The 60,948-nt window shown below is 37.2% G+C and overlaps 2 protein-coding genes across 3 annotated transcripts; one reads left to right on the top strand and one right to left on the bottom strand.

Moving 5' to 3' along the window:
• Nucleotides 1–2,104: 2,104 nt before the first annotated feature.
• On the top strand, nt 2,105–8,169 carry timm13 (translocase of inner mitochondrial membrane 13 homolog). The gene is given in 3 exon segments (NM_001045772.1): nt 2,105–2,232; nt 5,061–5,129; nt 7,189–8,169. Coding segments are annotated over 3 exon segments (291 nt in total). The 5' UTR covers nt 2,105–2,109; the 3' UTR covers nt 7,288–8,169.
• A 1,444-nt stretch (nt 8,170–9,613) lies between these two features.
• On the bottom strand, nt 9,614–54,122 carry tmprss9 (transmembrane serine protease 9). Of its 2 annotated transcripts, none has more exons than XM_002940038.5 (20): nt 53,996–54,122; nt 40,019–40,177; nt 39,701–39,828; nt 37,851–37,918; nt 37,025–37,194; nt 33,914–33,955; nt 33,573–33,686; nt 32,657–32,828; nt 31,556–31,830; nt 30,911–31,047; nt 28,173–28,524; nt 24,766–24,937; nt 23,564–23,835; nt 22,137–22,273; nt 21,531–21,954; nt 20,538–20,651; nt 18,321–18,492; nt 17,846–18,111; nt 15,911–16,047; nt 9,614–9,997 (listed from the first exon to the last, which is right to left on the bottom strand). In XM_002940038.5, the coding sequence occupies exons 2-20, from the start codon at nt 40,158–40,160 to the stop codon at nt 9,836–9,838; spliced, it is 3,456 nt and encodes a 1,151-aa protein (XP_002940084.3). In that variant the 5' UTR covers nt 40,161–40,177; nt 53,996–54,122; the 3' UTR covers nt 9,614–9,835. The 2 variants fall into 2 exon arrangements, with proteins under 2 accessions (XP_002940084.3, XP_012810622.2); XM_012955168.3 differs by having other exon boundaries at nt 40,019–40,173; nt 53,996–54,118.
• Nucleotides 54,123–60,948: the final 6,826 nt, after the last annotated feature.

Below are 60,948 nucleotides of genomic sequence, written 5' to 3'. Positions count from 1 at the left end.
CTGGGAAGGAATTGACCCAGATAGCCCTCCCAAAAACAGGGTTGTCCCGAAATGTTTGATCCTGCTTTATGTCAAGAGCAAAGCATTTAAATTGGGAATACCCGACTGCGATCATAGAGGTATTATTGTCATATTGTGCTTATACGCACACTTGTGGTGGCAGAGGCCAGTTCAAATACCTGGAACAATTATCACTGTAGGGTTGTGTGTCAGCTTCTTAGCCATTTTTTTGGTTTGTTCCCAAAAGCAGACACCATCTTCATACAATGACGTGGCGATTGTACAATCACTGATCGCCGCATCATAGCCCTGTCCCACTGACGTCACGGTCCCCCCTCCTCGCTGTCCCCTGGCTAAGAAAGCCAGCAGAGGTGGCAACCCTATCCCTACTATTTGGATACAAAATACTTAAAAAGAAACAAAAATTTTCAAGCAATGTCCCCCCATCTATACCTTGTTATACCTAGTTATACCTCCATCTGCTCCAGCCATTTCGGGACAAATGTTGGCCCTTTTAAGACTACCTGAACAAAATTCAGAACAGCTTTTAAGTATGCTGTGCCTGTTATATCTGAAGTATTTATCTGGTTTCTTTTGGGCTTCTGTTTCATTAACTGTAAACATGGTTTACGTTCAAGAAACCCTGGTAACACTGGCAATTTGCTTTTATTAACAAAAATGTACCCTTTCCAATATATTTGCATGGAAAGGTTGCACTGCTTAGATCATAAGCAATCTACTCTCTCCACAAGTCAGGGGGGATCGCTGACACCTTGCCTGTAAAAGATGCTGCCTGCAGAGGAATGACGTTAGAAGGAAGGGGCATGTCCAGAAGCACTTGTGTGTGACTATGTCAGATTTCTCATCAGGAAGGGGAGGGAAAAGGCTGCAGAGAGACAGAGAAAATGGGTATTAAGATCAGTTCAGCCTTACCTTTCTAGGTAAATATGTTAAAAGCGGTTCATTTTCGTTCGAAAAATTGCAGATATGATTTAAATTAAAAAAAAAATGTTTATTTAATTAAAGTGTTTTAAAGGTGGACATTGCCTTTAATATGCACATGTATGTAATAGCCATGTTCCATTATCTTTCACAGATATATATATAATAATTGAAACAGGCTGTCTGCCTAAAGCATAGGTGTGTTATTAAACCAGCAATTTGGATCAGGCCTGGATTTGTGGGAAGGCCACAAAGGCCTGGGCCTAGGGCAACATACCTCCTAGCCTTATCTATAATTTTTTGTTTGTACAGACACCCATATAATTGGAGACTGGACACCAGGTGCGTAACTAGGGTACACCAGGCCCCCATTCAAAAAAATATTTGATAGAGCTCGGCACACACTTGGACACCCCCCCCCCCCCCCCCCCGCCCCCTAACCTGCCCAACCCACTAAGCGCCCCACACTGGAGTCTCCCGCCCACCGCAAGTAGGAAAGTGGCTGTGAAGGGGGGGGGGATTTTTTCATTTTTATAGAGGTAGCAGGCCCCGCGGTCTGGGCCCCCCTGCAACTGCAGGGTCTGCTTCCACTTTAGTTATGCCACTGCTGGACACGCCTGAGATTGTGACAGTTATTTGAATCTCCTGTGCCCAGTCCTTAGTCAAGGCTAGGTAGGGTCCCTTTATACCCGACCCCAGGACCAAAAGGCTCCAAAGGGCAAGGGTCTTCGAACTCTCCTTTGCCTCATGGCTAGGGAGAGTCCCTTTCCCCCAGGTTCAGCCAAAGCTTCCCCTCAGGTTTCTTCAAGGCCAAAGTCCTGTCTTTTGTCAGGGAGAGACAGGAGCCTCATGGCCACACAGTCCTCCCCTTGGTTTGTGGGGCATACCCTTCAGGCAAAAGGCCGGGGCAGAAACTGTAGGAACTACATGTTTTACACGTTATTATTTTCTAGATAGCTCTGTCTTGGAGGCTTCTTATTTTTTCGATACAAGGTCTATTACTATAAATTCGAATAAACCTAAACTAATAACGCTACATGGTATAATAAACTACATTTACCGTGATGCCTTGCTTGCAGTAAATACGAAGTTCCGGCTCATGCGTAACAGGAAGTTTATCACACGTGTGTGTGACTTTGAGCTGCTGCCGGTCACAGTAACGTTGAAATGGACGGGTTCGGGGCTGACTTCTCTGTGGGGGGATCTAGCTCTGGGAAAGTTGATACCGGAGCAATAATGGAACAAGTTAAGGTGCAGATCGCAGTTGCAAACGCTCAGGAACTTTTGCAGGTAAAAGGGCTTTCTGGACAACCTTACTTTCACAGGACAGTAATTTTTTTTGTCTTGTCTTCTAGCTATGCCTCTTTTTAGACGACTTGTGGTCATATTTTTTATGTAAGTTTTCTGATGAATTATCTGCATCACAATGCAATCTTCAGAAGCTTCCTTAGAAGATACTACAATTGTGACAGCAGTCATTGCTGTTTTTTGGTGGAATACAAGATTTTAAGGTACACATAGGGGCATATTTATTATGCTATGTAAAAAAAACAGCAAGAAAATTTGCCACACAGCGCCAGGCTTCGCTGTGTAAAAAATAGCATAGAATCTGCTTAATTTTTTTTAATGTGCTTTTTCTTCCACCGGAACTTGTGTGAAATAATGACGTAGAATATGGCGTTCGGACGGCGATCTTTTCCGTTTATTTTACACAGCTTTTTACACTGTTTTTTTTGGCGAATTCATTTTACACAGCTTAATAAATATGCCCCATATTGTAGCCCAGGAGGTAGCTGTGCATTGCTGTAGGGCCATCTTGTTTATATTGATCACAGATATGCTATTTGAAGATCAGGTTTTGATTCTTATGTGGTGGGTCAACCCTATATTTACAGTGGGAAAATCGGCCTCTGTGGCCAAGCCTTGTCACATATAACTCAATAATTAGAACAGTCAATTTCACAAAAAGTACTCCTTTTTTCACAGTGTTTTTCATACACTTTCAGTGTATGTTTCTGTCGGTGTAGTGTCAAGTCATACTGGCTTAGGGGTTGAAGCATTTTTCAATAGGCAATTTTTGTTAATACAGATTGGGTGCATATTTTGTATGGTATTCATGTTGAGAGTACTGTAATTTTTGCTTTCAGATAATCAATTTAAAACCCCAGTGGGCTTGTGTAAGGGCATAATTTATAGAGCACTTTTCTCAATGGGGCTCTAAGCACTTTACAGCAATTATAGGCACACTATGGGGCTCATTTACTAACCATCGATTTAAAATTTTAAACTCGATTCAAATTTTTTTCCAAAAAATTCACAGAATAAAAACACGACTTCTGAGATTTACAATGAGTCTAAAAGGCTAAAAATCAGAATTTGGCAATTTGGCAGATTAAACTTGCCGAGTTCATGTAGAAGTCTAAGGCAGAGGTCCCTTACCTTTCCTTAAAGTTCTTTCTGTGTTTTGTCCAAAAATCACTACTAATTTTTCAAATTGTCGCAGTGACAATTTGATAAAGTTGGGATTTTCACAGTGACAGTTTGCAAAAGTCTTCCTAAGTATTCCTAAGGATGCTGAAACACCAGAAGATTAAAGAAACAGGAACACCAAAAATCAAAGTGTTTTAAAGTAGTTAAAATATGATGTACTGCACTAGTACAACTGGTGCCTTTTTTTCAGAAACTTTACTATAGCTTATATAAACAAGCTGAATGGCTCCCCACATGGCTACACAGCAAGGCCAAAAAGGCACAGGTTACACAACAGATAACGGGTAAGCTGTGCAGACTCAGATTTGTATACTACAGAGTTTATCTGTTATCAACCGTGTGTACTGTGCTTGAATGGCTGCTCCCATGGCTACTGAGCAGCTTGTTCATATAAACAAAAGTAGTGTTTCTGAACACTGAGTTTTACCACTGCAGGGCATCAGTACATTATATTGCCATTCTTTAAGATCACTTTCATTTTTAGAGGTTACTGTTCCTTTAACTAACTTGTCCAGGATCACAAGAAATTGCCACAGGTAAAATCAACCTTAAAGGAGAAGGAAAGTCATTTTGGCATTTTATTGCCAATAGATTAGCGACATTAGTGCAAGCTACAACGCTATATTTATTCTGCAGAAAGCTTTACCATACCTGAGTAAGCAGCCCTAGAAACTCCCTCTGTTTATTTAAGAAAGCAGCTGCCATTTATCTTGGTCTCCACAGCTTCCTGCTGCAGCTCTAGCTGTTAGTAGCATATGTCACACATTCTGATGGGAGGGGGATTCATTCTTTTAAATTCTTTTTGGAGGGGAGAGCAGGAGAGAGGAGAAGAGCTGCACAGACTCCGGGCCCTGAATGAAGGACTTTTCTGAGAGGAAGTCAGATACCAAAGTATATGTATACACAAAAGGAGACAAGAAATCCTGTGTTTCTTTTTATAGAGGACTCTGTGAGTGCTTATGGCTGTATTTACATAGACCATTCTGATAAAGCTTACTAAGTTCTTAGCTTTCCTTCTCCTTTAACATCTTGGTCAAAGTGTACTACAGGTCTAGTTAGTTGTAGCAATCAATCAGCAGATAGCATTTACTGGTCTTCTGTTAAAAAGCAAAGTATCGCTAACCCCTAGCTAAAAATGCAGAGTAGCACAGCAGCGTACCTGGCCGACATCATCTTACTAACTTAAGAGACTTTGGGTCTCTCTGCCGATACGAACCTGCTTGCGCATGTGCAGTTAGAGGTAGCAGGAAATCTGCTTTAACTGTGCATCAGCAGTGAGACCCGAAGAGTCTTCAGTTGGTAAGCAGCTACGCTACTTTGCATTTTTAGCTAGGGATTAGCGATACTTTGCTTTTTTTTTTTAGGGGTTAGCGATACTTTGCTTTTTAACAGAAGAGTTACAGCATTTATGAAACTGGTTAGGTAATTGAGAGATATTTGTTCTTACAGTGGTAAAATAAACATTTGGTCACAAAAGAACTAGTAGTTTATGCATAATGTGCAGATTAGGTCTCCTGTTATGGAGAACATTAGGTTGTGCAGAACTAATAAAGATTTATAATCAAATATTTATTATTCTATGAAAGGTTTTCTGTGTAAATACTGATCTAAACATACTCCTTTTGTAGAGAATGACTGATAAATGTTTCCGAAAATGTATTGGAAAGCCAGGTGGATCTCTCGACAATTCTGAGCAGGTATGTTCACCACTATACTTGGTGCCAATACACTAAACCGTTTCAACACTGAGAACTCATTTGCATGGTTTTTAGAAGATTGACAAGCAAGTAAAGATGTGACTATAATTGACAGGAGAATGTTGATTTACTGTGTAGGACAAGTTGTCTGTGTATTGGAGAGTGTGCTTTTGATTACATGGCTGCTTTAAAAAAATAAAAAAAGACAACCTGTGGTGCCAGACACAAACAAGATGTCCTTCTCACTCACCCATTAGCAAAAGGAGGTTAAGGCATTCTTTGTATTAAGCTACTAAAAATGCCCTCTGCCTTAAACTAAACAGAGATCGTTTCTCCATAAACTGCAAAACATTTAAGTTGTCTGACTATATCAAACTCATCCTATGGTGCCAAAATTTGTGTTGGCCTAATCTTACATTTGTGACAGTCTCGGCTGCATTTATCTAGAGAGAGAATAGAATGTTCTGAACAACTAGTATGTGCCACCATTTTGGTTTCTAATCAGATATTGTACTTCATTGTCTAAGGGCAGTGTCACTAAGGGAGATTAGTCACCCCGGGACAAATCTTCATTAACACGGCCAACTAATCTCCCCACAATGCCATCACACCGGCAAGAATGTAAATCATCGGTGGGATGGCTTATGCATTGCTATGAAAAACAAAGCGGCATGTATGCCATCCCACTGGCGATTTATAATCTCCCCACAATGCCATGCTACCGGCAAGAATATAAATCCCCGGTGGGATGGCATTACATGTTGCTACGAAAATGAAGCATCACGTATGCCATCCCACTGGCGATTTGCATTCTTGCCGGTGGGATGGTATTGCTGGAAGATTAGTTGCCTGCGGTGGCGAAGATTTGACGCGGGGGCAACTAATATCCCCGTGTGCCACTGCCCTTAAGCTATCCATACACAGGCTTGTTTACCCACTCCAGATGTTAGGCCAAATTGAGTTGATGAGTCCCACTGCACTGGAACACAAGTGTTAACTAACCTGAGTCCCCTCTAAGGGAATAGTACCCAATGGTCCAGTTTTTATGTCATCACACTTTTTTGTCATCATAAAATGAATACCTCCTGCATCCCTTTTGTTAGCTCTCCTTCATTGATTGATTAGAATCTTTTTTTGCTTAAAACCTTTTTGCTCAGGCATAACTGCTAATTGATTCAGTCTACTACCAATTTAAAAATGAGAGCAATGACCTGATTAATTGCTATAGACAACTGCATTGCACTGTAATTGAGCAGTTGTGTTTGTAAATCAACCCCATCCAGCTTATTTCAGAAGATGGGCTTTCATTGATTGACTGTCATTGGTCATTTACTTTCATTGTAAAAGGTGGGTAAAAGATACTGGGGCAGGGCAAAGTGTGCAGCAGATGGCATATTTTCATAATGGCGGTGACTCAGAGCCCATGTTCCAGGGGGCCCAAATGCTGTGTAGCTGGGGAGGGAGCAGAACTGCCTGGGGCCTTTTCTTAAAGTAGAAGGAAAATAATTTTGAGCATTTTACTGCCAATAGATTTGCCACATTAGTGCCACATAGAATGCTATATTTATTCAGCTGAAAGCTTAACTATACCTGAGTAAAGAACCTTAGTATCTCCCTCCGATAGCAGCTGGCATTTTAGCTTGGTCTTGGTAGCTTCCTGCTGCAGCTGTGTTTCTTTTGATAGAGGACTCCATGCAGCTTTTCTGTGAGAGCTTATGGCTGTATTTACATAGACCTTTCTGATCAAGCTTACTTGGTTTTTACCTTTCCTTCTCCTTTCAGGTGGAAAATGTTAATCTGCCAACCTTATTGAGAAATTTAAAAACTCAGACTAAGATTTAACTTGTCTTCCCATGGAGCTACTGTTTTTCTTGTATAAAAATCTCTACATAGTTTATAGCTTTACTGTTGGAAAAGTCCACCCAAGAGTCGACTTTTGGTTGGAGAGCAAAATATTCATAGTGTCAAAATATTTTGACTTTTCAAAACCATAACACTCAGATTTTTTTTTCTTGCTCAGACTTATTTTTGTAATGCTTCATTATCTTTCTCTCTGTAGAAATGTATTGCAATGTGTATGGACAGATATATGGATGCCTGGAACACAGTTTCTCGGGCATACAACTCCAGATTGCAACGAGAACGTGCCAAGATGTGACCTGATAAAAGAACACTGCAAGACCTATCTACAACACAAGCACTGAGCTGATTTAGAAATATAGAAAAGGACAACTACCAGACAATGATACATTTCTAATTAAAAATGTTAACTGTTAATGCAGGAATCACTAACTGTTATTGACCATGTTTTAGTTTATTTCAAGGGTTAAACAATAATTTAACGACTAGTCAATACATTTTTTTTCCATCATACTTGAAACTCTAGAATCTATAGTGTTGGCACTGGTAATTTTTTCTCAAAACCTATTTTCTTAAAGAGTTAAATCTCATAAGCCATGAAGTTTTTTTTACAGCTGCTGTTGTGCAGCCATCCAGTTCCAGATAGGCAGGATTTACATATGATAAATTGCTGGTTAATTGTAGTTTGACTTTTTTAGTCATAATAGCCCTATTTTCCTTTTTATTTTTGTGTGTCAGTGCTAAAATAAATATTATATTCCTGTTGGAGGTCTTAGAGAAATTGGGATTTCTTACCATAATTAGAGAGCTAACCGCTTTCTCCAGCATCACATAATATGACCGATGTGTGGGAAATCCTGTTTTCTAGAGTATGGAAATAAAACAATTTTTGTAATGTGTCCGAGGCCTAAACCTTTTGTATTGACGGTTGCATTTTCCATGGAACTCTGCAGATCTAATGCAAAACTATCTAATTTGTTGGTAAATTAATGTGTTTTCATACATAATTGCAGCAGAACTTTGGTCTTGTGTAGGATTTCATTTTCCAGACAAAATAATAAATTAATATATGGGTACATTAATTGCATAACTATAGTATTTAAAGCTAAAACTGATTTTGCCAACTTGCTGAGCCTTCAGGCCTTGTTGGAATGTTTTGAATAAATTCTACTCTTTATCAGTGGGATAAGTATGCATCATTTTACTTTGAGGCTACAGACATATTGATAATTTTAAAGACTGAAGAGTAAAGTCTCAAAGGCGTCCACACACGTGACAATTACAATGGTCGCAGGAAGATTGTTTTCTCTACTAATGTTAAGAGCTGAAATGCAGGTAGAAAAAAAAGAATTCTACCTCTGACTATTCAACATTAATGTTTTGCTGATGTCCTTTGAAGGCACCATATTAAAACTTTCCATACTTTCCAGTTGGTAAAATGACCAATATCCAAGGCTTTTGCCAATATTGGCCACCTTGTCTCCCACCACACACAAACTGAATATTGTTGGAAACCTTGTTTCATACCATAATTTCGCTGCGTTGCATGGCCACCTTTGCTCTCCAGTCTGTGAAACTACTGATATGTTTGTGGTTTTAATCATTTGCCTATGTAATTGATCTTGGAAGCTCATGAAACAAGATCAGAGCTCTTCTAATACAAACATGAGCAACCTAGGTAAATACATGACCTGTGATAAGATTTTCTCAGTACAAATTTATGTATTATCACACAACATTCTTTGAGATTAAAAATGTATGTACTGCACTCAAAATTTGTGCTCTCACAATTGCATAGGGGTCATCAATATTTTATACCCCTCTCTATTGAATTCAATTGCTAAGATTAGTGCAGACTTAAACATGCGTGTTCACGGTAACGTAAGATCTGATAACTGTACTCAAATGTGCAGGCACACATCTAAGTCTGATGAGGCATGCCTGGCAAAGGTAAGAAAGATGATGACCCTGCATTTTTTTCATAAATGGAGCCCTGGTCCGATTGAAAAAAAACCCTGTAACAATTGGAATTCATTAGGGGGTGCATAACATATTGGCAATTTTTATTGCTATTGCTTAGTAAGTTTTTCTCACACTTGCTTTTCAGCAAAAACACTGAATCCTTTTAAAACTTAAGCAATATTTCTATTCTATACACATAACAAGGCTAATAGTCTTATGGTGGTCATACACGGGCAGATTTCAGCTGCCAATTCGGTCCTTTAGATTATTTCAGCAGCTTATCATATGTGTGGGTCCCCTGAAGGGCTTGCTGACAGATACCTGGCCTAAAATTGGCCAGATCTTAATCTGCAGGTTTGATTCTCCCCTCACATCTGGAACCGCAAGCTTGTTAATGCGGTTCTCGGTCCAACGACTCATATACCCGCCTTTTTTGTCGGACCGATCAGCCCTAGGGCTAAGTAATCGAAAGACTCTTAACGTGTATAGCCACCTTTATGGGTCAGTTACTCTTTATCTGAAAGTGTAAAAACTTTTCTGGACAGGTGTGTATGACTTTCCTGAGTGTAGGAAATATATTAAGTCATTTGTTACATCTCCACCCTGAATCCTCTGTTATACATTAAGATCTGTTACACATAAGCACACTTACAAAGTCCTTATACGTTGTCATAATAACAGGTCACCTTTATTTATAGAAAATATACTCTAAATGTTCTGCTTTGAAAGCATACAAGTGAATAAAGCAATATGGGCAGTAAAATGTCTTTTGGGTTAATTGCATATGTTTGATGTAACCAGGTGGTAAATATGGCCCTTCAAGTTTGTCCCACCAGCTATTTCCAAGTGGCTGCCCATCTGTGCCACACCCTGAGTCAGAATCTTCATAACCGTAGATTCTGTCCAATCCAGTTGCGGACAGATGTTATCCGAGTGTAAACTCCTGGGAAATAAGGCCTTGCACAACCATAACCCCAGCTGGTTATTCCTGCTAGAAACCACCGACCAGATGGCTCCCTACATGCCAAGGGTCCCCCAGCATCACCCTGGAAAGAGAAAGCACATACATTAGAAGTGGACAATGGCTTGCTCCTGATTCAAATATAAAATTGCCTTACTTTTACTACTTTACAGTAAAAAGGCAACACGCACAAACATTTAGCTTGTTCATTCTCTCTCCAGACCATGTGTGAAGGTTAAAGTTTGCTTGTTTACATAATATAATCTAAACATAATAAATGAGGTTGCAAGAAAACATGACCATCAAGTTCAAGCTTCAAGTGAAACCTGGCTAACTACTAAATGATCTAAAGCAGTGCTGTCCAACTGGCGCGGCCCGCGACCCCCCTCTGTGTGGCCCCCCACCTGTCTGGCTGCTTTGATGCCTTACTCTTGTGTAAGCTTTAAATGGTAATCAGTACTGAGATTAACTGCCCCCCCTGCATGGTTCACACCTCAGATTCAGGCTGTAATCCCCCTGTATTGTTTAAAAATGTAATCCCCTGTGTTGTTCACACCTTTTAATCTCTGCATTGTTCACCCTCTGCAGTGTTCACACCTCAGGCTCAGGCTCTAATCACCCACAATGTTCCCCTTTTCACACCTCAGACTGTAGGTACTGCAATTAAAATTTTTTTTAATATATAGTTATTGTCCAGACTGTAGGAGCAGTTCCAGCATTGTGTCACTGTATGCTGCCTGTGTGTGCCATACACACACAGGCAGGGTAGGGCAGGCAGAGTATGGCACACACAGGCCAAGAATGGCACACACAGTCAAAGTATGGCACACGCAGGCAGTGTATGGCACACACAGGCAGTGCGGTTTCAAAAAGGCTTCCATTATCGGCCCTCCACCACGTAGGTCGGAAAAATTCCGGCTCTCGGTACCACAGAAATTGGACAGCACTGATCTAAAGCAGTGCTGTGCAACTTCTGTGGTACCGAGGGCCAGAATTTTTCTGGCCTACATGGTGGAGGGCCATTAATGGAAGCCAGTTTTGACTACCCTTTTTTAAACTGCACTCACTTCAAACCACACCCATGTTATCACAAGAGCTTTTAAGACCATACCCACATTAATAATGGTAGAGCAGCATGGTTGGTGCTCACTGTAAGGATATCACCATTCATATGTGAAAAAATTATATTGTCATATTAAGACACACTTAAATCAGGGGTCCCCAAATTATTTTTTACCAGTGAGCCTCACTGAAATGTAAAAAGGCATTACAAGAATAAAACATGTTTCTGGGGGTGCCAAATAAGAACTGTTATTGGCTATTTGGTAGCCCCTACATGGACTGGCAATACACTTGGTTTTTATGCCACTGAAACTTGCCTTCAAGCCAAGAATTAAAAAATAAGCACCTGCTTTAATGCCACTGGGAGCAACATCCAAGGGGTTGGAGAGCAACACGTTGCTCACGAGCCACTAGTTGGGGATCACTGCCTTAAATCCATTTGCCTCCTTCTCCCCTGTGGGTAGCACAGCAACCTCCAGCATATAATTACACACATTAGGGACTATATAATGACTATTTTCAACTGCTAACAAACTCCCAGAAAAAAACCCTGCCAGTTTCACCTCCCACAGGCATCATAGGGCAGGCAGAGTATGGCACACACAGACAGCATAGGGCAGGCAGAGTATAGCACACACAGGTAGCATAGGGCAGGCAGATTATGGTAAACAATGGTAGGGTAGGGCAGGCAGAGTATGGCAGACACAGTATGGCATTGTGGAATACACAGCTTGCATAGAGCAGACAGAGTATGGACACACAGGCAGCATAGGGCAGGCAAAGTATGGCACACACAGACAGCATAGGGCAGGCAGAGTATGGCACACACAGGTAGCATAGGGCAGGCAGATTATGGTACACAATGGTAGGGTAGGGCAGGCAGAGTATGGCACACTCAGGCAGGGTAGGGCAGACAGAGTATGGCACTGTGGAACACACAGGTAGCATAGGGCAGACGGAGTATGGACACACAGGTAGCATAGGGCAGACAGAGTATAGACACACAGGCAGCATAGGGCAGGCAAAGTTTGGCACACACAAGGCAGGCAGTACATACAGTGACACAATGCCCGCACTGCTCCTACAGTCTAAGGTGTGAACATGTGAACAATGTGGGTGCTTACAGTCTGAGCCTGAGGTGTGAACAACACAGGGTATTAAAGGTGTGAACAATACAGGGGATTACATGTTTAAACAATATAGGGGTTTACAGCCTGAATGTGAGGTGTGAACAATGCAGGGGGCCAGTTAATTTCAGGACAGTTATGGGATCCCTTATCAGGAGACCTGTAATCCAGAAAGCTTCGAATTACGGACAGCCTGTCTCCCATAGACTCAATTTTAATCAAATAATTCAGAATTTTAAAACTGATTTCCTTTTTCTCTGTAGTAATAAAGCAGTGCTTTGTAATTGATCCCAACTAAGATATAAATAATCCTTATTGGATGTAAAACAATCCTATTGGGTTTAATTAATGTTTTATTGATTTTTTAGTAGACTTAAGGTATGGCGATCCAAATTATGGAAAGACCCCTTATCCAAGATACTCAGGTATCCGAAATACCCTTGGTCCCGAGCATTCTGGATAACAGGTCCTATACCTGTACTGATACCATTTAATGCTTACACAAAGGTAAGCGGTAACAGCAATCAGACAAGTGAGGGGCCACACAGAGGGGGGTTGTGGGCCACATGCCAGTTGGACAGCACTGATCTAATAGAAGGTAAAAAAAAAATCTCCAGTTTGCCACAGAGAGGAAAAAATTCTATTACAGTTACATTTTAGCTGTTTCTGGGTTCAGTTCACTGTCAGGTTTATCATAGGTTTAGTTTACTAGGATGTGTGCATGGTATTTTAAAATGTGGATATTTGGAATGTAGATTTATTTTTTTTTATCACTTACTGATATTGCTATACATATTAAGTCTTGCATTAGTATTCACACTACCTTGGATATTTGCTAATTTTGCTGTGTTACAATACAACATTGAAATGGGATTTATTGGGATTTTTAAGACCTGATTTGCATACTGCAATTTTTTTGTAGTATGAAACACAAAGAAGATTATTGTTTGCGCTATTTTTGCAGCAAGGTTTTTTTTCATTGGCTCACCAGATGAATGCTTGTGCAAACAGTTAAACTCCCATACGGAGCAGTGGGAAAAGGTCCCCGTTGCTCCGTATGGGGGCAAAATTTAAAAAAAATTTTGCGGCGGGGCGGCATGCCGCCCCTAAATTTCTGCCGCCCTAAGCCCGGGCCTTTGTGGCCTCTCCACAAATCCGGGCCTGAGGGTAAGTGCAAACCAGTCTGCTCACTGTTCAGGATTGAGTTTGACATATTATTAAATACAGATTTGTCAGATGAAGTTTGTGCACCTCAGTGCCACAAATTTTTAGTTTGCATTTAAATCAGTGATTTGGCTGGGCCTTTGCACATGTATTTGTCCCACTCCGGTGTTTGGCTTTGTTTATGGTAGACATGTTCATGTATTGTGTTCTAAGTAAAAGTTAAAGGAAAACTATACCCCCAGAATGAATACTTAGCCAACAGATAGTTTATATAATGTTAATTGACCTATTAAAGAATCTCACTAAACTGGAATATATATATATATATCAGGAAATATTGCCCTTTTATATCCTTTCCCTTGACCCACCATTTAGTGATGGGCTGTGTGCTCCCTCAGAGATCACATGGCCAGAAATAATGCAGCTCTAACTGTAACAGGAAGTGTGGAAGCAAAAGGCAGAACTCTGTCCATTCATTGGCTGATGGGGCCTACCATGTATGTGTGCGTTGGCTTGTTTGTGTGCACTGTGAATCCTATGATCCCAGGAGGCGGACCTTAATATTTTTATGAAAATGGTTTCTTTAGGCGAAGCATGGTTTTACATATGAGCTTGTTTATGCAATATATTTTTATAGAGACCTATATTGTTTGGGGGTATAGTTTTCCTTTAAAGGCAGAAGCAACCTAATGTTTAATGGCCCAGAACACACAACAGTATATGCATCGTTAATGTCATATTTAATAAATGCAGTACCAACTTGCCAAAAATCATGGCAGGACAAAACAAAATGGCAAGTTTCTGAAAAACAATAATCTCTCTGAATGACAATTCTTAGCATCCTTTGCAGCCCAAAGCTGCAGAATAACTCCCTCCTCCCGTGAATCTATGCCCCTTTTAATACAGCTCAAAACCTTGTTTGCCCTAGCAGCTGCTGCCTGGCATTGCTTGCTACAGCCAAGGACTCCAAGGTCCTTCTCCATTATGGATTTGCCTAGTGCAGCCCCATTAAGGGTATAAGTTGCTTGCATATTTTTACATCCCAGGTGCATGACCTTACATTTATTCACATTAAATCTCATCTGCCACTTAGCCGCCCAGATTGCCAGTTGGTCAAGATCCTGCAGCAAGGATGCCACATCTTGGATAGAATTGACTGTGCTGCAGAGTTTTGTGTCATCTGCAAATACTGGAACATTACTTAAAATACCCTCCCCTAAGTCATTTATGAAGAAGTTAAACAAAAATGGACTCAGTACAGAACCCTAAGGGAACCCACTGATAACCTTACTCCAAGTAGAAAATGTACCATTAACAAACACCCTCTGTACCCGATCCTGCAGCCAGTTTCCTATCCATGTGCAAATGACTTCACTAAGACCAATAGACCTTAGTTTAGAAAGCAGTCGCTTGTAGGGAACAGTATCAAATGCTTTGGCAAAATCCAAAATCCAAACATCTACTGGTACCCCACTCTCCAGCTTCTTACTAACCTCATCATAAAAAGCAATTATTGGTTGACATGACCTGTCCTTCATAAAGCCATGCTGATTACTGCTCATGCCTATTTATATAAGTTATTTTCTTAAAGTGATTTTCTGAGGCACTTTATCTTTCAGCCTGGAAACATCAAGAGGCAGCAGCAAGACCATGTGGCCAGGCCTGGGGAGGTTGCTACTTTAGGCTACTTAGTGGTAACAGAAGGACATAAATTCACTCAGAGAGTGAAAGGCAGAGAGCGCTAGCTAGAAATAATAGCCTGTTGTCCCGACAAGGAGTGCTTAGAAAAGGGGTAAAGCCAGAGGCCCCCACCACTTCCCCCTCTAACCTCCTCCCGCACGTGCATGAACGCAGGCACACACATTTGGGCACGCTGTAGGGCGGGGGGGAACGCAGCCGTGGATGCCGTGCAGGGCGGGAGCGCTGGGAAATCCGCTGTGAGGATAAGAGATCTCGGACTAGGGGTTGGCAACAGAGGTACCTGTTGTTATAGGACAGCCTACGGGTGAAGGTTGGGCACTGTACATATTGTTACCACAGAGAAAGGGGTAAAGATCCCTGTTGAGCAGGAAGCCCCTGGAACAGCTAATGGCACTCTGTTGGTGCTGGAGGCTTCAGTGAGAAACGCTGAAGCAGAGAGAGAATCTGTAGTTATTGTGTATTACATTATTATCATCCTTTGTTGGCAACCAGAGCTCGATCTTAAGTCTGCCTCGCTGTGAGAAGCAGCTATTAATAAAATGTGTTTGTGTTTACTGCAATTGTGTGAAGATGCCTATTTCATTCAGTAAAGGCCCTGCACCTGCTGGTGAGAATAGTAAGTGGCTGTCAGCCACAGGTAACTTACAAACTAACAGTAAAGTAGGTTTCATTTAGACAAAAAGGGTTAACTTGATTGATGTGTTTATTTTTTCAACCTAACCTAATATGTAATAAGGATTACTATATGGTTTCCAATTTAAATCTGAGCTAGAAATGACACCTTTATAAGAGATGCCAATAGATTCAGTCTGAGTTACAGATGAGTAGTGGTCATGTCCTAACAGGCCTCCCCAGTAAGGTGTGGTAAAAATGTCAGAGAGTTTTCAGAAAGAATGCTTTTAAAGTTACTACTTAAGTCAAAAAAATATGTTGTCAGTGCTTACAGAACAACTGTCCACGCCACCTTGCATAAAACCAGCACACAACATTCTGGGACTAATCTGAATGGGGTAGAATTTTTTGCAGGTCTGGTCTCCAACAATGCTGACAGAGGCTTTTTGAAGTTGTCTTGACATTGCACCTGAAAGAAAAGCAATAGGTGATACTTTTTATGCGATACTGGCATTGCAGATCTAACATTTATAGTCTATTGTGGTGCTGTCCAACAGGTATCCCATGGGTCTACCTTATGTGGCCCTCCATTAAGGTGACACTGAAATAATAAAAGTACTCAGAATATGAATGTACATTAAAAGTTACCTGTAAGTAGATCTGCTTTTGTTAGTAATTGCTACTTGAAATTCCTAAATCTGACCATTTTGCCAACCAGACTATGCAATCTCAGCCTGTAAGTTAGAATTTCTAATGCTACTGGCACATGCGGAGATTAGTCCCTGCAATAAATCTCCTCTTCTACAGACGACTAAAGTCCTGCAATTGCTTTTGCAAAGTAAATCGCCAGTGGGAAAACATCTGCACTGCTCAGTTTTTCTGAAGTTGTCTCGCGAGGAAACTTCGGAAAAATGAAGTGCCGCTTATGTTTTCCCACTGGCAATTCACTTTATTTTCAGTGGGAAAGCATTTGCAGGACAAGAGCAGGTGGAAGAGGAGGTTTATTGTGGATGACTAATCTTTTCATGTGCCAGGAGCCTTATGCTAAAAGACTATTGGAGCACAAATATGGCTGCCCCCTCATAGAGGAACATGGGAATTGGATGTGCAATGTGAAAACATTGGGCAAATAGCATGCAAAGGCTGAGTGTGCCTGCACCCAGGCGGATAAAATGCTTCTGGGTGCAGGCACAATTAGAAGTTTTTTTAAAACAAATAAATTGTCAGCCTGTACTTATACGCGGGCTGGCAATCCGCCTCATGGGGCCTTACCTGTACTTCTCCTTTAACCTTCCTTGGAGTGTGGGAGGAATCCAGAGTTATCAAAGGAAAGGCTCACAGATATGGAGAAAAACATGAAAGCTGCTTGCTTACACCTTTTGCCTGCTTCATGAACTTGTTATTGTTAGCTCCCTACCTTGACCACTTGCCAAGGGTTTGTTTCTTTCATTGCACCTTGCACATATTCTGCTGTGTTATTTTCTTGTTTATTCTTTTCTAAAAGAGAGAACTCAGGGTCTTCTCTGGGGCTGCACCTCACTGAGAGGTGGCTACAGGGCTTCAGGATAGGTCAGGATAGTTAGTATAGTTAACAATTGTTATAGTTGCTCTAGGAAACTGGAGCAAGAAAGGTTTATCTAGTTGGGCAGTTCTAAGCCCCACCGAGGAGATCAGAGGAGTTAGTATCCCATTGTATTTCTGGCCACTAGTTTACAGGAAACTCAGAGTATAAGCTCAGGGTAATAATAGCGCCCGAGAGGCGAGGTCTACCCTGTATATAAGCATTTTTCTAAGTAGACACGCATGAAAATGTTTATGCCTACTTATACCCAAACTGGTTGATTTGTTGAAGTTTCAGTAAGAGCTATCTAAGATTCTGATGCTCCTCTACAGTTGCAACTACTTCAGGTTAAGCTTGTGATTTCCCCGCCTCTGCAACTATGGTCTTGTAAAGTGAACGGACCAGAGGTAAAATACACCAGAGCATAACTGGGAGGTGCAGGGAGTTATACCAATATCTCTGCTTCATAGGGTGGCTGTCCGGTTAATTTACAGCTTTTGTACACACGCTCTTTCTTTTAAAGCCAATACTTCTGGGTGTGCTACATTCATAATTACTTGATTTTCATCAAGCCAACTACATGTTTTATCCAGATTTTACAGCACTTATGCTCTTACCTGCCAGTCACTCACCCGTGGCAATACCTGACAGAGAAATTAGTAGTCTAGATTATGAAAAATCCATCTACTGTGCTGCTCTTGCTTACCTCCTTCCTTGGTAGACCCCCAGCCTGTGATGAAACATCTAGTTCCCTCTGGGAAGATATGACTGATGTCTGGAAGGCATATAGGCCTAATGAGGTTTGTGTAAGTAAGTGGTGAAGGTAATTCCAAAAGGGCAACATCATTATCCAGTGTATAGACATTGTAGAATGGATGCTTGTGAATTCGGAAGATCTTCTCTACTCTCCCCTCTACTCCATTTAGAAATGGAGTACCTAGATATGCTGCCCATAGCTTAGGGTCACTGTAACTGTAATTGTGAAAAGAGGTTATCAAAATAATTAACATATTCTCTCAGTAGCAGAGTATAGGAATTGATCCTGATGCAGTCAATATGCCATGGGAAACAATGCATTAATATATTAAAATTCAGATATTTTATTTACATTTTTATTTATTTTATTATTTTGCACCCTTTAGGCCATCTATTTCAACCATAAGAATCTTTTCTGTACCTACATGTCAAAGCAGTGAGCAGCAGAAAGTAGCCAACGGTCAGAAATCAGAACTGCTCCACACTTATGCTCCTTCCTCCGTAGCCAAAGGCTGACTTGCCATGGCCATTCTCCCCTTACAGAACCACTGCCACCAACTATCTTGTTAAATGGTAGTACAGGTGCAAAGCCACAATCTAAAATAAAAGGATAGATATAGAGAAATAAAGTGAGAAAAGAGCTTGTTAAAAAAAAATGTATGTATATATATATATATATATATATATATATAAAATGGAAAGAGTGCCGCACACACAGGGGCTTGATACAAAAAAAAGTGTTTTTATTGAAAAAATTCCAACGTTTCGAGCACAACCAGTGCTCTTCCTCAGGGATGAACCAACAGACCATATCCCAACACCCACAGTAAATACCCCCACCACATAAAATGGCGTCAAGAAAATGGCCACAGTAACCATGGCAACCAATGTACACAAGCCCCACACCCACCAGAGAAGGATAAATTCAACATATACTGGCAAATGGAATGGGAGTGCGGTTCTAGAAAACAAGGTTAAGTTTAAAAGCATGTAGCTAGTAAGCAAATGGATACATGTTGCAAAAGATATAGGTTGCAAAAAAAGCTATACAGAGTATGTTCCCAGTCATAGACGTCAAGCATTTCACTATCACTTGAGTGATAATGCCTTAGTTGCTGGAGCAAAAGATTATAGAGGATAATTATTTGTTGGAGATGACAGGCATTGGGTATTAAACTCAGGACCCATGTCCGGACGGACCAGAGAAGCTAGGAGTATAAAGGAACGCACAACGAGAGGAGCCACCACCTGTCAACTGTACCCAGCGATCGCTGAACTTCAGTGATGTGGTGGGGGTATTTACTGTGGGTGTTGGGATATGGTCTGTTGGTTTGTCCCTGAGGAAGAGCACTGGTTGTGTTCGAAATGTTGGAGTTTTTTCAATAAAAACAATTATTCTTTTGTATCAAGCCCTTGTGTGTGCGGCACTCTATCATATTTTTGTTTTTGACCTGTATCAAGGGCATTTGGACTAGTATCTCTCTGTGTTATATCTATGTAATGTATGTTATATATATGTAATGTATGTATGTTATATATATATATATATATATGTATGTATATATATATATTTATTTTTTTTTTCTTTTAATAGTGGACTTGTTTGGGCTCTGGTGCACAGGGCTTTCTAATCATAATGACTTATGTAAGATCACAATGCCAGGACTGTTTGTGGTTGGATTTCCATGGACTATAACAGGAAGCACCACAGTCCATGGACTATAAATTGACCACAAACATGCTCCAGCAGTGGTGAAACTACAGGGGGCCTTGGACCATAGAAGGCCCAATCAGGTCCTAATTATTGAGCAATTTCAATATATCTTGCTAGAATAGATCAACTTAAGGTTTTGGGACACTAAAATTATTTTGCTGTGGGGCCCAGAAATATCTTATAACACCACTATACTCCAGTATGTTTTGCAGGCTATTTGTGGCCTTTTCATTGTAGTTAACTCATGGGAACTCCCAGGAATAAAAAAAACCCAGGGCTGGACTGGGCCACCAGCACTCCTGATCATACCGAATATAACTATAATATACACACTGGGGGGTGGTGTTTGCAGCAGGTGCCATAGAGTGACAGCCCCAGTAGGCCCTGCAAACCCCAGTCCAACAATAAAAAAACTATGCACCTCAACTTTGCTCTGCAAACTGCTGTCAGAGCTGGGGATTATACTTAGCTATTGCATCATAGTAGAAACCAGCTGGTTAAGGGGTGCAGCTAATGGAGCTGAGAAATACAGCCAGGGTCAGACTGGGGGGTGCAGGGCCCACTGGGGCTACTGCCCCAGGGGCCCGCACCCCCCCAAGGTGCCCTGCCAGCCACGCCACCCTAACCCCACACAGGAGCCCCCACCGCCTGCCCGACATCCTCCCCTGAACGCGTGCAAGTAAAATGCATCAGGGGAGGACAACGGCGGGGATCGCGTCTGGGCCTCATCCCACCAGGTTTTTTCCCGGTACCCCGGTGGCCCAGTCCAACCCTGAACAGCTGAAATAATCTGTATTTGTCCTGACTGCATTATGTATAGACTGCAAGTGGAAAATAAAAGTAAAGGACCAAGGCCAAACCCGTGATACATCACTAATTAATTCTGGGAATTCTGAAATGCCTGCCTCTAAGAGGCAAAGGTACTCACCACAGTTCTGCTCATCAGACCCATTATTGCAGTCTTGGATTCCATCACACTCAGGATTGGGTTTACTAATGCAGACCCTGTTGGAGCATTTATAGGTGGAGGCAGAACATGGCACTATAAAAACACAATCAGTTTAATAAATGTTAGCTTTAAATAAAATCAGTATGAGGACTATTTATCAAATTTTTAAAGTGGACATGTCACCCAGACATGCATAATGCATAATAAAAGTACTTTTCAAATTAAACAAGAAACCCAAATTAATTTCTATATTAACACATCCAAACCCATTATAAAGGCATTTAAAAATCCCAGCTGTCAATCATATATGCCTTAGGCATAGAGGGCAGAGGGCAGACAAGTACTTTAACTTTCAATTCAGCTCGAACTATGCCATACTCTGCCTGCCCTACCCTGCCTGTGTGTGCCATACTCTGCCTTCCCTATGTATGTATGGAACACACAGGCAGCATACAGTGACACAATGCTGGCACTGCTCCTACAGTCTGCACAATAACTATATATTAAAAAACTTTTTAATTGCAGTACCACCTCAGTATATGTTCTTTTTGTAGTGTGCAGGGATTATTTGTGGGTTTCTACTGCTCCTACAGTCTGTCTGAAATGTGAACAGGGGAACAATGTGGGTGATTACAGCCTGAGCCTGAGGTGTGAACACTGCAGGGGGTGAACAATGCAGAGATTAAAAGGTGTGAAATAAATTAATTTAAAGTTAAATTAAAGTTCTTAAACCATTTCTATATATTTATTTACTGTTATATTATATATTATACCATACCTGAACCAGGGACCTAAGTAGCCCCCAAAGCTTACATTTTTTAATATACTTAGTTAGCCAATAAAATGTATCACCTACTAAATATTTTTTGGTTTTGTTTTATGGCTAACACACTACAACACTCTGCTACTATGTAATATTTTCATCAGCCTTGTATATCTGCGAGAGTGTACTAGGAGATGATTTCACTTTACCTGGTCTTTGTGTGGATCTGGCAGGCTCTGTAATTCGTAATGCTGTTGGGCTGGTCTTGGCAGTAGTTGTTCTTTTGCTAGTATATTTTGTGGTGGACCTGGGTGTGCTCCTTGTGCTTTTTGTTTGAGACATAGTAGGCCTTGTTAAAGTTGTTGTTCTTCGGCCATTGGAGGTTGCTGGCTGAAAAGTAGATGGTCTTGTTGTAGAAATAGGTAGGGGGGATGATCTAGGAAGATTCATTCCACTGTCTGTTGTCCTCAAGACAGGAGCTACTGTGTCCAAAATCCAGTCCTTAAGTTTAGTGACTCGACTGTAAACTCCAGGTTTTTTTGCCTGAGCACATCCAATACCCCAGCTTACAATACCAGCCAAAAAGAATATTCCTGGACTTTCCTCACATGCCAAAGGACCCCCAGAGTCACCCTTTAAAAAGAAAAACATGAAAATTATTAAGAGGGGACCAAACTAATTGAAAATGACATAAAATTACCCATATATACAGTATTCTTTTAACTTCTTTTGATGGGACTCCAGTGCTTCTGCAGCTACAATACCAATTGTGGTTTCAACCTCAGATCTTCTAGTTGTATTTGAGTGTCTCTCACCTGACAAGAATCCACTTTTCCATCCAGAAATCCTGCACAAATCATCCTCTCAGTGATGGAAAAGTTGTAAAGGACACTGCATATTTTCTGGTCAATTATTCCCACCGAGGCCTTTTGTAGGACCTCAGGTTTAGACACTGATCAAGAAAACAAAATATGATTTTCAGTTTCACAAAATGTATTATGTGACTAATATAAGGGTGTATAAATACAGACAGAATGTGTAGTATTTTAACACATGACACACCATTTGCAATAGAAGTCTGATAACTTAATTACAACAAACGTTAAGATCAATCTGTGAGTGCACTGAGTTTCATCAGCCAAATTGCTTGGGATTCCCACACACTCACTAAGGAGCATAAAGCTTTGTACAAAAGCAGTTGATTTGTTGTATAAAAAATGATGTGTATGTCCAGCAAAAAATGAAGCTCTTGTTAATTACTTGGTCTGTGTCATTTAATAACGAGATTCAAAAGCTAGGACCAAGAAATGCTGCAACATCCCATTTCTTACTCAGGGTTAGAAGCATCACTGTTTATTTTTAATAAATAATGCTTTGCAGACATCCATTACATATGATATATAGTTTTCAGAAAACTTTGGGTATTGGAGGCACTTATTGAGGCACAGGCCAGAAAATATTTGTTGGAAGCAGCTTATCTATCAAGCTTCAGTGACAATCGCACATTCATTGCTAATCTCACATTCTACTGTATTATTGTTAAGAATGGAATGCTAGATGAAATTGATACATATTTACTGTCCATGTACCTTTTACATATGGTAGCACTAGCAACTGTTCCAAGTTTTGTAACTTTTTGACTATATAACATAGATATTTTGAACTCCAGTAAAAGATATGACAAGTATTAAGGTAAATTTTAGTAGCAGTTTCTCTCAAAATTATGCTTAGTACATTGTTTTAATAACAGCCTCCTGAAATGCATTCCATTTAGCCCGTTGTGCCCAAATGGAATTGAATTAGTTCAAACGACTTTAAAGCATTTTTGGACACATGCAGAATCATAAAACTATGTGATTTCTGTGTTGGTTATTCAGTGTCCACAATCACCAATGGTTTTGGTTTTTTAACAAAGCACTTTTGTACACATGCAGAATCATAAAACTATGTGATTTCTGTGTTGGTTATTCAGTGACCACAATGAACAATGATTTTGTTTTTTTAACAAAGCACTTTTGGACACATGCAGAATTATGATTCTGCATGTGTCCAAAAGTGCTTTGTTAAAAAAACAAAATCATTGTTCATTGTGGTCACTGAATAACCAACACAGAAATAGAAAGAAAACTATGTGATTTAATTGTTTTGGTCATTCAGTGACAAAAATGACAAATGATTTTTATTTTTTAGACTTGTGCAGATAACGGTTTTCCAGCTCATTCCACATACATGGTATTCCTACCATTGCCTTCTTTTATGTTTCCCCATCCAGATATCATGCACTTCCAACCAGCTGGAAACTTCTGCAGGGCAGAGGGAAGGCAAACAGGCTGAACATACTTATTGAAAGTTAATGAGCTAGCCAGTTCCAGCACAGCCACATCGAAGTCCAAAGTCAATGGATTAAAGTGAGGATGCTGGATTACCCTCTTCAAGCTGATCTTTATAGCTATGGTGTCGGCGCCACTTAGTGCTGTGGATCCCATATGAGCTGTGACTTGGTCTACTTTTGTTCTGCAGATACACAATTGTAAATAATTCATAAATCACTTATGTTTACAATAGCTAAAAGTTTTATAACATAAAAGCCAGCCACTTCATATCCTGTCCGGACTAGGAAGATTTTAAGAAACTGTTTAGTGTAAAAATGAAACTGGGTAAATAGACAGGCAGCGTAAAACTGAACAGCTGTCTTCCATGTGGCTCCCCTTTAAAATGCTGACTAACTAAGAGGTTAATGGGACATAAAGGAGGAAGTTGTTTTCTGGCTATTATGTTAGAGATCCATTCACTCCAGCTTTTATAGATGCCATTTTTGCCTTACTATATTGAATTAGTTTTTTATTTTGCACAGCCTATCTAACCAGTTTTATTTTTACACCAAATTGTTCCGTTAAAATACAAAGGATGAGATGGGAAATGATAATATATTTATTATAATAATTATAATAATCTAATTCATATAATTATATATGAACAATATAGGTTTCTCTGAAAGCATAAAGGTCTAAATCTGGCACCAAAGGGACCAATTTGCTGACAGAATTACTTAATTTTTTTATCCAATTTTTATGACATTTTGTACAAGTGATTTGGTTTATCAAATTATGCTGGGATCTACTCACAGATGACTGGCTAAAACAGAAAGCCATTTTGGTGGACGTCCTCCCAATAAACAAGAATATGGGGTAATTTTCCTAGAACATAGCAAGGCAACCCCACTCTTTCTTAAGGCAGTCATATTGAACCGTGGACAGTTTGGCTATCCACATGTGTAATGTAACAGTATAATATTTAAGTATGGGGAACACATATATTTCATATTTCCCAAGATCAGTTTGTGTGTGGACAGCTTCAATTTTAGGTCTTTAGCATAACATCTGTGGCATAAGCCCACTAACATTATCGACACTCAGTTAATCATAGAATCGAAAAGTTACTCACTGGTTAAAGCAGTGAGCAGCAGACACCAGCCACCGGTCCCCAATTATTGTGGCCCCACAGAAATGCCGTGAGCCCTCTTTTAGGCTTGCTTGCCATGGAATCTCTCCTCTGACAGCATCTAGTCCCCCCACTATTTTGTTGGGTTTAGTAAGACCAGGACGACTGCCACATTCTGCAAAAAGAAAATCCTACATATGAGAGGATGAAGGGTTAACACCATATATAATGCAATAATGATAGTTTCTTTGATAATGTTTCTTTACATAATTTATAGATTACCTTCAACAACTGATTAAATCATTTTTTCATATTTAGGTTTATAAACCTATATGGCTGCTACAGACACGGCTACTTCTTCAAAACCTTTACAATTTTAAGCTTAAAAGCAATAAACTCTGCCAAACTCTACCCTACCATTACTGTCTCACTTTGGAAAGTTTTTAAAAAACTTCATTAAATTGCTCTACACAATTATATAAATAAGCAGCTGAGTAGCCATGGGGGCAACCATTCAAGCTGGAAAAAACATGAAAAGGCACAAGTTACATAGCAGATAACAGATAAGACACCATTGTATTCTCATTTTGAATGGCTGCCCACATGGCTACACAGCAGGTATTATTGTAAACTTTAATAGTGTTTCTGAAACAAACACACAAATACAGGGCAACAGTGCAGGGCAACAGTACATTATAGTTTAATGTATGATGATATATTTTCATTTTTTAGTGTTACTGTTCCTTTAAGTAATCCACAGGCATGGATTCAAACAATGAGAGGGATAAGAAGTCAAATTAAAATAAAATTGGGATTGTTTCTGACACCCATCCCATAATCAAGGGAGCCCCTAAACCTTGGCCTTCACAGGGTAGTTCATTTAGCTGTAAATTGGCAAAAGACCCTTTTATTAGTTTATTGTAGGACCCAGCCCAATCTGCCTATAGGTGTAAAAGCCCCAGGTAAAGGTCCCCATACATGGGCCGACTATAGCTGCCGATAACGGTCCCTTGGACCGATTTGGCAGCTAATCGGCCCATGTATGGGGAGAGCAGAGCAGCCTGGCCGACCAATATCTGGCCTGAAATTGGCCAGATCTCGATCGGCCAGGTTAGAAAATCTGGTCGGATCGGGGACCGCATCGGCTCGTTGATGCGGTTCCCTGATCCGACTGCCCCATTGCCACCCACATAATCCGATCGTTTGGCCCCAGGGCCAAACGATCGGATTATTTTTTTTTTTTACCTAAATGCTCCCCGATATAGCCCACCCGTAGGTGGGGATATCGGGGGAAGATCCGCTCGCTTGGCGACATCGCCAAGCGAGCGGATCTGCTCGTGTATGGCCACCTTAAGGATGGGAGCATGTATTTAGCTAGTTTAGGGGGATGGAGTCATATGTAAGGGCAAGAAGGTTGTCATATATCAGTATATGGGAAAGCTTTCATACTTTATTAAACTCTACCCCATTTTCACCTTGTGGTCAATTGTAGATATAGCAGAATACATTTAGATTTTATTTTACAATAAATGCCAATAAATGCCTTTATTTTAAGTAAGTTCTTGAAAAAGAAAAAAAAAAATTATTATAAATTACACCATCTTTTACACTGCGAAGTCCCTAAGAATTAGAGGTTATTTGCTTAGCTACAAGGCTCAGCAAATACCATTTAAAGGGTGGTATGGTCTGATTAAGAGCACATACCCCTGTGTAGTTTCTTTTTGTATATTATAAAGCTTCTGTAGAGAATGCCATAGTCTAAACCCGCAAAAAAATAAAACAAAACAAAAAAAAACCGATATAACACAGAGAAGCTGCTAAAGCTCAGCTGTAAGTGGCAACCACAATACAGCAGCTATGGTTGCAGAACTTTAGCACACATTTTACTTCAGTCTGCTTAACAGACCCCTATACTGTAACAACACAAAAAATATTTCTGGTGCTATGTAAAACACCATGCAGTTTTAACATTATAAATAAGAAGAAGCACATGTATGAATATAAACAATATATTTACAGTTTTATTAACAAAGTGGTGATAGGCAACCAAGGATTGGGTGGTGCAACATGTAAAGTGTTTTCATATAGATACAATACAAGACTAAATTAAAATGAAGGTTACTTATTTTACATTTAGGAAAATATAAATTCTGCCAAAAGTTGATGTAGAATAAACTGTTTATTTATAAGACCTGCATTGTTGTCCTGAATTAGCGGCCTGCATCACACTGCACAAATAACCCACTTTAGACTTCTCATAACCCATTGAAGTCATTGGGACCAATTCAAATGGCAAAGAATTGTTTATTAACACATGGTTTTATACATGTGATCCTATATTTAAAACATTAATATACATTGTATAAATATTGGTGTGGTTGCATCAATAAGGCTTGCCAACAGTGTTGTATAAAAACTTTAATCAGACAAGTACATGTAAGAGACAAATTATTGGAGGATAAATTCCAGTTTTAATAAGTGAAGGCTGCATATAAAATATTAGCAGGTCTTTTAGAATAACAATAAATCTGTAAATAATTGGTTGCTATGGGTCTTAAATATTGTTACAGTCACCATTGTTTGGTCACCATATATAAAAAAAAACTTATTACAAGATTAAATTATGACATTTACAAAGAAAGGTTAATTAAATTACTGTAATTCTCCCAATAAAATAGGTACCTTAAAGTGGGTATGATCCCTAGGTACAAATAGATGCAATACAAAATGGTTGCATTTTGAGAACATTTATTGGGGCTAGAGGAAGTTTAAACGAAAATATATTGTGTACAAGTGGAGACAAGTGATTAATTGTTGGGGGTTAAAAGTCCTTATAATGTATTTCCAAAAAAAGGGGCTTATTAATTATCATTAATACAGTATAATTATAAAGCTGCCCATCCTGGCAACCTAAGCACAGGTCAAATCTTGAAGCATTTAAGGCTGTATTACTCCATTATGTAATATTGCCTGGTAATACTGAGTTTTATTTGCTGTCAGAGAATGTTTGGTGGTGATTGTTTTGATAAAGGATTTTTTTGATAAAGTATTCTTTCACAGCGTAAAGAAGGGTTCTCTTAAATTAAACTGTTATTGAGCTGTTTGAGACTACCGTTCAGTGTATGAAATTGCCCTCTGTCTCTTAATAGCTCGATTGCTATGAATTTAAAATGGGTAACATTCACCTCGTATTCCTGGATTAACAGATTGCCAAGCACTGTTTAGAAGTCACTTTACAAAGAATTACGTTAGTGCTGCCAAGTACAAGACAACTACAGGATTTTCAGCATTTAGAGAAGGGATAGTCAACCTTTTGCACATTAGCCATTGGTTAACTATAACTCACAGCAAGTGTAGCCAGCTATCCCTCATCTAGACCATCGGTCTTCATTTCCTTCTGGCCACTATACCTTGAGGCTTGATAGTGCTGAAAGGCTTTTGTGTAGGTTTAGAAGGTAAAGTGCTGCTCGCTGGTTTGGCTCTGGTAGTTGAATGCTTGGTAAATGGTCGGGCAGTGGTGGTTTTTGCATTAGTTGTTTTTCGTCCACCAGTAGTGGTAGTGGTGGTAGTAGTAAAGCTTGTTTGTGGATCTGCAGCAACAGATGAAGAAATTATATCCAGAATCCAGTTTCTGATCTTGCTTACTCTCACATAAACACCAGGCCTCCTGGCCTCTGCGCAGCCTACACCCCAGCTCACTATTCCTGCCAAGAAAAACTTTCCAGATGGCTCCTCACACACCAATGGACCACCAGAATCACCCTGTAAGAAAAAGCAAATGATTTATCTAAGTCTTCAAATGCATCCATTTTAATATGTAAAGCCCTGAATATTTATATTTGCAATAGCAAATTAACAAAGTTAAAAGTAAAGTTTAGTTCATAGAAAACATGCTAATATATACAGGAAAATAGACACACAATGGCAACAAACATACACATTAAATGGGTTGTTCACCGTTGAGTTACATTTTAGTATTATATAGAGAGTGATAGTCTGAGACAATTTGCAATTGGTCTTCATTTTTTTGTTACTGGTAGTTTTTTAATTATTTTACTTTTTGTTCTACAGCTCTCCAGTAAAATTTCAGCAGTTATCTGGTTGCTATGGTCCAATTTCCCTTATAAACCAGGGAGTGGTTTGAGAGAATGACTGATATGTGAATAGGAGAGGGGCTCAATAAGTAATAAAAAGTAACAATAACATTATAGCCTCACAGAGTGATCGTTTTTTGGCTGCTGGGGTCTGTGATCCCCATTTAAAAACTGGAAAGAGACAGGAGAAGAAGAACTATAAAAGATAAAAAATGAATACCATTTGAAATGTTGCTTAGAATTGGCCATTCTATAACATACTAATAGTTAACCTAAAGGTGAACTACCCCTTTAATTTTCATGGTGGAATTTTTTTGCAGTTAGCTACCGCAAAGAATGTTCTGTAGAAATACTGTATTCTGACAGACTGAGTTTTCCATGGGCATCAAATTCTGCAATCATGAGATAGCTGTTCAGCTGTCTTTGGCGCACCTTCTGTGTTTGCTAAATTCACAGCCCAGTGCACAGCAGGGTCACTGATACAGGACAGTCCCTGCTTGTCTTTCAGTTCTAGTCACACCTATTCTTGCATGCTCTGGCATATTGTACACACTGCCTTTTACACCACACTTTTTAAGCCGCAATAATAATTTAAATAATTACTCAAAGACACAAGTTTTTTGCTATTTATCAAGTGTAAAAACAATGAAAAAGACTAATACAAAACTATGCCATATTAAAGCTGGCGAGGTCATATAATAGTCAATGGGAGCTGTGTTAGGCAAATTGTAACAATGTTTATTTTATTTGTGGTTCTAGAAGTTATTGTGACTTTTTAATTTGTAATTGCGCAAAAATTATTCGTTTGTAATTATTATTACAAATTATTATTAAATTATAAAATTATCAAATATTAAATCATTATTGTTATTATAATTTGTTGTCATTATTTTATAAATTTTATTATTTATAATTATTATTATTAATTATTTTTATATTTTTAATTCTAATTTTTATTGTTTAATAATTATTTTTATTTGCTATTATTTCGTTTGTAATTATTATTACAAATTATTATTACATTATTAAAATGACTAAATCTTAAATTATTTTTACAAATAATTATTACAGTTTCTAAAAATTATTTGTTTCTAATTGTGCAAAAAAAATTGTGAAAATTAGGATTTTGAGGTTTTCGCATGCTTATTCATATTTGTTCAGTGTTTTATTCATTTGTGCTTTTTATATTCAGATTTTATTTATTCCACTTTTTGTGGATTTTTCTCGGGGTAGAAAAATCCACAAAAAGTACACAAATTCAAATTTTGATAAAATTGAATTTTGAGAAAAACTGGGTTCCAACTCAAAATGAGAATATATTCAATTTGGAGTTATTAATTCCAGGACCAGCACTCCCTTTGTGATGACGTGTTTTCAGTTTTTCACACATTATACAGAAGTCCAATGTTTTGGTCCTATTAAAGTTCTGATTGAGGACCAAAACGTTGAACTTCTGTATAATGTGTGAAAAATAAAAACACTTCCCTAGGTTTTAGGATTGATAATTCAGAATTGAATTTATGTATAAATATATATATAATCCCAAAGGAGGAGCACTGACACAAAAATTATATCATCTGCCTGGGTGCTAGTAACAAATAATGTAATAGTCCCAAAAAAAATTATTTTTTAAATTTAATTTACAAACCCAAATATTGTAAATTACATTTTTAAAAAAATAATTTTGCGTGCATAAGACCTGTTGTGTACCCCTAAGTGGTGCAGGGGACATGGCTGGCAAGGGCACGGTGGGGGTACCCCCCAGTCTGACCCTGTATACATATATATTTATAGAAATATATATATTTGAGTCATTGGCACGGAAGGAAGAAAAAGACTGCATCAAGTGACTTTATATGTACTGTATATCATTTGGCCAATTTTTCTACATTTTAGCATTGAATTAATCATATAATATTTCATTTTCATAAGCTTCCTTTTTTATTATTAAACATTATTACATTTAAACACTACTTCCCATTGGTTTCATTATTCTTTGTCTTAATCACCTGTCTAGTAAATTATATTTAATAAGAGATTTGTTCTTGACTTACCTGGCAGGAATCAATCTTTCCCTCCAAGTAACCAGCACACAGCATCCTTTCTGTCACCACATTGCTATAGAGACTATTGCACAAAGATTGGTCCATGATGGCAACAGTTGCCTTTTGTAGAACTTCAGGCTTCACCACTTAGGAAAAAAATATAAAACAGTCATCATTTTTCTTCAGACCACAATCACAGCATATTTTCACTGTGTTAAGAAAATTAACCTAAAGCAAGTAGGGGAATTAAATTAATTAATTATTGCAAGGGAAAACAATTATTAGGTATTTGTGTTTTCAATTATGATGCCGTATGGTCATAAGAAGAATATGTAATAGACAGTTACATAGATTTGAAAAAAAAAATTGTGGTTCTAGGAATCAGATAGAAACTGTAACATAGTAACCAGCTGAGGTTATTAAATAATTGTTCCCTGTACTGTATTACAAGTGAACCAAAAAATATTAAAGCGCTTGAATACTAGCTTCTGAAAAATGTATGAAAGCCACCACAGAGTTCACAAAATTAACCAGTGCTAACTATTAACCAGTAATTTATTTTCTTTAAAGAGCTCTACTAAATAACAGGGATTTAAAACTACTGAAGAATAAAATTCTGAAAAATAAATTGAAAAACCAAAGAAAGAGTCTTACAGTTGTCCTCCTTAAGGTAGCCCCATCCAGTTATAATACATTTCTTGCCGACTGGAAATACATGAGTTGGGTCTGGGAGGCAAACTGGTTGAGTGTACTTGTTGAACTTGAGTGGGGAATCCAGTTCCAATACAGCAACATCATAATCAGCTGTGTCTGGGTCATAAGAAGGGTGCTTGATGATGTTCCTAATTGTGGCCTTAACTGTGCTGCTGTCTGTGCCACTCAGAGAGGTAGTTGCTATGTAAGCTACCCACACTGCTGGGTCCTGGAAGCTAAAAAGTGTTACGAAACATATGATGAAATTTACTCAAGTAATAATAGACTATGTTATGAGGTCTATATATTCAACATACAAGCAGTAGAATTGGACTAGGTTTGTTGGAGATAACTGATTTCTGATCTTCTTTTAATGATTATGTGTAGCATATTTGTACATAGAGAGGTGCTAGTCTGAGAGAAAAGAAATACAACACCAAAAAAAAAAAACCAACACTTAAAAGACCTAACAATAAAAAGTTCATTATTTCACTTGGTCACAAGCAAAATGAATTATACAAGCATTTATATTAACGGAAAAACTAATTATTAATATGCTTCTTAGTAAAAGATGCCTGAAACAAAAAATACATTAATATATGGGTTTCTAGAACAGACTTTTAAAGCTCTTGCTTTTACAAAGTACCTGAATTACATTTGTATCAGGTACAGAAACACAGTCGCACAAAAGCTGAGATGAAAAAAAAAAGTAAAAAAAAAAACATTGAATAAAATAGCTAAGTTAGCATTGTGCTCCTTACAGAACTGATATTTGCGGCCAATAAGAAAGCTTGTGATAGACAACGTATAGCAAATGTGCAAGTGGTTAATCCCTGGGTAATAGTGACCATAATGTTATTTCATTTAAACTTTGCTGCAGAAAACAAATATACAACAAAGACCCTGAATTTTAGAAAAGCACAGTTTAACTCCTTGAGTGCAGTGCTTCGGAGCAGGGGCATTATGTTTTCTACAAAACACAGAACAAAAATGGTTGTCATTTATATTGACATAGTTGTTGGAGTATCAAAATACAGTATGTATCTAGGTTTTGATGCTTACTCATTGAAGCAATGAGCTGCAGACACCAGCCACTTGTCACCAATAACAGTTGCTCCGCAGAAGTGTTCGTTGTTCTCCCTTAGGCTGACCTGCCATGGAAACTCTCCTTTGGTAGCATCTGATCCACCAACTATTCTGTTGGTTTTTTGCATGGCAGGCCGTGTACCGCAATCTAAAAGAGGCACAGAGATTACCAGATAAGCAAGAAAAACAAAAACATTTTAAAGCTAATAGAAATTAAGAATTGGGAAGCTAGCTATTACTTTCATGAAAACACAGACAGAACAACAGCCAGGTGACAAAGGTGTCCCTGAAATATTAATTTATTTGTTGCATAAGATAATAATTCAAAGTTAGTTCTGATGGGCCACATAACACATTGCTATACTGTTAAATGTTTCACACTTAAAGTTTGGATAGTTTCATAAAACTGATACAATTTAACATCCTACTTGGTACCATTTTACATTTCACTTGATTTGTCTGCTTAAATGTAAAAGCTGTAGTACTAGTGGCTGTGTAAATGATACATCATATTTTTGCTAGTGGGAACATTAGACCTAATATTAGGTCTGTGTGTGTCATCAGCTTAATTTGCATTATTCTCTATGGCAAAGTATAGCATAGCAAAAGTGATTTCAATTTGCTTCAGCAGATTGTGTGGATTTGATAAATGCTATAAAATGTTACTTCATAAAAATGATCTAACTGCTCTATGGATGTCCTCCTTTTTGGGGGTGGGTAACTACTAATTTGGTTCATTTACATATAAGTTTATATTATAATAATCATACCTATATATGCAATTCAATAAAAATATTTAGGTATCAACTGCATTTTAGGAAAAATCAGCAGTGGAGTCAACAATCTGATAGCTGCTGCTTGTCATAGCCATCTTTGAAGTGATGTCACTTACTGCAGTTCTTTTCATCTGATCCGTCTTTACAGTCTCGAATATTATCACACTCGGGGTTTTGCTTTACAATGCACTGTGTATTCTTGCAGGCAAATACTTGTGCTGGGCAACTTCCTGTGTAAAAAGGCAGTATTTGAATCCAGCCAGTCCAGTGTAATTGAAAGGATTGGTGTGTGGATCATTTACATGTAATTAAAAAACTGTGAAGTTGGAAGAGTAAGAAAAAAAGAAGACGAAAAAACAGAGAACAAAAAAACTGGGTAGAAACAGTAGTATGTCAAAGAAAATGAGATAATATTAAGTTACTAGAATCATAAATAAAGCCTGACTAAAGCTTTTACCTGACTTGAGGCCTATGGAGTAGAAGGATTGCCCATGGTAATCTGTAATGAGGATAAGAGCTTGTTTAGGTTAAGCCAGATATTTAGCTTGCAGCAATGAGACATGGTATATCTCATATGCGAGTAAGGCATTCTTGTGTCTTGGAGCTAACAAAAGCAATATTACATACCAATTACTCCTGAGTGTGATATCAAACCCTGAAAAACCCTTGATAAGCAAAGAATGTCTGATTCCTGCTGCTCACATTTTATATCTTTAATTATATAAATTTAACCACTAAAAAATATATTGTAATGTTATTTTAAAGAATTGTAGAGAAACTATGACCCCTTAATGATTCCTTATAACTATCATGATCATTCCTATACTTCAGGCTAAAAACATAATTCCATAATCATTCAGAAGTGCATGTGAAAAATAGCTATCAGATCCTAGCAGAAGGAGGGTTAAAACATTAATTCCTGTGCTTCAGACATCAAATACTTCAACCGTCAGCTGTTATTAGAAAGAGAGCTATTGTTCTCCCATACAAAATGCCCATGTACATGACGGTCCTTAATCATCTCTCTGTAATTTTTCAGCCCTCTCTTTTTTAATAATTTTCTTCATTTACTTCAATCGCTCTTGGCGTCTGTAAAAAGAGCCGCTCTGCTTTGCCATCACTCGGATTACAGGGCTATGTTGGCTGACAATCAATGCATTTGCCACTCCTAAACTGACATTGAAGCTATTAACCCTACTTATGGAACCTATTAGACAAACATGAGTAACAGAATAGGGTCCAAGAAACAATATATGGCCCAGTCATATGGATGGCGGTGTAATGTGGTGATGTCAGTCTAATGTCTGAGGTTACCTGACTTATTTGCGTCCACTTAACTAGGCTAGAAACAGGCCCCTGCTGTTTGCAAGAAGGCATAGCTTTGGGTAGTTCAAATGAGGCCAGAAATGAAGGCCCTGGACCTTGATAATAATGTCCTGGCTAACTTTTTATGATTGACAGCCAAAAAATTGTCTAGTGTGGCAAGGTTTCCTTAGCCTCTAAAAGAGTTTTCAATTCAGTTGTTATCCCTACTGAGTATCTCTAAGTGGCCAACCTTCCTAAATTTTTTCTTATCTTTCTTCCCTATTAATTGGCATAAAGAACAATTTTTCTGTTCAGGCCTCTAAATTACTAGCCAGGTGGCACCCCTACCTAATTCCCAGCATATATCTTAATATCATTATAATTTACTTATATAGTGCCAGGAACTTATGCAGTGTTTTGAAATATTTTTTATGTAACAAAATAGCTGTGATACACCAGAAAATATAGCGTTTATTAAGTGCTTATTAAAATGTCAGTACAGGCTAAAGGATGACTGCTAAAAGCAATGGATTTCCAAATATGTGCAGGGTATAGCCATATGTATAACATTTATTTATATAGATAATCAGTAGCTGAGTACCCTGACTCATAGTTCCACTTATCAATCTATCCATCTGTATCAGTTTGTGACTAATGCAGTTGTCACTAGTAGTGATTATTAACATGTGTTTATAACAGTATGTGTATCTAACAGTATAACATCATACTTTATAACACACGCCAATCATATAACACACCTATTGCTTTGCTTAAACGTGAGAACCTTATATGGCAGTGTGATGGTGGAAAATAGCTCAATCCCTAACCTTACCCCAATTCTCTGCCCACACAACTTTCTAACCTTCCCCCTACTCTGTATTTCACTCAACTGCTAAATGGAGTTAAGTATTAATCAGCGTGGCAACTTACAACTTTTATGCCTCAAGCAAAGACTGAATATAACCTTTATAGAGCTATATAATTATCATTTACCATGCTACAGTGGGAAAAGTCCTCATAAAATGTACCTCATAAAAATACCAAAAAAAAAGTAATGAAAGCTATTTGCAAAACAGATATATAAAAGTACTAGAATCACAAAAGTTTCCCTTTAAGACAATAAGCAAAGGAAATATTTTCATGTTGTGAAGTCTAGAGTAAAAATGGCTGCTACTATGGTTCATATGACAAATGAAAGTTGCAGTACAAGAAACAGAAACAAAAAAAATTACGGGAACAGGACAGGAACATATAACATTGAAAAGTTTCATTAGTCCATTAGTTATTTTTTGCCCAAAAGGCCATCATATCAGTGTGGATAAAAAAAAGGTGCAGGCAATATTTTCCACAAAATACACAAATAAAAATTAAAATCAGTGGCATACATTTGTAGGAGCCCCATTCCATAAGGGTATTAAAAAATGTAGGTACTAGTATAGGACCCATTATCCAGAATGCTTGGGACCTAGGGTATTCCGGATAAGGGGGTCTTTCCGTAATTTGGATCTTCATACCTTACGTCTACTAAAAAATCAATAAAACATTAATTAAACCAAATAGGATTGTTTTGCATTCAGTAAGGATTATTTATATCTTAGTTTGGATCAATTACTAGTTACTGTTTTATTACTACAGAGAAAAAGGAAATCAGTTTTAAAATTCTAAATAATTTGATTAAAATGGAGTCTATGGGAGACAGGCTTTCCGTAATTCGGAGCTTTCTGGATAACGGGTTTCCGGATAAGGGATCGCATACCTGTATTAAAAAACATTTTGATTTCTTTTACAAATAACTTATAATATAGTATAAATTTTAAACACAAAGGACAAGGAGCTGCCTTAATGTTACAGAGAAATCAGTCAACAAAATAAGAAGTGCTTGCTTAAAGGTGACCCACAGAATATAATTGCTAGTTTCACACCCTTGTCCTATGTTCCTCTTTTTGAAAAACACAAAGCAGTCTGCCATTTGTGGGGGCTGTATAGCAGATGAATGGTCTGGTGGTAGACTCTATCTATCCCCTTAGATATTAATATCATATTATAGCATATTTAGCAAATGGTGAATTCTAACTATTACCCAATGATAAATATGCTTCTAAAAATCACATAGTTAGGAATAGAATGTGGGTAAGTTTTTGTGTATTAAGCTATAAACTTACTCTTTGATAAATCTTCCCCTTAGTGTTTACATGGTAACATAGTAATGTAACAATATAGAAATGTAGTAAAAAAGAAAATTAAATCAATAAAATAAAACTACCTGTAAGTACAGCTGAGATATTTCCAAATGTGGGAACTGGAATGGTGTTACCTCTTAAGAAAGAAGCCAGGCCCTGTCTAAGTAGTTCTTCTATTTCCTCATTGCCAGGAAAGTGGCTAGAAGCACGGAACTGTAATTTTATGGAAGCTATAATGCTTTCATTTCCTTGGCTGCAAAAAAAGAGCACAAATCTCATGTTCTTGAGAAGTATGTTTATAAATAAGTGTCTCCTATTTAATATTAATGGAACAATTGCGGGAGGGTGTTTGTTGTTCGTAGGCATGTATTCAGTTTGTCTCTACAGAATAAATACAGCTTCAGCGAGGGGAAACTAGTTTTAAAGCTTGGAACATTAGCAATTCACAGACAGTGTCGGACGGCCCACCAGGATACCAGGATAACTCCCAGTGGCCCTCCTGCTACTTGACCATTTGGGCTGTTTCATGGTCATTCCCTATTTCTGAATGGGAACAAAGAGGAGAAATAGATGGGAGAATATATGCTAGCATGTAAATAAAAGAGACTTGGAGAATAAAGAGGTAGGTTAAGGAAAAATACAGTAGTTTGGAAAGTGGGCCTAGGGTCTAAATATATCAGTAGTAATTCAGAATGGAGAAAGCCAGTTGGATAACTGGTGAAATGTCTTCAAGAAAACACAGCAAGTCCAGTTGGTTTGACTTATTACTAGAGATAAACTATGACCTGGATGAATGAGAATCTGCACAAACACCTAGGGTCTAAGGATTTCTGGTGGGCCCCTGGGTTCCCAGTCTGACACTGTTCACAGATCCACAAGTCTGGAAGCAGCAGATTTTTATCTGTTTACCTGTATTGTAAAATGGTACATCCAATATAGATTTCTTCTGCAACAGTGTTCCTGAAACTGCTTCTGAGCTACAAAAGGATTAGAGAAACAGCAGTTGGTAAATCACCATATAACATATTTTGTTACATATAACAACTGAATTCATATAGTTGGAAGATTATTATTATTCATTGAATTATGTTACAATGATGTCATCATACAAAGAAGCCTGTGGAGCCCCTTAACATACACATCTAGCATCTAGGCCCCTAGCTTTTAGTCGGTGCTGCTCTAGAATAAACAGCACTATCTATCTATCAATCTATCTATCTATCTATCTATCTATCTATTATCTGTCTAGAGTAGTAGAGATCTATCTAGAGAGTAGATGAGAAAAAAAACCATACGTCTGTATATTTTAACTTTTTGCCAAAGTAAATCAGAAGAATCATTTATTTTCTGTCAGTTGTTTTCTACTGTAGGAAAGACTTTGCTGTAAAGACAATTGTAGTAGCCCATCCTAAACTCAACCTATATTTTAAAGTAAAAAGATACCACTTTTCAACCTCTCCCTCAAATTGTTTCATGTTGAAGTGATACATTATGGGACATTACTTTTGCTACCTTTACTAACTTTGCTTTCTAGAAAATCTGTGCAGTGCCCACTATGGAAAGCAGAGGGGCTTCATAGTTACATAATTAAGCTGGGTTGAAAAAAGACCAAAGCCCATCAAGTCCAACCCCTCCAAGCAAACTCCAGTGCACATACACAGACCCATCTATACACTCACATACATAAACCGTATATACCTACATCAACAGTTAGGGGGTGATTAGTCAACGGTCGAGTTTGATTTTTTTTTCTTAATACAAGTTCTTTTCCACTTAAAAAACTCAAATTGGAGTTATGGTCCAAAACCTCAAATGTCTGGTATTTATTAAGTGCAAAAAAACCGAAAACTTGAATATAAAAATTCACCATCTAAAAGCTTCTAGAAGTCAGTGGGAGTTGTCACAGGCAAGACAGATTCTCGAACAAATTTTCCTTATTAATAAATAAGTGATCATTTGATATGCGAGTTTATTTGATTTAGAAAAAAGAACGCAAATTCACAAACTCGAAAATTGATAAATAAGCCCAGTAATTGTAGGTTTAAGTTTTACAATAGCTTTGTATATTATGATTGTTCAAGAAATCATCCAAGCCCCTCTTAAAGGAATTAACAGAATCTGCCATCACAACATCTCTAGGAAGGGCATTCTACAACCTCACTGCCCTCACTGTGAAAAACCACCTACGCTGCTTCAAATGCAAGTTCTTCAATTTCAAAGTCTTTTAATCTAAATGGGTGGTTCTTTTGGGAAAAAAGAACACCCCCCTTTTTGTCTACAATCCCCTCTAATGTACTTAGAATTGTTTCTGAATTGATTGCTTCAACATGGAACATGGTGAAGGAGAGTTTGAATGACTCAGCCAGCTTAACAGGTTTTGGGGAATGGTCCCAGCTATTCACAACTTGCTGTCAAGGTTTCCGCTGAGTCTGAGGAATAATGTATACCTTTGTAAATTACATATAAATACATATAAAAATAAATGTATACCAGAAAAATGCTAAATTCTGTATTACACTTTATAGCATTCATTTTTTTTATTTAAAACGTCTAAAAAATAAATGTTATTTTGTGTATTCACATGTAAAATTCAGTTCAGTTTTTGTAATGCTAACATAGCTAGAGTTTTTCACAACAAACTTTACATAGAATTACTCTTTACATTGACAATACTGGCTTTAATTTAAATAATAATACATTTAAAACATTCATAATATATGTAAGATATTGTAGATTTGAACTTTGGACTTTGAACTTACCAGTCTCTGCAGTGTATTGGTTAAATACCTGTGGTACAATGAGGTTCTATTCTGTAGACTGGCATCATACTGAAGTCCTTGTACCTCCAGAGTATGTACCACAATGAGGCTATGAGTTGTTAAATACACTGAAGACAGAGATGTACAGTGAGTTATTTAAAATGCCTCTCTTGAAATATAAAAAAACAATTTACAGAATAAAAGAGAATACATTTCTAGAATAATGAAGAGTACTTTAACACTAAAATAATGCAGACCTAGCAAAATGGCAAATTAATCAGCAGTAGAGCAGTAGTGCCTCAGGCACTTTTAACTTACTTATTAATAATGCTGCTGTGATGCTGATGGTAAGGCTTCCGAGAAGTAGAAAGCCCACAGTCCATCTGCAGCAAGGTGTGCCTAGAAAACTGGCCTTCTGTACATCCAGCACTGGCTCAATATCTGCATTCTTCTCTGCCATAGTAACTGGAGATCTACCAAGGGAAACCACATAGCTGTTGCTTATGTCCATGTCAACACTTTGCAACTGTTTAACTCTATTAAAAAGATTGATTTACTGTTTTAAACTAAATTTAGTTAGTTGCAGTGCTACTTTTTCACCAGACACATCAACCAGTCCCATAGGGGTGCAGTAAAATGGTGCAAAAGACTAATTGGCGCAACAAAGCAAGACTCAAAAGGAGTTGTTGTGCTCTTATAAGGAAAGTCTATATAATGTAAGGTATGACAGGCCTGCTAGTTTCTGAAATACAGTTGAAGCTGTAATATACTTCCCCAAATAAGCACAAGCTGGGCATTAAGATCAGATATTGTTGGGCAGGTTATACAATTTTCATATTGTTAAAGCGGACCTGTCACCTTAAGAAATAATTCCAAATTGTTTTCTATTGTGGTTGTCAAGCAAAATAAACTTTACTTACACTATATAAATTATTTTAATCTTAGTTTCTTCAGCCTTGGAATTCACAATTGCAGCAAGCAGGCAGGGGCCATTTTGTGGACACTGTTGTCAAAGCAGGCATTGCATTCTGCCAATATCTTGTTTCTGTGCCATTATGGGGGAACCTAATGCCCATGTCCATGCACTGGTTACAAAATTGCATGGTGAGGAGGGAGGGGGAATGTGAGCAGTGCAGCAACATCTAAGAAGTTCTGAATTGAAAGTGAAAGTAACTGCCTGCCCCACCCCTATGCCTAAGGCATAGAGGCGGGGCAGGCAATATATGACTGACAGCTGGGATTTTCAAATGCTTTTATAATGGGTATGGATGTGGTAATAAAAAAATTATTTTGGGTTTCATGTTTAATTTGAAAAGGGCTTTTATTACACAGCTTTTTATGTCTGGGTGACAGGTCCACTTTAACCAGCCCAAATGTTCAAAATGAAATTTGGGATAGTGGTTTTTGGGTGGGTATGAGCCTCCACCTTAACCCAATGAGCAAAATCAACAGTTTGTTGTTGTTGTTGGTCTTTAACAGTATGTTTGGTTTACTGATGATGTTATAGCATATCACACACAGTAAATTAATGGGAAAGCTGCCCACAACTTGATAATACTGTACATCTGGTTACCAATTGCTAGTGGTAGTGCTAGTAGTGAAAATCCATGGTTGATTTCCATGTTTGATTTCTGTTTAAGTATTAAAAAACAGCTCTGTTTACAGTCTGCAGTTGTATTGAGGCTGAACATAGGGGTACAATAGGGTCTTTGTTAAAGTTTTTTCAATCAGCCTCTGCTGTCCGATGGAAATACCTAAATTCCAGACATCTCCTCCCCTCTGCTGCAGATTTTATCACAGACTAAGAAAAAAGAGGAATTATTGCAGATTCACCTGTTATTGGGAACTATGGGTAAGAGCTATTAACTGCACAGAGAACTGGAATACCTGGTGCTCCAATAGGTTAATTTCCTATCACAATTTAGAGAATTATATTGTTTGCTTGCAAAAGAATTAGCTAACTTCCTACATTTTTAAAGATGTAAAATAATTATCTTGGCATTATACAGTCTGAAACTGCAGCCACATATCATGTATCATGCTTATTTTCTTAACCAAATAGAGAAACCATGTCAAAGTGCTAGCACTATGTATAACAATTCATGTCAAATGAAACTTAACATCATATTATGTGGTAAAAAACAGGACTTTTTTGCCCTGTTTACTTCTCGACAATGTAATGATTCTATTTGATATCAATACCTTTATAGCTGTTTGGGTTAACAAGCTTAATCTAATTATTAATCTAATTTTATATATAGAGCCAATAGTGAAATTCACCCCCGACTATTTGAGTAAACTATTTCAGTAAAATAACCAGGCCTTTAATGGTCACATAACTGTCACATTTGGCTATTTCAGTCAGATCTCTAAATAAATTAATTTACCTTTATATACACTGATCTAGTCTTGGATCATCTGTCTGAGTAACCAGATAACTGGGGCACAGATCAGTAACAGACCATTTGGTCAATGATCTTATGCAATTAGTTGTGGTAAACAAATCATCGTTAGACCAGATTTTCCAACTTTTCCAACTGAAGTACAATCAGTTGTTGAAAAATACATTTGAATTGGGTCATTCTGGGACCAAATACAGGAAAATGGGCTAATTAAGTTAGAAATTAGCTGTTTGGCTTACAATATTGCCTTGTGTGTAGCCAGTTTTAGAGTCCAGTCATTTTCTCTGAGTGATTCACTAATTAAAGCTATATGATCAATATAATAACCCCAGATGTTTGTATCCAATAAGGATTCGTTACATCCTACTTTGGATCAAGTACACTGTTTTGTTTTATTAATACAGAGAAACAGGAAATTGCTTCTAAAAAATTTAATTATTTGACTATAATGGAGTCTATGGTAGATGACATTCCCGTAATTCAGAGCTTTCTGGATAACGGATAATTTCATTGTTGTAAAATTAGATCCCAAGAGATATTGAAATATAGTATTCTATTCTTTTCTACCCATGTTCACCTTTATGAGACAACCTCAAGAGATCCCTAATAACTACACTAATTAATACTATGCTATAAATATAATATTTTGCTCTATAGCTATTGCATCAGGGTTAGGCAAATGTTAAGCACCCCTCAGTGATTGTTATCGTCTAACTGATATCGCTGGCCGGTGCTCCTGTTAGGAGAAAACTGCACCAGCCCAGGGTATATGAGAATCCCGGGGCTGACGCATGTGCAGTTGAGTGAAAAAGCCAGTTTTTTTGTTAAAGTTGGCTTTTTACTCTACTGCGCATGCATGAAGATCAAAGAAGGAACACTTGCCCACATACATCCCAGCCAGTGCAGTTTTCTCTTAACAGGAGCAACGGCTGGGGGTTTCAGGTAAGCAATTAAAGGGGGGAGTGCCTAACATTTTGGCACCCCTTAGTGATGTTGCCTTTCCTTCTCCATTAATGGTTATATAAACACAATATTAGATCTGATACATCTTGGTGTATCTATGGTTTTATGTAGGATTTCTACTTGTGTTATTATTGTGTATTAATTTATTGCAAGCACCATTGAGACAAGGACTGAGGTAAATTGTGCATCATGCACCATGTGCAACTGTGATTATGCACCATGTGGAATATGTAATAATATTCTGGCCTAGGTTATTCTGTAAAGGCTGCCTTATATATTTGCATATTTGTTAATTTATATGATGTAGTGGAACCATAACTCCCCTCTAAATTCGTCATATGTTTATAAAAAATTTTTGGAGGCTGTTGTTTTAACAGTTCTGGTGTATGAAAGATCTCTTAATCTTGGAAAAAAGGAAAAACTTATTAGAACTCATTTACTAATGGTGGGGCACAGTGTAAAGTGCTACAAACACAGACACAAGCTGAACTTGCACAATGTCTCACCTCTGGCTGTGAGGTCCTGTGCCCCCCCATGAATACAGCAAAGCCTATGTTGGGCAGCACTTTATTCATGAAAGGGTGTATCATAGGAACCCCCCTTCCTGTCCCTTACCTGTCCCCTAACTTAAAGGAACAGTAACACCAAAAAATGAAAGTGTTTTAAAGTACCATATATATACTCAAGTATAAGCCTAGTTTTTCAGCTGAAAAAGTCACCCTTGGCTTATACTCAAGTCGGGTGCCATGGGTCCCTCCAGACTAGCACCCTCTGTCCTTTGTGTGCAAATTAGGCCACCCGCAACCAGACCCTCCAGTGCTTTGGCCCGCTTCCAAATTCATCTTCATCTACCATCCTCACCTGTCCCATTTTGCATTTTATATTCAATATAAACTATATATAGTTTTGAAGGATTTTAACTCTTTGTGTTTTAGATTGGTTGCTGATTGAGCTAAGGGGGTAGTACTCTTAAGGTATTATAGTTGATACCATATTGTTTTTGACCCTCTTCTCCACTTACAGAACTAGTTTACTATTTTTCTTTGAAATAAATATTTAAAAACATATAACCCACTGATGCCTCATTTAATGTAATTTTATTGGTATTTATTTTGATTATTGAAACTTAGCAGTAACTGCTGCATTTCCCACCCTAGGGTTATACTCAAGTCAATAAGTTTTTCCAGTTTTCTTAGGTAAAATTAGGTACTTTGGCTTATATTCGGATCAGCTTATACTGGAGTATATAGTATATGTGGTAATTCAAATATGATGTACTGCTGTCCTGCACTGATAAAAGTTGTGTGTTTGCTTCAGAAACCCTACTGTAGTTTTTATAAACAAAGCTGCTGTGTATCCCTGGGGGCAGACATTCAAGCTGGAAAAGGGGAGAAAAAGCACAGCACAGGTTGCATAGCAGATAACAGATAACCTTTGTAGAATTCAGTGGGAATCTATGTAACCTGTGCCTTTTCTCTTTTTTTCAATTTGAATGGCTGCTCCTATGGCTACAAAACAGCTTTGCTTATATAAACAATAGTAGGGGTTCTGTAGTAAACACAACTTTCACCAGTGCATTATATATATTACTTTCATACACTTTCATTTTTTTTTTTTTACTGTTCCTTTAAGTATCATTCAGAAACACATGTTAGGAAGCACAGGTGGGTGCAGGCCACTAAGGTGTGCTTTTTATGAAAAAAAATATATATACCCAAAATATACCCATATGTGTATATATTATATATACATATGGTAATTTATAACACATCTATCTAGTATAAATAAATTTGAAGCAACTGGACTTGTTTAGTAATCATTGAAGACGTTTCACTACTCATCCGAGCAGCTTCTTCAGTTCAACTGACTGGTATGGGAAGTCCTCAGCATATATACTCTTCCACTAATCCAATCACAATGGCACTATGTAACTCTTCAGAAAGGTGACATCTGAAACTCACAGAGGTGTGAATGCTGTGGAGTTACTTTGAAAGGATTACCCAAGTATCATGCAACTCTTCAAACAGGTGAATGAAAATGAAAATCTTCATAGACTTATAACACATCATTCATTAATACAGAAAAGTTATTATTTATATATAAATATATATGGACTATATATATATATATATATATATATAGTAATCTATTAGGTATATTATCAAAGTTAATGGTTAATTCAGTAATAAAAAATTGGCTACCTAAATCAAAGATCAAAGGAACATTTGAAAAATGAAGGTAAGTAAAGCACCTGACTAAGATTACCTAGAGCTTCTTACGGAGCTTAGCTAGCTAACACAGACCAATATTTGTAATCTTCAGAGATTTCATTTTTTCTAGGCTTAGGGGCACATTTACTTAGCAATTTTGAGAAAAAGTAAATGATTTTTTACTTCTAGATATTTTCAAGGGAAAGTTAATTTCACCATTGTTTTCTATTTCACCCAGTTTCAAGTGAAACTTAAACACGTTATTGTTTTCCAAGAAGCAGTCATTTTAGAAGCATTGGCACTCTTGGAAACCAATAATGTGTTTAAATTTCACTTTAAACTAGGTGAAACTGAAAACAATGATGGGATTAAGTTACCCTTGAACTGGGTGAAACTGAAAACAATGAGGGGATTAATTTATCCTGGAACGACAAGTTGTCACTGACTATTCTATTCTTCTACTTTTCTAAGCCTCCATAGGACTCAATGGTGCTCGACAGATCAAACCTGTTGAATTTTTATTTATTTGAGTTATTTTCGAAAAACTCGAAAAAAAATTTCCTGGGAATAATAACAAAAAAATCAAGTTCTGGTAAAAACCGACTTTTAAATCTCGAAATTATCTAGAAGTAAGAAAAAATCTGACTTTATCTCACAATTGCTTAGTAAATTAGTTTCAGTTATATTATGGGGATGATTTATTAAAATTGAAATTACATTTTTTTGCAAATATTGTGGAAAAAATAATCTCTAACCATGTTTTTAGTCACAGACTTTTTTAAATTAAAGAAACATTGATGATTTCTTTTAAATAAAGATCGAGGGGAAAAAAATGCAACCGCCCTTTGTCTTAGCAGAAAAAAAGACGTGATTGTGTTTTATATGACAAAACTGATCACACTTAACCTATTCAAAAACTTGAATGTGTGGAAAATGCAATTATGGAAAAAATCAAGTAATTTTTTAATATACAAATGTTAGTAAATATGCTCCTATGTATCAGATAGGTGCTTTTGTTTCTCATTAAAATTTGGATTAATGTTTTCTCTTTTAACAGTTGATGGATGGAATAATTGAAGAATGAACTATTCTTTCACAGCAGTAGTTTTTTCATGTCACTGTACATAAGTCCAAATGATTGCGTAGTATGCAAGCCAATGCACATTACTAATAATACTTTAACAACTAAAGTAAAGCTTGGCATAGGCACAACAAATTTTGTTACTTAAATAGCAACAATTGGCATCTCCAATTCTACTATAATCAGAAAATAGGTGATGGCCAAAACCTCAGCCAACAATGTGGCAATGAACCTGGCTAAATGGCCAGTTGATTGCATTTTGGCCTCACAGGCCAAATTATACAAATAATCAGACAGCAAGGCGTGCAAGGCCAAAACAAGGCACGTTTTACCATTTACAAAGAAATTACATATTTTATTTACTGCGTGTAGTTGAAGGCCAATTTCATGTCCTCGGATTTAGTTTTCCTGAAATTGAAACTGTTTTTTCTTGATATCATACAGGAAAGCTGCATTTTTTTTAATAAAAAAAGTTGCGTGAAATTGCTTTTTGACTTTGCATTTTTTTTAAAATTAATTAATCTCAACTATTAGGGCCCTGACACGGAGAGATTAGTCATGCTGCGACTTAATCTCCCCGCAATGCCATCCCACTGGCTAGAATGTAAATCGCCGGTGGTATGGTATACACAGCGCCACAATTTGCCGAAGTTGCTGAAGTTTCCTTTTAAGACAAATCTTGGAGCCACGTATGCCATCCCAGCAGTGATTTACATTCTAGCTGGTGGGATGGCATTGCGGAGAGATTTGTTGCAGCGCGACTAATCTCCCCGTGTACCCCTACCCTTAAAGGTTTCTGAAGATACTTGCTTAAAGGCATAAAAAGATAATTAAAGATACTTTAGTCTTAAAGGCTATAGCATAAATGGCAACATATATTTAAAAAGGAAAATAAAAAAAACAGAAATAAATCATATATTCTCAGAGTTCTCTCCAGTTATTTTTTGAGTCCTACACTATTTACAGTACTGGGATAACTGTATGCCATGCAGAGACAAACATTCTGGGTAATAGATCCTATAACTTTATTAACTTAGAAAAACTAAAATGTCTATTTGGATATATTTTACTCATACTACTAAATCCACAGATCAAAACACGGGAGGCCCATTTATTAATACTCATTTCCAAGTTTTTTTTTCTTAAAACCATGAATAAACTCATTTACATTAAAGCCACAAAGGTGTAGGCATTAAGTAATAGATCAGAATTGAAAAAGCATGAATAAATTAAAAGGCAGAAAGAAAACGAAAAGAACACAACATTTTTTGCAAATCTTTGTAGACAAAAAAAACCCAAAAACCTCTAGAGCCACAAATCAAATAACGATTGCCTAGGACAGCAGCTTCCATTGACTGCTACTGACCTCAACAGCTTTAAGTGTATTTTTACATTCACATTTTTCCGGATTTTGATGCATCTTTTTAAAATGCAAAAATATGAACGTTAATAAATTGGTCTCTTAGAAGTTAAACAATTTTTTATTTTTTAAAGAGGAAATTGACATAAATGATGTTTCCTCAGTGCTTGTTTGTTGAGTTTAACTTCAGACAAGGCTATCTGAGTTTCCTTGTTTGTATAGGTTTTCTCTGACTGGTGCCGTGTCTACCTGGAACATTGATAGTTGATGATATATTGACGGATTCATATGTATTTCATTGTAGTCTGGACCTTTGTGCCATTCTAGGGAATTCTAACTAACTTCTCTTGTGAAGTCAGACAACAAATGTCATGTTGTTGTTCACTCACTCCAATAGTACAACTTTTCACCTATATTCATGAGCTTTTCACAGTGTTATTGTAAATTATATATACATTAATACCTCAATGGTTTTAAGGTAATATAATACATTGTGCTCCAAACATATCAAATATGTAACTTGCACAGGCATAAGTTACTGGAATTTCAGTCATTCTGGGATGCAGGCATTAGCACTACCTAATGTTACGGACCATAAACTTCTTAGAACATTGCTACACATTCTTTAACATTTTACAAATGATTGTAATATTAAACCTTGGGATGAATTTCTCTTGCTATACAGCTCTACAGACTACAGTTTATGAACCTGATTTCATTTGTATTTATGCACACAAGGAAAGCTAACATGGAATAATTACAAGGGCTAAGGGCTGATAAAGCCTAAAAGAACACTGTGTACAAGGTGAAATGAGTCCTTGTTGAAACCCGGAATCTTAATAAAAGAAAATCTGCAGCTTGCAAATCCTTTCTATTGATTAAAGGTGTAGTTCACATTTAGATTTCTCTAGATGAGACATTGGTATAAGTAAGCCCTGATGGTGCAATAGTAAATAGTGGTTAGCTACAAATTTATAAACCAAATATGTTGGGGGAAATTGCTCAACTGCATTCTACAGAAAGTAGCACCCTTCCATGTCAGTATTTGGTGAAAAGGCTTGGGGCTGATCATTTGGATGTCTTGTTAATGCAATAGTGACTCATTGTCTCAGTCTTAGAAAATAGGATGAACTTCATAAGGTTTATTAAATAGCTAAAAACTCACAAACAGGTTCTCACTGAACTGATATTCTCTTTTTAAATCCATCTTTATTTCCACCTGCTTGTATCCTTCTACCCTAGATACTAAGTTCTAAAATGGAATCAACTGCAGCTGTGTGAAATGTTTCTTACATATTATATCATTTATTTTCCTTTTATTCATGAAACATCACTTGTTGTTATCTCCCTTCTTCATCTCATTGATTTTATAATGAAAAGTTAAAAGTCATCTTTATAACGATGCATTCTGCATTCTAAACTCTAACAAAAGACTGAACTGGTCACTTAACTTTATCACGAATTGCCCTTTAATCATCATGGGGACACTGGTCCTGTGTCTCAGCTATCTTGGAGTGATTGTGAAATAAAACCTATTTTCAGATAAAAAGAAACCTTGAAGCTAAATATCATCAAACAAAAGGATGAGGCAGGATCTTTGGCTGCCATATTATGATCCCAGTCTTTTCACTAGCAATTGCTTTTGTTTGAGAACAGAGAGTGAACTGAAAACCCATGGGAACTCCTCTTTGGTACAAGGATTTTAACCCTTTGAGTTCAAAGTATATTTACCAAGGAGCCCTATGGGAGTTTAAGATGACCACTGACAATAATCAGTCTGGAACTGGCTGTTATCGTTTAGCATGTCCCAATGCCTGGGAAACATTCACAAAAAAACTGAATGCAAATGTGAACACAAATGTGTGTTTAACACACAACTCAGAACTGACAGGACCCATTCTAAATAAAAAATTATAGTTAGTTCCACAGAGTTTTATTTGGTGAAATAAGAATATATATATATCACATTTGGTTTGTTTTTGGGGAGGTTAAGATTCCTAAAACCTTGATTACAGGGCCCATTCATTAAAGCACGATTGAACATGATTGAGAAAAATTTGTATTTTTTCTAACTTATAGAACATTTTGTAATATTCACGATAATTTCATTAAAATGTCACGATTTTTTCGTGGTACGTTCGTTATTCCACGAAGTCGTACTTTTCTCAACGACTATGAAAATTTCATTAATTTATCGTGACTATCTTTTTGCCAGGTTGGGTCTGTAGAGTGCCACTGAGTCCTACATCAGGGTTCCAACATCATACATTTTGTTTCAAAGCCAGGAAGGTTTTCACGCCATTTACAATCGTGCTTTTTAGTAGCGAAAATTTGTGCTTTAATGAAAGGGCCGCTAAGTGTCCTCCTTTGTTTGTGATTATGTGCCCAGTATAAAGGTTTAAGGTTCTATTATCCTTACAGATAAGTAGGACATTACAATGCAATAAATAGTATAATTATACATGTTATGTTTTACAGAATACTGTACTGCACTACATATTGCAATACCTGATATTTTCTGTAACATTGCATATCCTACATTTCTCCTACATGATAGGCATTCGTTACAACAGCAAGCCTTTTTGCACATCCCACAGTGAGTTGTGAATTAAACACCATTCATTGGTTACTTGCATCAAAATGTGCTCTTTGCACTTCCGGATGCACGTCCTTGGTGCCGCTAAGTCCTTCCTGCCTTCTGTTCTGAATTGAGTACTTCTGTTCCTATTGATGCAGGGGAACCAAGAAGCTACCACCACCTCATAATTGGTTGGTAGCTCCAGGGTTCCCTTTGTGCCCTGCCTCAATGCAGCACACAAGTATCTGCGTCAAGGGCAGTGAAATGGCGTCAGGAGCAATGCCTCTTTGGGACCTCACTGACACTAGAATCCTGGTGAATGGGCTCAAATTGCACTTTGCTCACTGAACTTGAACTTGCGGATGTAAATTACCTCTTATTTTATAGCTCTACACTTAGTGGAATTATGTTTTGTAGAGTAAACCTTTCAGCCCTTCATGTACAGATAATGTTTCTCTTTTACTTGGTCATTTTAAATGGTATTTGCATGTTTTAATTTCTGTATGGGTTTACTTTATGACCTATTTCTAATTTAGCCTTGGAACTTTAAAAATATGAGGATTAATGTTATTTGATCTATAAAATGAGCCATTACGCATCTGCCTGAGCCTTTTGGTGTGATTAAACATATACCAGTTGGCAACTCCTTGTTCTCCTTTGACATGTCATGTCTCATAGTATACCAGTGTTTTGATCACTCTGGCCATTTTCTTTAGGCAAGTGTTTCTCGTGAATTTGAACAAAGCCTACTGACAGGAAACAGCATTTTAAATGCTGTGTTCTTCCCTGAGAGGACTGTGAAATTTTTACACAACTTTATACTCTTTTAAATATTGTGGTGTTAAATGAATTAGATTTATTTTATAATGAATTAAAAATAATGAAAAATTGAATTTAGACTAAGCACAGAAACCTCACAAGCCACTTTCTACCACACCATCATTACTCCAAGGAATATACAGCAGTCCACTTTTTTCAATTCCTTTGTGTCGTGTAAATTATTGTATATAGTTACAAAGTTGTATAGTTAATTTAAGTTGAAACAGTACAAAAGTTCATCAAATTTAGCCCTTTCAATTTTACACCAGCCATTACACAGTGTCACAATAATGAAATTTTAACCTGATGAAAAAAACTATACATTTTTTTAGAATACTGAAGACCCTCAATACTGAGAGTATTTTACTGTGCCCTGTGTTACACACACACATATAGTACCTGGCAAATGAAGAATAGTACTGCAATGGCTGCTTTCAAATATGCTGGCTATTGTACAACTAGCACATAATAGGTAGTCTATTCTATTTCGGGGGTGCATATTTATCAAGGTGGTGCAGTTTTTTCTATATTTTATAGTGCATTGATTGCCAACATTTATGGCACTAGTTTAGGCACATGTTGCCTAAGCTCTAGATAAGGCAACAGAGTAAAGAAGGTAATGTAGGGAATCAATATTAGTGTATTGCAGGCTAACCAGTATGGTGACCCTCTTGAGCAATGGAGCCATGGAGTCTAGAACTTGACACTTACAGACTGGAATATATGATAGTTTTGTGGACCCAGTTGCCCACCAGATGTACTGTCTTTATATGTACCTGTCCAAACTTGTATAAAAAAAAATAATGTTGTGCATACTTTAAAATATATGCTTATTAGTATTAATAATAAAAAAAACACTAAGGAACACTTAGGGGCCTATTTTTTACTAGGGATGCACCGAACCCACTTTTTTGGGTTCTGCCGAACCCCCAGACCCACCCTGATGGATTCTGCCGAATCCCAAACCGAATCCGAATGCTAATTAGCATATGCACCTATATGCTAATTAGAATTCGGATTCGGTTCGGCCGGGACTGTGGATTCGGCCGAAACCGAATCCATCAAAAAAAGGCTGGATTTGGCCTGAATCCCAAACCGAAAAATGAAAATCACCGAAAAAGGGGTGTAAAAAGCTGTGTAAAATAAATGGAGAAGTTTGCCATCTGAATGCCAGATTTTGCACCGTTATTTTACGTAAGTTCCGGCGGAAGAAAAAACGTGTACAAAAATTATGCCGATTTAACACTGTTTTTTTACACAGTGAAACCTGATGATGTGTGGTGAATTTTGTGGCTGTTTTTTACACAGCATAATAAATCTGCCCCTTAGTGTTCTGTAGTGGTACCTTATTAACAGTAAGGCTATATAAATGCTATATATAAAAATACTAAGATGTATGTCTACAAATTTTACTTTGTGATTATGACTAGACAGTATTCATCCATTATGTACAGAATAACCCCCCATCCTTTTTAGATTTTTCAGAAGACCAGAAAAAATTCTGCAAAAATGTAAAGGGAAATACATTATGCATTATATATTGGTGGGACCAAAAAATGGTATAAAATGAGGGAAAACGTAAAATCAGGGTATGTAACTACTCTAAATAAATTACCATATACATTATATTCAATTTTGTCTAGTATTTTAGTTTGATTTTCACTTAAGGGGGTTACTGGTAGAATGATAAGTAAGAAGTATAGTTTGATAAAAGAGACCATGGCCAGAAATGTAGCATTGCAAAATAATTATGACCTCAAAACATGCTATGAAACAGTTGATCAGAGCTCTAGAAGATACTGGGTACAGTTCTAGCTTTGGATGCCCCAAGGCATATTTTATGCATGGTGCTCATGTTTGGGTTTGCTTTGCCTTCACTGGTTTAGCTATAAAATGTAAAACATCAAACAGACGTACGTTCAAAGCCATAAAGACAGACTCATTCCTTTTATAATACAATACAGTAAATGTATAATGTTGTGCAGCTGAATTCTAAAAGAGATTGAATGAGATACCCAATCCATATAAATCATTATTTAATAAGGTTTCTACCACATTCACACTTGCTATGTTCAGTTTTATCAGGAAACAATGTACTTGCTTGAATGGTTTCAGACAGTGGGAAGAAACCATAATTGCTGGAGGAAACCCACACAAGTTTCTTGAAGATAGTACCCTGCCTGGAATCAAACCTAGCACCTCTACTCTACTAACTATGTGCAACTGTGCTCCCCACTATGCTGTCATTGCCCTTGCTGTTCATAAAAAAACACAACTCTTTGCCTTTATAGCCTTAATAAAAGGAGGTAATTCCCCTCCAAATAAAGACACAAACAACTATAGAATGCCATTTCTATGTTTGTCAGGGAAAGGCACCTGCAATAGACATGTTAGACAGGCAAGTTGATTATAGACAATGCCTACATTAATTCCCAAACAATACTAGGAAATTACTCCTTGCACAAGCTGTAAGACTGGTTTAAAACATAAAAGTACATTATTTCATTGTTATTTGCATAACTATACATATTCTAGATGCATGTCTTTAAATGTTATTCTTTAGATTATGATCAAATTAAGGGACTGAGCTGTGAGCCTGATTCCTCCCTTTGCTCTAATGCTTTATCAGATAAATTAACTGGCTTTTTATCTATCTTTGATTTTCTGCAATTGGATTTGTAAAACGTGAACTCTGCTGGAGCATCACATAAAATATGTAATGTTGGTATAGCAATAGCTTGGGTTACGATTAAAAATTCCAAAATAGTAATGAAAACACAAGTGGACAGATTTTAAGTGCCACATCAAACTTGAAATATAAAGGCAAAATAGGTGCAATAAAGTAGCCATGTGAAACATTAGAAAGATAGCAATGTTCTTACCTATCCTTTTGGTGCCTGTACTCAGTTTACTGGTGCCCCCTTTGTATCCTAAATGGATAGTTCCCAACTCCACAGCTATGTCCCATAAAAAGTCAGCTTCTACATTGACTGTCTCTGTTACCTGAGTCGATCCTTTTTGTCCTGAAAGGTGAAGGGGGGAGGAGAGCTGGTGGGCTTATGAATATTCAGAGCCGAGGATTTCCTGGATTGGCTGCTTAAGAGAACAAATGCCTTTTTTTGTAACGTGGGTGGAGGGGAGCAAGTTTGTCATGGAATAAGGTTAAGCCATAGATGGTTTGCTGTTGTAAAGAAAATACATATTTTTTTTAAAATGCTGAATACCCTTTAAACATGTAGCATTTTCATAACTGGATCTCTGTTGTACTTATTTGTGTTTATATAGTTACTTAATTATTTTTAATGGTATTCACTCACCACTTATCCTTACCTGTGCTTCTCACAGAGTGAGCTGCCCCCTTATGCCTACCGCACCACAAGTTTAGTTTTAGAGCAATACAAGGGTTTAGATGAGTTTTTGATTCAGTAAACTTCGTTCTGCTCTACTTCCATTCGAAGTTGTGCAGAAAATGTATTTGTAAACCTGAGCCTATACGTATTTCTACTTAGAGTTAACCATTATTACTATACAAGTTGTGCCCCAAAATTTAGGGCATCTATTGGCATTATGTGACAATATAAATAACTGGTAATATATTTTGTTAGCATTTACTTGTTAAAAATAGTCATTGTTTCTATCAGTTTGTAAATTATATGGATATAGATTATTGTTCCTATTTGCATTTATGTATCTGCTATGCGTTAGAACTGCCATACTGCTTGTTTTGTGCTTCTAATAACAACATATAATGAAATGGTTGCTGGGCTTTAAATATTATGTTGGGCATCTCAGAGGTACTACTGGCATTCTTTATTTTTATAGCATAACTTATGACTTTACAGAGGCTCCTAAACCTGTTACTGGTGCCCCAACCAACAGTTTATATGTTCATGTTATCTTCAGTCCAGCAGAGCATCTGTGGCTTGCATTTGACCCCCAGCCAGCCCTGTCTTACATGCCTTTCTGTGTATTTTATTTTTGCAGTAATATGTATACATACCTGTATACGTATTAATGCAAAAATAAAAGTAAAAAAGCAAGCAATACTTCATAGTTTGTTTTATGGTACCACTTGCAAATATATGTCTGGTTGGTGCTCTTTGTATACAGCAGTATGTCTGTATGTTGTAGTAACAACTTTGTGTTCAATGGCCACAGATCACATAGCAGTGCCAACAATCAATAGCTATTTTACTTTATATCATTATCAATGAAAACATTTTTTATACTTTATAAATATTCAGTTCTATATAAAAAAAAAACTCAAAACTTTCAAGAAATATGAAACATACAGTTTACAGATTTTATTATTGCAAATACATTTTACACAAACATTAACATTGCTCTTTTGGTTTCTGGCATATCAGAGGTTTTTAGCTACAGTATATATAATGGTATATATTTTAAAAGTTAAGTGGCTTTGTTTGTTTTATTTCAGGTAACACCAAATCTGTTTCACTCCCATAGCAACACAGAAAAAGGCAACCTGAAGAACATTGGCACAGATGGAGAGTCAGAACATTTTGCCATCTGTGTGATATGTAGGCAGGTGGCAAAATGCTCCTTCCATCTTAGGCAGCAATTTGGAGCATTTTGCTGCTCCCCCACCAAGCTGAAAATTGCATAGTCAGCAAAACACTCTGAACTGGCCATTTATTCATATACATGGTGCCCTCAGTTCGGATTATTAATTCAGAAGTCTAAAAGATTCAAAGCTACATGTGCGGCAAAATGGTCAAAACATTTGCTAGTTCCAAAAGTAACAGTCTAGGAAATAAGACTTTCAGATTAAAGGAGAAGAAAACCCTAAAAATGAATATGACTAGAAATGTCATATTTTATTTGCTGAACTTATTGCACCACCCTAAAGGTTCAGCGTCTCTATTGCAGCAACGATCCAAGCCTTCAAATTTTCCAAAACAATTACACTATTCTAACGCTTTCTTATTCCAGTATCCCTTAAACAGTGTTAACAGACATGTCCTTACCTGTAAGAAAAAAAAACGGTGCAATAGCATAAATATAAGTGCAACTTAAAACGGTGCATGACTTATTTTGTTTGGAAGATAAAATAATATTTTTCCACAATCTGGCATTTTTTTACTTTGCACACTATTCTGCTCTTTAGAAATTGCCAGGGGTCTCTGTGCTCCATTTAAAGCACATACACAAATTCAGTTCTGACTGCAATAGTCACTGCTGGGTTGGTGAGGGGTTGGAGGGGGGAAGCACAAAAGCATCCCCCCCAACTGCCCCCTAACTTGCCTATTATTCACAGCACCAGCTTTGAGTGGGCTGCGCCCAGAGGCTGCCCCATTAACCGCCAGCACCTGATTATCAAGATACTGCAACAGGGCCCTGTCTTTCCACCTGCAATAGGGCAAGCAGTAAAGTCAGGGTTAGCCTGTACCCCCTGATGCTCTTTGCACTCATTGTCAGACTTACAATCCACTTTAAGGTGCAGAATGCAAAATTCTCTGCTCTTGCACCCCTTAGTGCTCTAGCACTCCCAGGTATATACATTTGATATAAATGTGTTATGTTTTTGTAATAGGTACAAAGAAAGTGGATGTATTCATTAGTTGTGAGCTGTCATTGAGGAAGTGAGTTAGGTATTTAGTCATTTTGCTGAAAAAAAGCTTCTGACCTTGTGGTCACACAGAGTTAAGAACCCGGGTGTTGTTTGCTTGTATAAGTAAAGCCTAAACCCAGTACTATGGAATAATGGGACAAACCATAAAATGCCCAAGAGAAAACTTGTTAAAATTTACAAGACCCAATTCATATTCCTACTTTGCTTTTGGTTAAATATTGTAAATTTTTTTCTTTCACGGCTGTATTGTTTAAAAGGTAAGTTTCAGGGGAGTACAATAGAATAACAAAGACCTGTGAAATACTCACTTTAACCTGATGACACCTGCACTTCCTGTACTTTAAGTAAAGGCGAATCCTAAAGTGTTGTAATGCTAGGTGAAAAATATTTTATAATACCAACTTTAGTTGTGTATTAAATATTAAAATGCCAAAGTGCTATTTTTAATAAAGCTAAATAAGCACAATCTTATTTTGCCCTGTTACCTTTCACAAAAACATAGAATGATATTTTGCCGATGCTACTTATGGTGTCAAGTGCAAAATCAGGTACAATTTTGTTTTAAATCAATGGGGTTTCTAGCACCCTTTGCCCTCCAACTGAGTAGTAAGCAAATGGAAAAGCATATAAGAGAATGCCGAACCGTTGTGGTGCTCAAGTGGGATGAAAATTTTGTGTACAGGTTGGCATTGGCACAAATCATGCCTAATCATGTTGGAATCCTAGGAAAACGGCCTGTGGGCTAGCAATAAGTTGCAGAAATCCAAGACAAGTGTAAATATTACTTTTATTTGCTTTTAAGCATCAAGACACACATGCATACCTTAGTTGGGTAACAATAAGCACAAGAGTGTTTTTTTTTTTTTTTTTTTTAAAGAAGCCATTGGGTGGGGTGGGGGTCAAAATCTGACACAATGGGCCCGATTCACTAAAGTCCGAAATAAGGAGTGCTATTTATAGCATGCGTTAAAAATCTTATCACTTCTTATTTTTCGCTCGATTCACTAAAAGGACACTTGTCATAATTAAGAAGCGATGTTCTTGGCGTTATTTATCTTGCGACGACATATTTTCAAGCAATATATTACACAGCGCACAACATATTACGCAGCACGCGATATTTTACGCAGAGCGCAAAATTTTCAGAACGGTAGTCTTCAGAAAGTAATGGTTACGTGGGTAATATATTGCGCTTTGCGTAAAATATCGCACGCTGCATAATATGTTGTGTGCTGCGTAATATATTGCTTGAAAATATGTCGTCGCAAGATAAATAACGTCAAGATCATCGCTTCTTAATTATGACAAGTGTCCTTTTAGTGAATCGAGCGAAAAATAAGAAGTGATAAGATTTTTAAAGCATGCTATAAATAGCACTCCTTATTTCGGACTTTAGTGAATCGGGCCCATTGTCTATTTGATGTACAACTTTACCATGCCAACAGTATTATTATTAACCTGTATTTATAAGTGGAAATACAGGATTACATACAAAGTAATCAATAACTGATACAAGAGTGAAGAGTAAAATAAGTAACCCAGTTTAGCAGCTTAAAAAAAACATTTTAAACATTATAATTTCATAGCAGGAGTAACATGAAATTCAGAATGCTAAAATTGTGGAAATGTTCCTAAAGTTTAGCTCTTGTGTATACTTTACCTACGTTAGGATAGTAAAGGCGTCATCATTTGGACACACATAGGAGCACATTTACTTATCCACGAATGCTCCGAGTGTTCGTTCGATCGGTCCAATCATATTTTAAGTGACTTTTTTGTTCCTTTTTCTGCGTTTTTGTGACTTTTCCGTATTTTTTGTGCAAACAAATCGGATCCGATTTTGTCGCTGTTTACAATCGTTCGGTACGAAAAATTTCGTGACTTTCAGATCGCCAATACGATATTATCGTGACTAATACAATTTTTTCGTAAGCATTTTCGTGATATTTGCGATCTTCAGAAATTTTCCGAATTTTTCCCATTCAGGATTCGAACTCATGTTTTGATAAATCTGCCCCATATAGTGTCACAGTTTGAATCTGTGCATGGGAAATGATGGATGTTTCATTTACAAATGGAAATTATGTTAACACTAGAAGACAGGTTAGACAGCATTGGTGTGTAAGTCCAGCATACTTCTGTACAAATTCTTATTTATCTATTAAATGATTGAAACAGATGGGGAGTTTCTGTTTTTACTTGTATCAGAAGTGTGATTCCCAGCAAACACAATAGAAAAATGTGTGCAGAAAGGGTGTGCCTTAAACATGTGTAAGGATTAGGAAAACTTGCATTAGAAAAAAAATGGGGAAGTTACTATTTAAAGGGCACAAAGCAAATTACCAATTTACCTCTTTTCTTCCATTACAAAACAATGTAGCTTTCACTGCGTCATATAATTATCCTTTTGTAGCATCCTGGAAAGGCAAAAGTATAAAACCTCCAAAACATATAGTGGATAAAGATAATGGGAACTTACTATCTTGGGACACCCTATCAAAGAAATTCTAACTGAGGGAGATAGGTTAGCATACTATCAACTTCGTTATTATCATAAAAATTACTGAAAGCTTCTTGGTGATCTTTAACCAATATCTTTGACCCATTCTTGTTCATTTTAACTACAATGCTGTGGACAACTTCTAGTATAGTGTTTATTGAGTCTTCCAGGGGAAATTAAAAACTTCATAAATTTTACTAAGAGGAAAACTTTGCAGATCCATTTTTAGATACTGGTTCAGCCCATGAGCCAACACAAACTGATGTCTTTAGATACTTACATGACCTATGTTCCTTTGAAAGTATGACTTTTCGTTATAGTGATAGTAAATATAGAGGTGCATATGCAAGAAAATGTTCCTTATTTACAGTTAGTTGGAAGTCAGGAAAAATAACACTTGATTTTGCATTCAGCATATTTGTAAGGTTTTAATACAATTGCCTGTTTACCCATATATTGTTATCTGTATTGCTATATTTCTCATGGTGAGACTTGTATTTTAACTTTTTGTCTATATATTCTTACTTCATGAACATCCATGCTAATGAGTAATTTATGTTCTTAATTTTAGCCAGGGGAAAGGAGTGAGTAAAGCAGGAAGACTGCCTGTGAGCTCGCTAAGCCCCACCCACTCTATGAATATTCACTTCACTTTAAGTAGGTGAGGGTGTCATAGAAGTTTATGAGGGCCAGGGGCTCTGAGCCATATACTGAAGAGTCTAAACCGGAAGCTGGCATAAGGTCTGGGTAGAGCACAGTTTTCAAGCAGTTATGGACATATTTGAAACCAAAGGTATTAAAATAAAAGCACTTCCTTCTATTTTACAGTTTTTTACATGGTTTAGTGCATTGTAAAAATTGATGCTATATATCCCCTTTAATAAAAACCGTTTAAAAGACAGAAAAAAAGGGGATCCAGGATATCTACCATTACCATCAAACTCAACTGAAGTTTTACCAACCATTATGTGTATCGTCAGTAGACAGAAAACAATCTTAAGGGAAAATATTCAGATCTATAATCCACTAACTATAGAAGTAACTTTTTCATATAGCTTGTGAAATTAGCTGATTGACACAGTGGACAAAATTATATTGTGGTAGAATGTTGGATGTATTTATATCTCTGTTTATAAATACATACTTTTTTATATTCTATATATATCTTTCAAGGTCATTAATGTTTTGAAGCAATCCTATTCAATAGTATAGGCCATGTCAAACTACACAAATTAACCAACAATTAATGCAGCTTATTTCACTAGATTCCCTAAACAGTGAATATGTAGTCAGCCTAGTAATAATTGCTGGGATGTAAATGTAGTCGACTTACATTTTGCCCAGAGATTTTGCATGTTTTCCCATAAATAATTACTGTATGAACTAAGGAATGTTAGTATTTTGAACTCTTTATGCAGATGAACAGAGAACTAGTAGAAAAAAAACGTGTACAAAAAATACTTGGCAATATAAATGAATTGCAATTATATTTGTCGTTAATTAGTTTATTTGTTCTTATTTAGTAGTTGAAAAGCAATGTTACTGTATTTTCAGATGACAGGTCTAAACAGAGGGAAATGAGACAGTTTAAAGGGCAAAACCCCAGTAATGTGTTCACACTTTAAATAACCTGCCAAATTTTGTAAAATTTGAGTGCTATCACAACGCGTGGCACAGCAATTTTTTTTGTCCCTCTTTACATATTTCAAATGTTGGGAGGTATGTAATCATAATGGAGTCTA

Source organism: Xenopus tropicalis, chromosome 1 (genome assembly GCF_000004195.4).
Source record: "Xenopus tropicalis strain Nigerian chromosome 1, UCB_Xtro_10.0, whole genome shotgun sequence".
In the NCBI taxonomy this organism is placed as follows: domain Eukaryota; kingdom Metazoa; phylum Chordata; class Amphibia; order Anura; family Pipidae; genus Xenopus; species Xenopus tropicalis.
This window is presented reverse-complemented; position numbering and strand designations above follow the sequence as displayed.

Excerpts from the sequence above, each read along its gene's own strand:
- tmprss9 (XM_002940038.5), bottom strand. The coding sequence starts at position 40,160 with ATGGCAGAGAAGAATGCAGATATTGAGCCAGTGCTGGATGTACAGAAG. Across the intron at positions 24,938-28,172 it reads CAGCACTATCAAGCCTCAAG|AATGTGGCAGTCGTCCTGGT; the intron begins GTATAGTGGCCA and ends TTCTTTTTGCAG. Across the intron at positions 18,493-20,537 it reads GTCTGATGAGCAGAACTGTG|ATTGTGGCTTTGCACCTGTA; the intron begins GTGAGTACCTTT and ends CTTTTATTTTAG.